Source organism: Bombina bombina, chromosome 2, assembly GCF_027579735.1.
Source record: "Bombina bombina isolate aBomBom1 chromosome 2, aBomBom1.pri, whole genome shotgun sequence".
NCBI lineage: Eukaryota > Metazoa > Chordata > Amphibia > Anura > Bombinatoridae > Bombina > Bombina bombina.
The window spans coordinates 735707886-735779974 of NC_069500.1; the positions used below are offsets into that span (position 1 = coordinate 735707886).

General features: G+C 39.0%; 1 protein-coding gene and 1 long non-coding RNA gene across 2 annotated transcripts; both read right to left on the reverse strand.

The window, feature by feature from the left end:
• Window positions 1-5352: 5352 nt before the first annotated feature.
• On the reverse strand, window positions 5353-32279 carry NDUFS7 (NADH:ubiquinone oxidoreductase core subunit S7). Its single transcript, XM_053702786.1, has 8 exons — window positions 32104-32279; window positions 31369-31405; window positions 26747-26815; window positions 26542-26659; window positions 7278-7457; window positions 6765-6811; window positions 6208-6296; window positions 5353-5656 (listed from the first exon to the last, which is right to left on the reverse strand). Exons 1-8 carry the CDS (start codon window positions 32117-32119, stop codon window positions 5559-5561), a joined length of 654 nt encoding a protein of 217 aa, XP_053558761.1. The 5' UTR covers window positions 32120-32279; the 3' UTR covers window positions 5353-5558.
• Window positions 32280-43704: 11425 nt separating this feature from the next.
• Window positions 43705-55261, reverse strand: LOC128647982 (uncharacterized). Its single transcript, XR_008400474.1, has 2 exons — window positions 55168-55261; window positions 43705-44433 (listed from the first exon to the last, which is right to left on the reverse strand). It is a non-coding gene; the product is annotated as an uncharacterized LOC128647982 (long non-coding RNA).
• Between the last annotated feature and the right edge of the window lie 16828 nt (window positions 55262-72089).

Sequence of the window (72089 nt, forward strand, 5' to 3'; positions counted from 1 at the left end):
GCCATTGCTTATGCGAGCAAAAATCTATCCCCAGTAGAAATAAAATTTAGCGATTGCGAAAAAGCCCTCTCATCTACTGTATGGGCTCTACAAAATTTCCGCAGCTATATACAGGGCGAGAAAATTATTGTAGAAACGGCCCACCAGCCTTTGCTATAATTGCAAAGTGAAAGAATAAGAGATGGGAATTTGTCAAATAGCCGCATAACAGCGTGGACTCTTTCCTTACAAGGCTGGCCATTAGAGATTCGCTACAAACAGAATAAAAAGAATCCAGTCGCAGAAGGGCTTGCTGAGCTCCACGACTGTACTGCTAGAGATCCTGGGGAAGAATTATCAGAAGATGATTTTATGGAGAAACAATTGCTTTCCCCATATAAAAATGTACAATGAGGACCATTGTCAAACATTACCTTGGGTATATATTGATGGTTGTTCTTACCATGCCACTATTGATAATGAGCGCAGATTAGCCGCTGGCATTGGTATAACTTGGACAAATGGATTCCCAAATATATCTGTAGGTTTCAACATTGGACCAAGATCCAGTCAAGTTGCAGAACTAACTGCTGTTTTCAAAACCATTGAAATGACTATTGAACATGGTATTCATGAATTTGTGATCATAACTGACTCAAATTATGTGCGTGACAGTTTTGTTGAATACCTGCCAACTTGGAAAAGAAATGGCATGCAGAAAATCAATAACAAACCAGTCAAGCATGGCAAATTGTTCTGCGAGATTGATAATCTGGTGGTATCCAATGATTTAACCATACACTGGAAAAAGACCAAGGGTCATTCCAGAGTTCTAGGTCCGGATAAGGAAGGCAATGACCTTGCGGATTCGTTAGCCAAACAAGGAGCCATAACTGGAGAACTCCTTAATATTGACCACTTAATGGGTGCAATTCAAGTAGAAACCAGAAACCAGGCAAAACAACAGAGTGAGCCTAACTTGGTACAATGGAGTCAGGATTCTCCTAGTAAGGACCTGACCACTAGTCAAAAAGAAGACCCCATTGTAGGCATCTTCTATAAACACATAGAAGATCCTGAAAGCAACCCCATCTCAAAAGATGATTGTATTGGCAAAAAAGATCTGAGAATCTTAATAAAATCTAAATCACAATTCAAGTTACAGGATGGTTTGTTAATTAGAACCTCCAAAACTGGCATCCAGCAGTGGGTAGTACCCACCAAGTTCAGAGGTCTAATGTTTCAACATGCTCATGATGCTCCCACATCTGGTCATCGCGGTGCCAAACTCACATATGAAATATTGCGTGATTACGCTTTTTGGCCACACATGTTGAAAGATGTTCAAACCTACTGTGAAGGGTGTTTAATCTGCCCACATTTCCAACCCACTGCACCAACGCATAGAGCGCCATTGCAGAAAAGGGGGATGGTAATGCCATGGTCAGATATACAAATTGATTTTATTGGTCCAGTAACAAGATCATCAAGAGGTAACAAATACATGTTAACCGTGACATGCCTGTTCACTAAATGGGTAGAGTGCATTAGTGCACTTAACAATAGTGCAGAAACATGTGCAGCGTTGCTCATAAACCATGTATTTTCCAGATTTGGTTTGCCCCAAAGAATCGAGTCAGATCGGGGGACCCACTTCACTAGCGAAGTGATGACCAAAATGTGGAAAATACTAGGGGTTAAAAGAAAGCTCCATATTGCTTATAGAGCTGCCTCAAGTGGTGGTGTAGAGCGTTACAACCAGTCCATTGTTAAAATCCTCAAAAAGTTTGTGAGTGAAACGGGTAAAGACTGGGATGTAAAACTACCTCTAGTCTTAATGGCATTAAGAGCAACTCCAAGTAGTGTTACCAAAATGTCACCTTTTGAACTGATGACTGGTAGAAGAATGGTTCTACCTCAGCATCTGCTGTACCGTACATCAGACCAAAACTTGATAAACGCTGCCAATACACATCAATATGTGGAAAACCTAAGAAACCACCTGCAATATGCCTTTGCATTTTCTCAAAGGAATTTAGAAAGAGCCGCAACTGCCACTAAAACCTATTATGATCTCAAAACATCCAAAAAGGAATATGAAATAAATGATAAAGTTTATCTTTATAACTTTGGAAGAGATCAGGTTAGGGAGAAGAAATTTCTTCCCTCATGGAAAGGTCCTTTCGTCATTACTGACAAAATATCTCCAGTGGCCTATAAAATAAGGATCCCCAAAAATGAAAGTTTCATAGATAAATGGGTCCATATCAATCAATTGCGAGCATGTCATCCAAGATCCCAACTACAAGTTATAGAGAGAATGAAGTGTCATATCCCCAACTTTACTAAAAAGACATACTGTAGTTTGAAGATGACTGGCTCAAAAATAACAGACTTTCTACTTAAAGCACTGCCTATGATGTATACGGCCAATATCCTCACCGAGGACCACTGACTTTGATCCAATTCAAATACATGTGTCCTACATATATTTGAATTTGAAAGGGGGAATTATGTCAGGGCACAGGTAAATACATATTTATATATATGTATGTCAATAGGACAGGGAAATATGTTAATGTATGAAACCATATTTGTATCAGATATTACTGGAATAAGGTTTAAATTCTGATGTCAGGATTTGACTCAGAAACCTTCACAAATTGAATATACATCTCCAGGCTGAGCTACAGACAACAGGTCCCAAGAAACAAAGGAAAACATTTGCTTCTTAATAAGGAAGTGCAAATTTCATAGCACTCTTGTACCCCATGTGGTGAGCAAGAGACGAAGAGCCTGGATACACACTCACATATGAACTTCCTGCCAACAAAGGAGCTGAAAATTGACAGCTGCCTGTTAAGTGACTCAGGCTCTGTGGCTGATAACACCAGAATACACGTGACACAGACATTGTGTCTGAGGTTAGGATAACATAGAGAAAGCACATGACTTACATTATGATTTCAAAATAACTGTATTTAGATTTCAAATCAAATATAATTCCAGGAAAATATATATATTTTAATGGATATGAGATGCATATTTATGTGATATCAAATATTAACATCTAAATATATATATATGGAAAGTAAAAGATTGAATGATATATATATACAGGTATACCCCACTCATACAGCGGGTTAGGGACCGGAGCCCCGCTGTAAAGTGAAAACCGCCTTAAAGTGAAACAAGGCAGTTTTAGCTTTCTTTTCAGTGTTTAAAATCTTGAAAACATGTTTGAACTAACTTATATTATGGGTGCAATAGTGCTACGTTTAGTTTAGCACTAGCACAGCAAGTATTTCAATTAGTATTTAATAAATACTGTACCTGTAAAATAGTGACAATTACTGTAGTGAATTTGCCAGACTATAACACTGAGACACAGATTGCACTGTAATGCTATAAACAGAGTGAACTAAGCATAACAAAATGGTGCCAGTCACTTTTCTAGCAATCTCACAATGATTACAGCACTGTTTCAAAATCCTTGGAGGTTGAACTTCAGCTCCACAAAGCGCTGTATTAGCGAATCGCTGTAAAGTGGAGCGCTGTAAAGTGAGGTATACCTGTATATATATATATATATATATTGAAGGCATGAATATCTTAGCCTCTGTGTGTTTAAGAACATGAATAGATGTTTATGGACCTGAAGAGAAGTGATTATTAACATTTATTTTTATTTCAGATCTACATAGACAGGATTCATGTATTAAGGAAGAAATACACAGAAATGTAACATGCTATATCTGGATGAATGCAGTATATCAGGAGTTTTAAATACTACCAATCTGGAAATATAAAAATAGGCTGTTATTTCTATAGAAATGCCAGGATACTGATAAAATTATAATGCATTTTAAGCTAGTAATTAGCAGTATTAAATTGCCTTAATATAATAAAATGTTAATAATATAAAACATGATGTCTCATATCAAAACGATCGGGAAATTGATCTGATGCTGCTTCATCTATAATTAATATTGGGAGAGATTAATACAAGAAATTATGGCAGTTATTACATAGTTTAAAGAAATATTTCACTGACTAAAAATGTTGGTTAAATGAATTTGTATGTATTGTCATGCTGCATTGTTTTTGTGCTGTCTGTTTGTAATGCTGCCACCTGGTGTTATGTTGCGAGAACTACAGCCAGAAGGCTTTTTGACTATTAAAAATGAAATTTCGAAGGGCCAATCCGATTAACTTCCCAGGTAACCAATGGGAAGGTCAGCTCCGTAGTGCCACCCACATGATTTCATCAATGATTGAAAACATATATAAGTAAGCAAAAGAAAAATAGGAGAGAAGGCTCTTAACTTTGGATGATATCTGCTGCTGGGCATTTTGAAACCATTCTAAACAAGCTGACTACTTCTTTCTCATTGATTGCAAAAATTACTTCTCTGTCTTCTGAGATGAAACAAGAAATTTCTGGTAACTGAATTATCGATTTTGACCATTTGGGTAAAGTATATATAAAAAAAAAAGCTGCTAATTACATGTGATATTTTAAAGTCACTGCAGTTTAAATTACAGTTAAAAGATTTAAAAAGCAGATAGTACTTTTAAACCGTATGCCATTGTTTCAGATAGCTCTTAGCCTGCCTATTTACTATTACTGTATGTAGCAGAGTTAAAGAAATAGTTTGGATTTTAAGTTAGCATTTCCCAGCCTATATATTGTTTAAATCTGTATCTGATTTGTTAAGTAATTCATCTGTGCAAGTTCTGATACTGTAAATTTTGTATTAGGATAAATTGCAGTTAAATAGCAGAATATATATATTATCCTATTGCTTAAGAGCACAGTTTAAAATTGTATTGTTTGGATGTTAAAAGATTTGTAAATAAGGCTGTTTTTTAAGATAAGCGTGTATAAATTTTGCATAGCATATTTAAATAGTTTTCAAGCGCATATAATATTATTTCATTTCCTTTTATTGCAAATATATTTCAAAAATGTTCATGGATATTAACTAAATAAAAGAGTTCAGGTGTTTATATTAATTTTATGGTTTCTAGTAGATGCATGTTTATTAAGAGTTTCTATTTTTAAGGAAAATTATTGGTTGTATTGTGTCATAACCCTGCCATAAGCTGATATATTATTTGGATAGCACTACTAAGATTTTCATAAATATACTGACAGGTTTAGTGTCCCTTTAAATAAAGCATTTACAAAATGGTCAGTTCTTTACTTTAACATATCTGCTATAATGTTGTTAAAGGAACAAGGTATTCACTTGACTAAGCACATATTTATCTCTAGCTGTCTTTTAACCTACTTTCCACAGCACCTTTATCATTAGGCTGTGAAAACTTTCAGGTGTTTCAGATGTACAAGCAGTAATGGAAATAAACAACTTTTTTCACAAATATGATTATTTATTTAAATGTACATATTTTAGGATCTGCAAGTCTGACACCCCAGAAAATCCTGGAAAACAGAAATAACACAATAGCTCAGTCTCTGACTACTGTAGTGCAGCACTTACACCAGAGCGTAAAACTACAGCAAACATCTATGCTTTATAAATAGAAACCGCGTGATGTTAAGAATCCCTCTTTGCTTATTTTCGGTACCAAATGCGCAATCTTTTTTCTCGTTTAATCTTCTTTTGTAGCTGCAGAATGCCATATAACAAAGCTTCAGCAGTGGGTGGGCATCCTGTAGAATGGATAATACATATATTAACTCTTACCAGCAGTTATCAGACATTCACAGATTAGAAACTGGAGGGAGTAATGTTCTGTAAATTTAAAATACTTAAAACCTAAAGTTATATTAATTATACTATATGAAAAGTCAGTAAACTTAAAAAAAAACATTAAACTCAATATACAATTTCCCAGAAAATTTTACATTCTACTAAAAATTGTGCATTTCAATTTCGGATAGAATTATCTTGTTAAGTAAATTTGTACTAGCAAAGACACTGCTTTTTATTCTCATTGGTGCGGGGACACAAAAATAAAAAGTTGGAAATTTGACAATTTCTTCTTTATTTAGATGTTATACTAAGAAATGTTCAAATAATGTTTACTATATTTCTTGCTTAAAAGTAGCGTTTTAAAAAAAAAAAAAAACGTTTCTATGAACACAGATCTTGGTGGTAGTATTTATAATTGTATAATTCATTAGTAATGAATTTGCGCAACAAAAAGGAAAATGTAAATATTATATAAGTTGTTCTGTGGAAGGTTTATCCCAACCTTTACCTGGGACGTAGATATCAACAGGAACAATTCTGTCACATCCTCTCACCACAGAGTAGGAGTAATGATAGTAACCACCTCCATTAGCACAGCTGCAAGCCAACAAAATGAAAAGAGTATGAGAGCGAGTGAGTATGCGATTATATAAATACTAGTCCTACATTTTCTGCAGCGCAGCGGTCCCACCCGCCAGCGCTCCTACCCGGCCACACCCGCTCTCATCTAGTCACACCCCACCACACTTGCTCCCGTCCAGGTCACGCCCCCAGACACAGCCGATTCCGCCCACTGACTGATCCTCTCTTACAGCCAGGTAATGTTTGTCCTCACGCAGCCTCTACTGCGCATGACAGCTTTGGACAAACATACCTGGGCTTTTATATTATAGGATATATATTCTGGAATAATATTTGGGGTAGAGGTACTACAAGTATGACAGATAGGCGAACGTGACAAAGTGATTATGGGAAGCAATGTTCTATGTAGAGAACTTAACATACAGAGAAAGTTTACAGCCAGGATGTTTTGCTATCTTAAAATTATTTAACATTTGTACAAACCTGCCCATTGAAACAACATAACGTGGCTCTGGCATCTGGTCATATACCTTTGAGAGGAAGAAATACTATATTTCAGTAACATTTTTTATTTTCTGTTATCTGTATTTAGCTTTGCAAAATATATGTAAAAAATATGGTGATAAAGAAGTAAACCAGGACAATTTGCCAACAACATATAAGAAAAATGTGTGAAAATGTTTCACTAGGGATAGACATGGTTTGTCACATACACAGTAATTAGCTGTGTGTGTTCAATGTGGATCTTATGTCTAATCTATTTTCTACTAAGCCTAAACATATATATATATATATATATATATATATATATATATATATATATATATATATATAATGTACCAAGTATGCAATCATATTAAGATTTTTATATTTTGTAGACTAATCTGCAGGAATTTTGTATTTTACCAACCACCGCCCTCTCATTTGTTTGTTTTGAGTCTCAGACACTAGCATCTCATTAATATGTAGCCTATTTGTGCAAACATTTAATATCACCTTCCTGAGTGCGGGCGCCATTTTATTAGTTAAGGTCCCAGCCACAATCATCACATCTGACTGCCGAGGGCTTGCTCGGAACACAACTCCGAATCGGTCCATATCATAGCGAGGAGCAGCCATGTGCATCATCTCTACTGCACAGCATGCCAGGCCAAATGTCATTGGCCACAGGGAACTCTATGGATAAAGAAAGAGAAAGGATGGAATTAAAATATTGTACTAACTACTAAATCTTTTACTTTAGATTCCATAATCACAGTAAATTCCTGAACATACAGGGAAAAAAGCCTTTATGTCTAACTTTGGCACAGCTATTGCTGTATTCTGTGACATTAGTTTTTCTCTTGCAAACTATCAGTATAACAAAGCTATGTAAAAAAAAAAAAAAAAAAACTAAAATTTGTATTTAGGCATGTCCAAAATGTATTAACATACTTTGGGGGGGGGGGGGGGGGGGGGGGGGTTGCCAGCAATTACAAAACCAGAAATGTAATCCAAATATAGCAATTTTAATATGTTCAATATATCCCTAGACAATTCTCACATGCAAAATAACCCAATCCTAAGAAGTGAAGAGATAGAAATAACCATTCCCATCTTTAAGGTTACTTCCGTTACTGACCCCTTCCATTCTTTGTGGATATCCAAAATATGATGTATACATAAGGGAAAGTATGTACTGTCTAGGGATACAAGCCAAAATATAGAAACTGATATTTGGATTTACTTGCTGGTTATCTTTGCTCACCATAAATACTCCCCATTAAGAACAAGTACAAAGAACTACAAAGTTCTTTGGGAAATAAGACAAACACATATACTGAAAAATATATTTTTATTGTGATAACAGCATTCGGTATGTTTATTCCAAATCTTGTTGTTGCAGACTTTATAGGTGTAGTGGGAAAGGATACTGTTAAACATTTTCCAGACAGCTGCCAGAAGAAAGTCAGGCATCTGCATCCAATACCCACGAGGTTGATACTGCCTTTTTAGAGTGAGCTGGTTTGGAATTGCTGCTCCTCGTAAGGCTATGTCTTGGTGATGTACTGCGATATTCAATGCAAATTGGTATTAAGGAGTCAAAGACCCTTAGAATGTCTTTGCAGATAGTTTGTTTTCCCCGGTCCTTTCTATTCTTGCCAAACTAGCAGATACCAGGCAATATCCAATCTATAAAATAGTTTGCTAATATTTGTCTCTTATCTGTAAAAATAAAAGGGTAGGACTACAATATATCGTCTTGGGGTGTGGAAGTCTGAAACTACTTCGGGTTGAAATTTAGGTACTGTAGACAGCATTACCTTGTTTTTCAACTGAAAGTATTTGAACACAGTCTTGATTGTTAAAATCAAATATGCCACATAAAAGTTAAAATAGTACCTATTAAAAAGAATTCATAAGTAAATCCCAAGGTATAAAAGATCTCTTTGTAGGGTGAATATGATCTGGTGTCATGAAAATCTACATAACCAGAGTCTATTGTCCGCATTTATAAGATAATGAAATAAAGGAATATAAAATATTTAGAACAAAAACGTTAACCTTTAAGATACAGGTGCGAAAACCCTGGAGATAACTAATGGTTACTATAGCCACCCCCATGGTCAAAGAGGAAGAGCTTTTTCTTTATTAATTATAGAAGTTATGGTATCCGTGGTATTAAAGAAAAGAGAAATCCCACATCTGTAACTGGTAATTATTTTGCGATAAAGACAGAGCTTACCATTTTATAAAAGTTTCCAATATACTTCTATAAAATTTATATTTAATTTAATTATATTCGGTGTTGAAGAGATACCTAGGTAGGCATCTGGGAGCACTAACATGGCAGAAAATAGTGCTCTTGCAAAACTGCTGCCATATAGTGTTCCAGAAGTGGGCCAGTTCCTATGAAATCCCTGCTTTAAATACCAAGAGAACAAATTAAATTTGATAATAGAAGTTGTTTAAAAATTGCATGTTATATCTGAATCATAAAATACATTTGTTGGGTTTCCTATCCCTTTAAAGATATTGGACATAACTGTGTGCATCTGGAAGAAGATATTTGTTCAGGTCTCCATAATCAGGAAAAACAGAGTAAAAGTCCTGTTTGAGCTGGGACTCTGAAACCTTCTATATCACTTTTGACTTCAGGAGATTGCCTGCTACGAGTGGTGAGTTTATGAAATGCTAAAGAAAAGTTGCATGCCCTTTACTTCTAACAGGTAACTTCATGAAATGGCATCTAGTACCCACTGATCAGAAATAATCTTAAAATGGCATTTATAGTTGTAAAAGTGCATTCTCCAATTTGTTAGTGCATGCCATTTTAACATTAGCATTCCTGCAAAGCTATGTGTTTAACCCCTGGAAAGGGATTAGACACAAAGGTAAAGTAACTGCTCAGGAGCCACAGATAACTTTTGGTCCTGAGCAGACATATCTACTGATCCAATCAGCATAACCCAGCTGTGCAACTACTGCTGCTTATTTGCTCAGCAGAAGGTAAATTGATTTTTTTCAATCTGCTGTTTATCCCGTTATTAGGAGATTTCTTTTTTAAAACCTTACAATACTAATAGGGATTTTAAGAGGCAAGATATAAACTCACCAGGTACATATTAAGCATTTAGTATGGGTAGCGACAGTCTTTTTCTAATATACTGCTGTGAGGTTTTATCTTGGTAGTGGTGAAGAATACCAATGTGGGAATAGCATTTTCCATGAACAAGGTTCCAGGTGGAAAGCAGTGACAGACTGCGCGTTCTGGAATGACAAAGGCCATACTGGGAGTAGTGATCTCAAGCTTCACCTGTGATGGGGGACTTTAAAAGGGATATGAAATACAAAAGTTTTCTATTTCAAAATCAAGAAAAAGCATGCAATTTGAAACAACTTTCTAATTTACTTCTGTTATCTAATTTGCTTTATTCTGTTGGTATCATTTTGAGAAAAACATACCTAGGTAGGCTCAGGAACAGGCACTACTGGGAGTAAGTTGCTGATTGGTTGTTCCACATATATGCTTTGTTATTGGCTGACCCAATGTTTTCAGCTAGCTCTCAGTAGTGCAATACTTCTAATGCAACCAAAAATTGTCAATGGGAGCAAATTGGAATGTTTTTAAAATTACATGATCTATATAAATTAGGAAAGTAAAAACATTTTGGTTTCATGTCCCTTTTAAAAAGGACACAGAATACGCCAAAAGCATTGAGTGCTTCACCTATGTGAGTGCTATTTTTCAGCTTTTTCTCAATTTAAGTAATGTTCTTACCCAGTGATGCACTTTTTGTTCATTTTCAGATTGGTTGACATATGCAGCAACTTGTTTATATCTGTCTCTAACTGGCCATAGCAAAAGTAGTAAGATGAACAACATTCAAGAAACTTTTCAAGAGTTGTGCCCTGTGCCTGCAGAACTATGCATAGTTCTAACAAAATTAGTTAAAAACATTTCTAAAACATTTACTTTGCATGACGGTTTTGTAACACTCTAAATAATCTCTGATGCATAAAACCAGGATCCAGCAGACAAATCAATCTCCTAGCAGGGATGGGAGACAGATGTATGTATCTGAATAGCTAGTTTTATTCAATAAAATCCCCAGCCGCGATTTCCATTTCAATACCCAACTAATACAATTTGTGTACAGAGCAATAACATGAGCAGGTTTGCTATTTCTTTAAATGTCTTTGATAACAATAGAAGGTAACTGTTTAAATCAGCAAAAACAGCTATATCAAATACATAAACAAACATGAAAGAACAGTTCCCTTTACATTTAATGCTCTGCAGTAAGTATAACAAATAACTGGGAAGACATTAAAGGGACATTGTACACTAGATTTTTCTTTGCATAAATGTTTTGAAGATGAACCATTTATACAGCCCATCTGGGAGTGTTTTTGTAACAATGTAGAGTTTTGCTTATTTTTTAATAACATTGTGATGATTTTCAGACTCCCAACCAAGCCCCAAAGTTTTAGATGTAAACTGATGTCTACAGACTTCTTCTGTTTGTATAATGGGTCTTTTCATATGCAGGGGAGGGGGAGGCTCTGCTCTCAGCCCCTTTCAGTGGGTCCCAAGCTAATCCATCAACAGTGCTAAATCGGGAGCTTCTAAAGTAATTTTTTAAAAGGTTTTATACTGGATTTTTTTATAGTAGTGTCTATTACATGCAGTTAAATGAAAATTGGTGTATACTGCCCCTTTAAGGGAAAACAAATTGTACAGTACTATATCCCTTTAATAAAAGACAAGAGCCAGAACATAAATAATATTAAAGTCATAGAACTCTACCAACCCAGCTCTAAAATATGTATCCAACTGTATAAGAATATGATATAGGTTTCAAAATATTTTAGAACTATTAACAGGATCTACCCTCAGTAAATAATGTATACAGAGATATAAAAAGATCACTATGGGCTCTATTCACACACATGAATTGCAGGTGAATTATAGGTGATTAGTAATCAGTGAGTATCTCCTGCAAGAAGAACTGCGTTAGCATTGCACAATGCATAGTTAATGCTGCTATTTTAGGTGAATTGTACACAGCATTAAAGGGACATGAACCCAATTTGTTTTCTCGGATGATTCAGATAGAGTATGTAATTTTTTTTTAAAAAATTCCAATTTACTTTTATTATCTAAAAAAAATTGTGTACTCTTGGTATCATTTGTTGAAAAAGAATACCTATGTATGCTCAAGACAGGAGCTGCTGGTTAATCGCTGCACATATGCCTCATGATATTGGCTCATCCAGTGTGTTGAGCTAGCTCCCAGTAGTGCATTGTTGCTCCTTCAACAAAAGATACCAAGAGAATGACGTAAATTAAATAAGTAAATTGGAAAGTTGTTTAAAAAGTATATTCTCGGGCTCTGGAGGATCTGGAGGAGGAGTTCAGGTGTGTGGTCACGTATCGCACCTGCTCTGATTCACCTTCCCCCAAGCTGTTGGCGAGAGATTCGCGCCCAAACCCACAGACCAAGGGAGGCTTGAACAGCTGAATTTGTCGCTGCCAGAACCTCCATAAGTGCCACAATATCGCACTTTAAAGCTACATTTGACTGTCTTCGAAAGGCTCACTCTTACTTGTATTTAACTCTACAACAGGTAGACATCCTGTGCTGTTATACAAAGACCATCTCCGGGACGCAGCAGCGAACCAACATACTCACTAAGAAGAACAATTACCCCGATACTATAAGGGCAGTAGACAGGAGAAATAACTTACCCAGCAGAGCTAAGAGAAAGCTGGTCGACAAAGCCCGCCCGGGGAATTACTAAACCTGGACCCACAGAAGTTACCTGTGCCCTGTACCGGCATATGCATCCGTGCGGGGGACGTATCTTCTTTAAACAGGCTTGAATCCTGTCTGCACCTGCCTGTCGGTAATCCAGCTGGTAAGAAAAACTTTTACCCTCTTCTGCTCGGTTGAATATCGCTGTCTGCACCCCTGCGAGGGATTCCTCTTTCCCAGGTCGCTTTGTATCCTGTGCCCACCTGCTCCTGGCTGCCCGGCTTACAAGAAAGACCTTACCTGCTGCAGCACTGCCAAGTTACTTGCGCTGTGGGCCACCGGGTCGCTCTAACAACGCTCACAAAGCTCCCTCCCACTGAATCTGCGAGAGGGATAGGAGCTGTTCAGACCGGCAAAGGTTTTTTTTTTCCCCTCAGGCTCATCTGTGATTCTTCATCAATCACGGGCACAACTCCTGGCTAAAGTTTAACAGCAACCACGGCCATTTGACAAGGCCACCCAAAACCCCCCTCCCACCGGTGCTGCGTGAGGGGTAGGTACCGGGTAAATCTGCAGAGCTGTTTGTGTAAAAAAACCCTGGGGAAGACCCCACTTCAGCTGTTTACAAAGGAATCGTTATACAGAACTTTCAGATTTCACTCTTTGTTCCTCCTGGACCGCTGGTAATCCCTGTTAGACCCCCTTCCCTTGCTCTCTGCCTGGTTCGGAGTGCACGGAGAAGGTTAAAAAGGTGGAAAGAGACACAACACAGCTGGGGACGGCCACCAAGAGAGCTGGTAACGTATACAGACAGTGAATGTTGGTTCTATTTCTCTTCCCTCCTTCTGCTGAATTAGCTGGGCGGACAATACCCTCTGGGTACCTGCAAAAGGGGTCAAGGCTGGAATCCCCTGGAACTTACCAAATTTAAAACACGGGACAATAGCACAGAACTTTGCATATAAAATAGTCTACACTGGGTACTATTGTGACTAAGCAAAGTGTACAATTAGAACTTTTTTTTTTTTTTTTTTTTTTTTTTTTCCAGATTATCTCTCTCATTATAGAGGACACCACTAAATATCACATGTCATTTTGGCTTAATCATACTCTGTTTTATTTAATAACAAGAGATACCCTTCTATAACTTGAGGCTATTACAGAAAATTGGTTATATAAACTGATCATAAAGTGAGGTTAAGAGATTACACTCTAAGATATATTGTTTAAAATTGCAATACCTCTACTTTTCTAATTGTACAGATATATTGTTGCAACTGAAAGAGCTTACTTAGACAATCGTATTATTTCATTTCCTTGTTTTAGCTAATAACAAGAGATATTTTTCTACAACCTGAGGCTACTATAGAAAGCTGTTTATGCAAGTTGTTAACAAAGTCGCATTTTGTACATCACTAACAATAGAATACAGGTTGAAGCACTGATACTGTTTAAACTAAGTAGGTTGCTTGTTGCGGGGAACTCACAGAGTTAAAAGAGAACGGAGGAAGGGGAGGAAGGGGAAGAAGGGTAGAGGGAAGGAAGGGGGGAAAGTGGGAAAAAGGGAGGGGGACAGTAACTGTACAGAAGCCCCCACAATTTTATACTTTCCCAATAAAGCCCCCCCCCCCCCCTTTTAGGAGGCTAAGAGACTACACTCTAAGATATTTTGTTTTGTTTAAAACTCACAATGTCTCTATTTTTCTAGCTGTACACATACACTACTTCAATTGAAGGAGGTTAATTTGATAACCGTATTATCTCATTTCATTTAGGTATCACCCTTCCCCCCCTAGAATTTATAAGCTAACCAATTCTTCCTGGGTGATAGATGAAGGTGTGACTGAAATATTTCAGATCAGAAGCTTCAACTGAATTAAGTTGAAATTCCCCTTTTTTTTCTTTGACACACCTTGGACCTAGCCGGTAACTCTTGTAACTGTGTATACTTGGATAACTTTCCAAGCCTATTTATCTCCTGGAAAGTAGAATAATTGCCTGTGCACCCAGGAATCCTTTATGTTTCTAAACTTGGAATCTACCTGAGTTTGCAGAAATTAAATCTCTCTGCTGTTTCTTCTCATAGACATACAGGTCCCTTGAAATCAGTGTATTCCCCCTGTCACTGCCTAAAGGAAAATTTCTATAATCTTTTATTTTTTGCTGGAATCCCCTTCTTAATTTTTTTTTTTTTTTTTTTTTTTCCTCCTCCCTCTTCCCCACCTTTTTTTTTCACCTCACATATGTTTTTTTTTTTTTTTTTTCTCACTTTCACCGTCTTATGACACAAATGGGTAATATCACCCCTTGAACCTCACATTGAATTCAAATTTCTCAGACTCACTCACTTCCACTGGGTACTTTTTACCCCCTTCAATTAATCTATAATCACAGCACTTTCTAACCACAACCCACTTCACTAATTGGACAATCCTACATAGTAATTTTTATATCACCCCACTATTTATGGATAGATTTTTACACGGGCACCCTAAAACCCCTCCTTTGGCCATGACGGGGAGACAAAAAGAAAAGAGGAATAAAACTGTCCTAGAAACCTCTGCTGATATACAAATACCTCTCACTTCTGCCTCAGGCACCTCAGAACAAATAGATATTCACTCATTAGTTTTTAAAATCTCTGAAGCACTATCTCCTAAATTTGACTTATTAGAAAAAGAAATTAGACAAGACATTGCTTCCCTATCTACTGAGGTAAAACAGTTCGCTTCCAGATTATCTGAAGCCGAACAAAGAATTTCAGATCTGGAAGATCTGACCATTAACTATAAAACTAATTTTGAATCTACAAATAATATTCTATCAAGAATGCAAAATAAAATTGATGATCTAGAGGATAGATCGAGAAGGAACAACCTCAGGATCATAGGGGTTCCTGAGGAAGGGCAACACGAAGACTTGGAGAAGTTAGTTAAGGTCACACTCCCCAGGCTATTACAACTATCAGAACTTCACTCGTCTATAATTATAGAAAGAGTACACAGGGTAGGCCAACTCAACACACATAGAAACAACACCCGGCCAAGACCCATTATTGTCAAATTTTTAAACTTTCAACACAAGATGTTATTACTCCAGGCTTTTCGCAAACAGCAACCTATTTTTCTAAATGAGGCCAAAATCTACCTGTTTCAGGACTATTCTATAGGCACAGCCACAAAACGAAGGGAAATTGCTCCACATTGCACTAACTTCATTAAGAAAGGGGTGCAAGCAACCCTGCTATACCCAGCAAGGTTGAAACTCTCACTTGATGGTCATACACACCTCTTTGATACAGCACGAGAAGCAGCTAAATTCTATGCTGAATCTTTCTCACAAGACAAAAACTGAGTAAAGTTAATCACCCAAACAGAGATACTCACTTAGAGTGAGTCCAATGTACAAGCAGACAGCAACGGGATGGGGCTGGGAAGCAAGGGTAAGTCTTCCCATGCTACCTGCCCCTCAAGAGGTTATAGGGTTAAAATCATTCTCCATCCCTCCCATCCTTCCCTTTTTTTTTTTTTTTTTTTTTTGTGTTGTAGCCCTTTATCATTTTAAAACAAAATGGCAGCGGGGAGTAATTTAAAAATGACCTCCTGGAATATTGGAGGCCTCACCTCTCCCATCAAACGGAAAGCCATACTTGCCCAACTAAAAAAGATAAACACCGATGTAGCTTTCCTACAGGAAACTCACCTAAAACCAGAGGAAGTTTTAAAACTTAGATCTTCCTGGGTTAGGGAAGTCTTTTTTTCTTCTACTACACAAAGGAAGGGTGGGGTAGCAATCCTCATTGGGAAGAAACTCCCCTATGAGGTAAAACAACTAGCCACAGACCAGGAAGGAAGATACCTATTGATAAAAATCAAGATTTTAAATACATTATTTACATTATGTAACGTATATGCCCCCAATGTTTTTAATCTTCCCTTTTGGGAAAATTTGCAAAATAAACTCCTTTCATTTACAGAAGGGTATCTGATACTCGGAGGCGATTTTAACATGGCTCCTCAATACCCGTTGGATAGGCTTAGACAGAATTCTATTCCAATTAAAACAAAACGAGATAACTTGGAGTCCAAACTATTCATTAGGCTGTTTCGTAACCTAAAACTTTGTGATATTTGGAGACTCCAAAATCCTGACAATAGAGATTATACGTGCCACTCGAGAGCGCATAAAACTCTCTCGAGAATCGACCTTTTTCTAGCAGATGAAAAAACATGTAAAATGAAAGTGTCCACCAAGATTTTACCTATAACAATATCGGATCACGCTCCGATTACTCTCGAGTTCCACTTAAATTCCTCAGGGTACAGGAATGGTAGCTTTGTATTTCCACGATATTTAACTTCAGATTTAAAATTTAAAAACTGGCTTATCTCCAGATTTCAAGAATTTGCACTGTTTAATCAACAACATACTTCCAAACCTGCCCTATTTTGGGAAACTGCAAAGGCGGTCCTTCGTGGGGAAATATTAGCATATTCCATATTCAGGTCCAAGAAAATTAAAAGGAGGGAAAATGAAGTCTTAAGGGCCGTTACAAACGCATATAACCGTTACATCTTAAATAAAACTTTAGAAAACTGGACTAGATATAATTCAGCACTAGCGGAGAGGGATTCTCTTCTTCTTTATAAAACTACCCAGAGAGACCTTAAGCTACAGGCCAAACTATATCATTATGGTAACAAAACAGGGAAGCTTTTGGCTAACCTGGTTAAGATTGAAAAAGGTTCTCGCATAATAAAATCTATCATAAATGGCAGCAAAAACCTTAATTCCCCCGAGGAAATTCGTGGAGTATTCGCAGAATACTATGAATCTTTATATACTTCTAAGGTTTCTAATATACTCCAGAGAGAGAATTTCTGGGATAAGCTAGTTTTCCCATCCTTGGCGCCTGATCTGCTTCAATCATTGCAATCTCCCTTTACTGAAGCAGAAATTTCAACCTCGATTCAAAGGCTGTCCTCCAATAAAGCTCCGGGACCGGATGCACTCCCGAATGAGTTTTACAAAATATTAGCACCCGAAATAATAAGCCACCTAACTTCACTTTTTAATGACATCTATATTTCTGGTAATTCACCAACTAAAGAATTTGTTGCGTCATATACAACCCTCATCTTAAAACAGGGGAAAGACCCAAGTAAAAAGGAGTCATATAGACCTATTGCACTATTAAACACGGACTATAAACTTTTGACATCTATCCTAGCGCATAGACTCCAACCACTGATTTCAACTATCATCCATAAAGACCAAGTTGGTTTCTTGTCGAACCGAAACTCATCAGCTAAAATAAGGGAAGTATTTACGCTAATAGAACATTTCAAGAGGCTTGAGGTTGGGGGGACGGGGGGAGAGGACACCCCTGATATGGCAATTATATCTATCAACGCTGAAAAAGCGTTCGACTCAGTACACCATGATCATTTAAGTTTCGCGCTACAGCAGTTCGGACTTAGAGGTAATTTCCTGCGTTTATTTAATAACTTATATAGTAATACATCCACGAGAATCATGGTTAATGATGGTTTAACACAAGATATAAGATTAGAAAGAGGAACCAGGCAGGGGTGTCCTCTCTCCCCGTTACTTTTTGATTTGGCCATCGAACCCCTTGCTATCCAAATTCGTCATCAACTTGAAGGGATCAAAATTAAGGAAAAAGAATTGCAAATTGCACTCTACGCAGACGATGTCCTGATTTATATCTCAAATACAGCCAGAAACATACCAAAACTTCTTGACATTATAGATCAGTTTAGCTCTTTTTCTGGTTATAAAGTGAACATTTTAAAATCTGAGTTATGTTGGCTTAAACACACAAAGGACTCTTATGTAGCTATTCCATTCTCTATAGTCCCAGATGCTTTTAAATATCTAGGCATCTGGATTTCCCCTAACCCTAATGATTGGTATGATCTAAATATCCCCCCGGTACTTAATAGAGTTAAGCAAGCTTTCAATAACTGGCAGAATCTCCCTCTCTCCTTGTCAGGACGTATTGCTCTTTATAAAATGTCTCTTCTCCCCAAAATTTTGTATGTACTTCAGAATACTCCACTCATCTTGAAAACAAAAGATATTCTTTCCTTTAACTCGGCTCTTCGCTCTTTTATATGGCAAAGTAAAAAACCTAGGATCTCTCTTTCTAAATTAATGCTTTCTACAGAATACGGGGGTCTTTCGCTACCAGATATTCGATTATATAATATAGTCTTCCAGGCTAGAGTGGTGGTAGATTGGTTAACAGGCGCTAATTACATTACAAGTCTTGATCTTGAAAATAACATAGTTTACCCATATTCTTTAATAGCGATACTACATTGTAATAACAATATAATTCCACCAGAAATAAAAAAAATGAAGTCCATCTATAACCCAATCCAGATGTGGAGAAAGATATGTTCTATACTGCATATTCAATTTAGGGTTTCACGCTTTTTACCTCTCTTAAATAACCCTCAATTTCAGGCTGGGATACAATCGGCTCTTTTCTCTAACTGGGAAACTCTGGGTTTAGTAAATATTGCTCAATTACTTGATTTTCCTAGAAAATGTATCAAAACCTTTGATTCTATTAAAGAGAATTTTCAGCTTTCTAATAAAAACTTCTTTGCCTATCTTCAAGCAAGACACCTTGCACTTAAATTAGTAAATGATTTTGGATGGGATTGGTCTCTGGGTATACTTGAGAACTGGATATTATTAGTTAAAAATGGCCGGTCATCAATTTCATATATATACCAAAAATTGACTTCCTCTAAAGGCCCAGAAATAGTAGAAAAAATTCAGACTAAATGGATAGCAACTCTCCCGGAAAACTCAGTGGTCCTTCCTGTAGTAACCTCATCAATACAAGCAATCTCGAGTGCCACATTTTCTGCCACTTGGCGGGAGGCACATGTTAAGCTATTACATATGACGTACTTCTCGCCAGAGAAGGGAGTTAAATGTCGAAGTCGTAGTTTTAACAAATGCCCAAAATGCTCATACCCTTCGGCAAATCTCATTCATATGTTCTGGTATTGCCCAACAATTAGGAATTGCTGGCTAAAAGCGCAATACTGGCTTACCAACCTGATGGGCATCACTCCACTGAAGCTATCCCCTGCAAATATAGTTTTCCCCACGAGAAATTTAAACTCGTAGTTTTGGTAATCCTAGCAATGAGGTATTTAATTTTGAAGAAGTGGAACTCGAGAGCAGTCCCGAGCATTGTAGAGATAAAAAACTGTTTGAAGAAACAGTGTATTATGGAACAATTAGACACTAACTTACAGAACGACCAGGATGTAAGAAGTTTTTTCTCCAAATGGTCAAATTTCATTAAAATCTTACCTCCTAGCGAGATTGATCACCTGATCTATCCATTCAGAGATACGGAATTGGTTCTTCTGGGAGTTTGGTAAACTCCCCGCAGCCAATAAAGGGCTACCAACTTTTTAATTTCTTTTTTTTCTCTCTTTCTTCCCTACACACTGGAAGGATGCTATATAAGATTTATTGATGTAAGATCATTATAACAATTGATATAAAATCTGGGGAAGATTAGAGGAAGGGGGGAGGGGAAAGGGGAAAAAAACAAGAAAAAGCAGCATCAGGTGGTATGTTCAAAGTATATAGTTGAATAATTCACCTAACTGTAATAACCCATGATTTTATTACTGTCTATTTATGATGTGGCCCTGGTGTTTTAAGGGCTGGTTATGCTTGCAGGGTTTTTTCTTTTCTTATGTATTTTCTTTGCTTTTGTTGGATTGATCTTATGTTTTGTTAAATACCCCTGATGCTTAATAAAAATAAAAAAGTAAAAAAAAAAAAGTATATTCTCTATCTGAATCATGAAATAAACATTTCTCTTGTAAGGTGTATCCAGTCCACGGATCATCCATTACTTGTGGGATATTCTCATTCCCAACAGGAATTTGCAAGAGGACACCCACAGCAGAGCTGTCTATATAGCTCCTCCCCTAACTGCCATATCCAGTCATTCTCTTGCAAGTTGCAACTCTCAACAAACATGGAGGTAGTAAGAGAGAAGTGGTGAAATGTAGCTGTTATTTTACTTCAATCAAAAGTTTATTATTTTTAAATGGTACCGGAGTTGTACTATTTTGTTCCAGGCAGAAAAATAGAAGAATCTGCCTGTGATTTCTATGATCTTAGCAGGTTGTAACTAAGATCCATTGCTGTTCTCACACATGACTGAAGAGAGAGATAACTTCAGCGGGGGAATGGCGTGCAGGTTATCCTGCTATGAGGTATGTGCAGTTAAGATTTTTCTAGAAGATGTGAATGCTAGAAAATGCTGCTGATGCCAAATTTATGTAAGGTAAGCCTGAATACAGTGATTTAATAGCGACTGGTATCATGCTTACTTTCTGAGGTAATACTCTTTTATATTTACAATATAAAACGTTTGCTGGCATGTTTAAACGTTTTTATATATACTTTGGTGATAAAACTTTATTGGGGCCTAGTTTTTTTCCACATGGCTGGCTTAAATTTGCCTAGAAACAGTTTCCTGAGGCTTTCCACTGTGTTACCATGAGTGGGAGGGGCCTAATTTAGCGCAGTAACTTTTACAGACTGAGACATCAAGCTTCCTCCAGGAGTCCCCTGAATGCTATAGGACATCTCTAAAGGGCTCTTAGGCTTTCCAAAATCGTTTGTTGGGGAAGGTAGGCCCACAGCAAGGCTGTGGCAGTTTGGTGTGACTGTTAAAAAAAAGTCTATATCTTTTTTTTAATCCGTTTTTTGAACTAAGGGGTTAATCATCCATTTGCAAGTGGGTGCAATGCTCTGTTAGCTTATTATACACACTATAAAAATTTCATTTGATTTACTGCCTTTTTTCACTGTTTTTCAAATTCTGACAAAATTTGTTTCTCTTAAAGGCACAGTACAGTTTCTTATATTTGCTTGTTAACTTGATTTAAAGTGTTTTCCAAGCTTGCTAGTCTGTACAAACATGTCTGACATAGAGGAAACTCCTTGTTCATTATGTTTAAAAGCCATTGTGGAACCCCCTCTTAGAATGTGTACCAAATGTACTGATTTCACTTTAAGCAATAAAAGATCATATTCTGTCTTTAAAAAATTTATCACCAGAGGAATCTGACGAGGGCGAAGTTATGCCGACTAACTTGCCCCACGTGTCAGACCCTTTGACTCCCGCTCAAGGGACTCACGCTCAAATGGCGCCAAGTACATCTAAGCCGCCCACAGTGTTTACTTTACAAGACATGGCGGCAGTCATGGATAATACACTGTCAGCGGTATTAGCCAGACTACCTGAATTTAGAGGAAAGCGAGATAGCTCTGGACGAAATACAGAGCATACGGACGCTTTAAGAGCTATGTCTGATACTGCCTCACAATATGCAGAAGCTGAAGGAGAGCTTCTTTCTGTGGGTGATGTTTCTGACTCAGGGAAGATGATGCAACCCGATTCTGATATCTCTACATTTAAATTTAAGCTTGAACACCTCCGCGTGTTACTCAGGGAGGTTTTAGCTGCTCTGAATGACTGATACAATTGCAGTGCCAGAGAAATTGTGTAGACTGGATAAATACTATGCAGTGCCGGTGTGCACTGATGTTTTTCCAATACCTAAAAGGTTTACAGAAATTATTACTAAGGAATGGGATAGACCAGGTGTGCCGTTCTCTCCCCCTCCTATTTTTAGAAAAATGTTTCCAATAGACGCCACCACACGGGACTTATGGCAGACAGTTCCTAAGGTGGAGGGAGCAGTTTCTACTGTAGCAAAGCATACTACTATCCCTGTCGATATCCAATGGATAAAAAGTTAGAGGGTTACCTTAAGAAAATGTTTATTCAACAAGGTTTTATCCTACAGCTCCTTGCATGCATTGCTCCTGTCACTGCTGCTGCGGCGTTCTGGTTTGAGTCTCTGGAAGAGGCTTTACAGGTAGCGACTCCATTGGATGACATACTTGACAAGCTTAGAGCACTTAAGCTAGCCAATTCTTTTGTTTCTGATGCCATTGTTCATTTGACTAAACTAACGGCTAAGAATTCGGGTTTTGCTATCCAGGCGCGTAGAACGCTATGGCTTAAATCATGGTCAGCTGACGTTACTTCAAATTCTAAGCTGCTTAACATTCCCTTCAAGGGGCAGACCCTATTCGGGCCTGGTTTGAAGGAGATTATTGCTGATATCACTGGAGGAAAAGGTCATGCCCTTCCTCAGGATAGGTCCAAATCAAGGGCCAAACAGTCTAATTTTCGTGCCTTTCGAAACTTCAAGGCAAGTGCGCCATCAACTTCCTCTAATGCAAAACAAGAGGGAACTTTTGCTCAGTCCAAGACGGTCTGGAGACCTAACCAGACCTGGAAGAAGGGTAAGCAGGCCAAAAAGCCTGCTGCTGCCTCTAAGACAGCATGAAGGAACGGCCCCCTATCCGGTAACGGATCTAGTAGGGGGCAGACTTTCGCTCTTCGCCCAGGCGTGGGCAAGAGATGTCCAGGATCCCTGGGCGTTGGAAATTATATCCCAGGGATATCTTCTGGACTTCAAGGCTTCCCCCCCAAAAGGGAGATTTCACCTTTCACAATTATCTGCAAACCAGATAAAGAGAGAGGCATTCTTACACTGTGTACAAGACCTCCTAGTTATGGGAGTGATCCATCCAGTTCCAAAGGAGGAACAGGGACAGGGATTTTACTCAAATCTGTTTGTAGTTCCCAAAAAAGAGGGAACCTTCAGACCAATTTTGGATCTATAGATCTTAAACAAATTCCTCAGAGTTCCATCATTCAAGATGGAGACTATTTGTACCATCCTACCTATGATCCAGGAGGGTCAATACATGACTACAGTGGATTTAAAGGATGCTTATCTTCACATTCCGATACGCAAAGATCATCATCGGTTTCTCAGGTTTGCCTTCCTAGACAGGCATTACCAGTTTGTAGCTCTTCCCTTTGGGTTAGCTACAGCCCCAAGAATTTTTACGAAGGTTCTGGGGTCGCTTCTGGCGGTCCTAAGGCCGCGGGGCATAGCAGTGGCCCCTTATTTAGACGACATCCTGATTCAGGCGTCAAACTTCCAAATTGCCAAGTCTCATACGGACATAGTGTTGGCATTTCTGAGGTCGCATGGGTGGAAGGTGAACGAGGAAAAGAGTTCTCTATCCCCCCTCACAAGAGTTTCCTTCCTAGGGACTCTGATAGAGTCTGTAGAAATAAAAATTTACCTGACGGAGTCCAGGTTATCAAAACTTCTAAATTCCTGCCGTGTTCTTTATTCCATTCCTCGCCCTTCGGTGGCTCAGTGCATGGAAGTAATCGGCTTAATGGTAGCGGCAATGGACATAGTGCCGTTTGCACGCCTACATCTCAGACCGCTGCAACTCTGCATGCTCAGTCAGTGGAATGGGGATTACACAGATTTGTCCCCTCTACTAAATCTGGATCAAGAGACCAGGGATTCTCTTCTCTGGTGGCTATCTCGGGTCCATCTGTCCAAAAGGTATGACCTTTCGCAGGCCAGATTGGACAATTGTAACGACAGATGCCAGCCTTCTAGGTTGGGGTGCAGTCTGGAACTCCCTGAAGGCTCAGGGATCGTGGACTCAGGAGGAGTCACTCCTTCCAATAAACATTCTGGAACTAAGAGCGATATTCAATGCTCTTCAGGCTTGGCCTCAGCTAGCGACAATGAGGTTCATCAGATTTCAGTCGGACAACATCACGACTGTGGCTTACATCAACCATCAAGGGGGAACAAGGAGTTCCCTAGCGATGTTAGAAGTCTCAAAGATAATTCGCTGGGCAGAGATTCACTCTTGCCACCTATCAGCTATCCATATCCCAGGCGTAGAGAACTGGGAGGCGGATTTTCTAAGTCGACAGACTTTTCATCCGGGGGAGTGGGAACTCCATCCGGAGGTGTTTGCACAATTGGTTCATCGTTGGGGCAAACCAGAACTGGATCTCATGGCGTCTCGCCAGAATGCCAAGCTTCCTTGTTACAGATCCAGGTCCAGGGACCCCAAGGCAATGCTGATAGATGCTCTAGCAGCGCCTTGGTCCTTCAACCTGGCTTACGTGTTTCCACCGTTTCCTCTGCTCCCTCGTCTGATTGCCAAGATCAAGCAGGAGAGAGCATCAGTGATCTTGATAGCGCCTGCGTGGCCACGCAGGACTTGGTATGCAGATCTAGTGGACATGTCATCTTTTCCACCATGGACTCTGCCGCTGAGACAGGACCTTCTACTTCAAGGTCCTTTCAACCATCCAAATCTAATTTCTCTGAGGCTGACTGCCTGGAGATTGAACGCTTGATTTTATCAAAGCGTGGTTTCTCCGAGTCAGTCATTGATACCTTAATTCAGGCACGAAAGCCTGTCACCAGGAAAATCTATCATAAGATATGGCGTAAATATCTTTATTGGTGTGAATCCAAGGGCTACTCATGGAGTAAGGTCAGGATTCCCAGGATATTATCCTTTCTCCAAGAAGGATTGGAGAAAGGATTGTCAGCTAGTTCCTTAAAGGGACAGATTTCTGCGTTCAGGCATTTTGTCATGCTTTAGTTAGAATCAAGCCTGTGTTTAAACCTGTTGCTCCAACTTGGAGCTTAAATTTGGTTCTTAAAGTTCTTCAGGGGGTTCCGTTTGAACCTCTTCATTCCATTGATATCAAACTTTTATCTTGGAAAGTTCTTTTTTTTGGTAGCTATTTCCTCGGCTCGTAGAGTTTCCGAGTTATCTGCCTTACAATGTGATTCTCCTTATCTGATCTTCCATGCAGACAAGGTAGTTCTGCGTACCAAACCTGGGTTTTTATCTAAGGTGGTATCTAATAAGAATATCAATCAAGAGATTGTTGTTCCGTCTTTGTGTCCTAATCCTTCTTCAAAGAAGGAACGTCTATTACACAAACTGGACGTGGTTCGTGCTTTAAAGTTTTACTTACAAGCTACTAAAGATTTTCGTCAAACATCTGCTTTGTTTGTTGTCTACTCTGGACAGAGGAGAGGTCAAAAGGCTTCGGCAACCTCTCTTTCTTTTTGGCTAAGAAGCATAATCCGCTTAGCCTATGAGACTGCTGGCCAGCAGCCTCCAGAAAGGATTACAGCTCATTCTACTAGAGCTGTGGCTTCCACATGGGCCTTTAAAAATGAGGCTTCTGTTGAACAGATTTGCAAGGCGGCGACTTGGTCTTCGCTTCATACTTTTTCAAAATTCTACAAATTTGATACTTTTGCTTCTTTGGAGGCTATTTTTGGGAGAAAGGTTTTACAGGCAGTGGTACTTTCCGTTTAAGTACCTGCCTTGTCCCTCCCTTCATCCGTGTACTTTAGCTTTGGTATCCCACAAGTAATGGATGATCCGTGGACTGGATACACCTTACAAGAGAAAACATAATTTATGCTTACCTGATAAATGTATTTCTCTTGTGGTGTATCCAGTCCACGGCCCGCCCTGTCATTTTAAGGCAGGTATTTTTTAATTTTTAAACTACAGTCACCACTGCACCCTACGGTTTCTCCTTTCTCTGTTTGTTTTCGGTCGAATGACTGGATATGGCAGTTAGGGGAGGAGCTATATAGACAGCTCTGCTGTGGGTGTCCTCTTGCAACTTCCTGTTGGGAATGAGAATATCCCACAAGTAATGGATGATCCGTGGACTGGATACACCACAAGAGAAATAAATTTATCAGGTAAGCATAAATTATGTTTTTGTGTCTCATATTCCTTTAACTATGAAATGTGCAGGGCTAACTCACTGGGTTTGGCCTTTCATTACGCATAGTTAATGGCGGGAATTGAAATGTTTCAACTCACTTGCCGAATAAACTATGGTTTACTAGCCACAGAAATTTGTTTTACTAATAGTTATTAGTCCACCCAATACTAAAAAGCCTAAATGTCATACTATCTTGCGACTAGTGGAAAGATAATATTTCATTCATGTTGTTTTATTCTTGCATGAGTGTAAGAAAGACCTCATATGATGCTTTTCTTACCCTACGAGCCCAGTTCACCAAATCATCCAGCTTTGTGATGATATACTCCCCTCGGCTGCTTGGCAAAGCAGTTTTCTGTGCAGTGACAGCACTGCTATTTTGTCTGATGGGAAAAGAACTGAAAGAAACAAATATGAACACCACTTGTTGTTTAATAAGATTATAACAAGACTATTTAAATATGTAAATTGGGAAACACTTTAACCTGTTGACATTTTCATTATCTGTAATTGGATGCCAGGCACGAGTGTGAAGAGCAGCCAGAGAAGATGGCCTAGAGAAAAGAAAAAAAAAAAGTGTATCATTAGTTAAAGGCACAGTTTACTCAAAAATGTTCTCCCCTATAATTTGTTCCCAATAATCCACTTTACCTGCTGGAATGTAAGTATTTTCATTACCCTTATATTGGCATTTGAAATAGTTTATTTAGCCTGTGGTATCCCCACCCATCCTGAAAGTTTTTGGCCTCAAGGCCAAGCTGTGTAAACATAGCCAGTAGAATAAATTACACTCACAGTGGGTTATAGAAGAGATAAGGTAATAAAATGATAATTTTTCATTGTTCTCTCTAAGTATTGGTGATTGGTTTATGGACAGATTATATAAGATAAAGAAGCAGGTATATGTACACACTGTGATAAAGTAATGCGATCTGATTATACCTACAAGCTCAACCGATTTTATTAGGTTGTGGCTTCAAAACACAAAATCAGCTAATTCATATACACAAATAAGCCTTAAAAAGCAAAACTCATACATTTTATACTCTGCAGCTGGTAAAAGTAATAGGCAACACATTAAGGGTAAAAACAATTAACAGTATTCTGTCCCTTTAAAGTAGTAAATAATTTGATGATAATCAGTAGGCAGGATTGTATGTAAAAGTTAAAGTATTTAGAAACTATATGTTCATAACTCATTTGTTAATCTGGATTGTGTTCAAATTAAGCAAAGAAAAATACATTATCCATATTGTTTTCAGGGTCATGAAAGTCAAAATTAAACTTTTATGATTCAGATACAGCATGTAATTTTAAGATCCTTTTAAATTGACTTATATTATGACAATTACGTTGTTCTCTTGGTATCATTTGCTAAACTTTTTTCACTTTCTAAAATGAGATTTTGGGTAATTATTAAAAGCACGTCTACTGCAAATTATTAAAGTTTTAAAATACATTGCAGCAGTTGAACATTGCAAAAAAAAGGGTTTAAAATGCCTCTAGATTGGTTTCCTTTGCTCTTGGTCTAACATCACATAAAGGTAAAAAGAGGCATTGCTCACAAGAAAGTCTTACATTCAGGAGTCACAGCTTTGCAGACTGGGAAAGGCTAGGGGGCAGGGTAGAAAAATCCCTGAGAGCCAGTCAATCAATGTGCCACTACCTTGCTGCGATGCTCCTTCTTTGACAATTGTTTATCTGCACTGAGTTAAGAAAGACCTACACAGTGCAGCAAGAGCACAGCGCTGTTTGAAGAAAACAGCCTGATGTGGAGCAGCGCTGCAAAGTGAAAGAACTAAGACTTTCCTACATCTGTCCTGTTCTTTCTGAAAACATGTTTAATTTTCTGCGATGATATCTCAGATCACAGCATATTCTGCCTTGGGGCTGAAAACCATATGAAAATACGCCCCGTACGATGCACTACTATGAGCTTGTAGTGACACCAATTTGTCTCTTGTCATTGGCTCACCGGATGTGTTCAGCTAGCTTCCAGTAGTGAATTGCTACTCTAGAGCTGACTTGAAAGGGATAGCTTTCTTAGCATCCGTTGTTGAAAATTATGTCTAAATAGGCTCAAGAGCAAGAATGCACTACTGGGAGCCGATTGATAGCTGCACATAAATGCCTCGTCATTGGTTCACCTGATGTGTTCACCTAGTGCCAAGTAGTGCATTGCAGCTCCTTGAACAACTGAGACCAAGAGAATGAAGTGAATAAGATAACAGAAGTAAAATTGAAAATTGTATGCTCTACCTGAATCATGAAAGAAAAACTTTAGGTTTCATGTCCCTTTATGTATTTAATCCCTCGACAAGGGTTAAACACAGTTATATACAAGCAACAGTGCAAAAACAAAAAGGTTTTAACACCATAGAGCATTTAAATTTTGCATCTGTATATCCCTTTAAAAAAAAATTGTAAATGAAAGCACCATGCACATTATCACCATCTAGAGAATGCACAAAGCTCATTTTGATGGTAACAGGGTTAACGTGCTGGTCAACAAGCTGTCACAGATCCAGAAAAAAATCAGACCATTTAGTGAAGTCTTTTCAAAAACATATAAAAATACTTATTAAAAGGGACATTATACACCCAAAAAATATGGGCTATTTAAATAAAGCATTAAAAGAAGATGAAGTTTGTAATTGTCATGTATTAGCAATTTTGCTGCTAAAGACCCTAAAAATTATGATAAAGTTTGAAGTCCTCTCACTACATAAGAATACGTCCATAATACCCAAAAGCTACAGAACAAGGCTTTTTTCCCCACACTCCCTAACTAGTGTTTACAGACAGCCCTTCTGCTGGAGCAATCTGTGTAATGTGCTTTGTGCAGTACTATGTGCAAAGTCAGAAACTATGCACATTGTCCTTTGTTCTAACTGCAGGAATCTCTCCCCCCCCCCCCCCCTTGCGGTTATTCTTAGCAGTCTTCTATATTCTATGTAATTATAACTGAGTATAGGCAGTTTTTTATAGTTTAAAATCATAAGTATATTGTGAATTAGTTAGTTCTGTGTAGAACCAGAAGCAGTTGCTGTACTTAGCTTGTCTTTACACTCCAACGCCGATTGGGATATACACAAAAGCAGCTAAACAAGGTAGCATATTTTCCCTTCTGTCCGTTCTAACTCTGCAGGAATTCCACTTCCCTTCCTCCCTCCCGGTTACCACAGCATATAATTAGATTGTGCAGAGACCGGAGGAGAACTGCGGTAGGTGTAGGTGCCCATCCCCCCCTCTTTGCTGCCTATTTCCTTTGTGTAGGGAACACCGCCCCTATCTCTCACCCCTCCTTTATTTTATATATTTCAATAGCTCATAGCTTTTATCATGCATTTATCTTAAAGTGATTGTAAAGTTTATTAATTGTATATACTAGGAAGCAAAGTATTATTAAAAACAGGGGCATTTTCACCGATTAAAATTTTTTAAGACACAACATTTGTAAAATAATTAACATTTAGTGATGGCAAACATTGCGCCGTTCTTCCACCCGCATTGCATACTTTATTTAGCTGATCAATGACGAATCCGGCTTCATCCAATCGTTGTGTGCCCCACGAGCTGGATGCCAAAGGGGGCACACAAAGATTGGATTAAATGGTAATTATTTTACAAATGAAGCATCTTACAAAAAAAATAAAAAATTATTAAAAGTGCCCCTGTTTTTAATAATAATTTTATATACTAGGCAGTAAAGTAATAAACTTTACAATCACTTTAAACCTTTATAACATTTCTAAGTGGCCTTCAGGTCTGATTATTAATTCTGCCTCCAAGTTAATGAATTAATAATATTATTACACCAAGGTGTGAATTATGTTTAGCGTTCTCTCCAGGATCTTTTTAATGGGTTCACCATCCAGCTGATTTTACTGACAACCCAGCTAAAATGTTAGCCAGTATTGAGCTAAAATTAGCAAAAAAATTGCATTTTTTAAAAATGATTAATGCACAAATAATTAAATTTATGATACATGATGCAATACTTTCGTGCTTTGGATAGCAGAAAATGTCTTTTTACAGCAACGCACTCTCACACTGTTGTTCTCTCAGCAGTATTAGGCACTGTAAGTGTGCACAGGTAGAGGAGCAGCATAAGAGAGCGCTGCAGTAAAAGATAGAGTGGGTGTTACATTTTGGGCTATGCTAGTTTCCAAGTTAATAAGCACACTTGCTACTAACCATCTGCTACAAATGCAAGCAGATATAACCACACGTCAGGTGGCAGTAGTTCAATAGAATAAGTGGCTAATGTAAGACTTCAAGACCCTGAAATTGAGGCGCCGGACTCGAATTTAATGGTGCCAGGGAAAATCAAGGACTACTCTAACAGACAGCTCTATTGCACTGCTCTGCCCACCACCTTCTGCTTTTCTTGACAGAAGCCCATGTGCTACAGTGTTATAAGGCGCACAGGGACAACAAAACTAATTTAAAAATAATAAAGTAATCACTTGGCCGGCTCAGAAAATACCGTACGCACAATGGGATGAGTATAATTAAATTTTATTTAATACATTTTATTTTAATGAAGTTTTTTTTTTGGGGGGGGTTTAAACTTTCTTTTAATAAAAAAGTGTGTTTTGGTTTTTTTTACCCATAAATTTTAAATTTTCTGCCATTGGTGATAAAAGGACTAGCCATAAAGTGTCAAAATTCCTCTAGATAAATATGCTGGGTGTCTAAATTCTACAAATATATAATTTTATGTAGCAAAATGAATTGGGTGAACACTATTTACCTTACAGTCCAAGCATAGCAAATTTTAGTGTTAAACCAATAAATAAATCTTTCTAGTATTTGGCCAATATTTTCTATAAATTACTTGGAAACCTACACATATGGGGCTATTCCAAAATTAAGGACAACATGAACTTATGTGGAGGTATTTTTCTTTAGCTACTCAAACTCTGTCCTTAAGGGCATAATGTACTTTAGTTATTATTCTTGCTTTTACTGCAGTGTATCTCAGAAAATTTAAACTGGATTGGATCCAACAATATTGTGAGCACTAACCCTAAACATTCTAAACAGTGGTTCCTATGTACAGTAGGAAAAATTACAGAGAAGAACCTCCAAAAATACAACTTACCTAGTAGTGTAGGTGCAGAACCGAACAAGCCAAGGAGCTGAAATGAAGAATATTAGCATTATTGTATCAGCAAACTATCAAATACAAAGCACCCGTGATTGATACATACTGTATATGCTTGCTATTAATGTACCCATGAAAACAATGTTGTAGTGAGACAATTTATCAACCAGCATGGGTTGTTATCAATCCAACATATCCATAAATGATTGCCTCATGTAAAGCGTGAATGTGATTTGACTGCCAAACTTACAAATGTCCCAAACTCAGAATGTCAATAATTGGGTATTGATGCATTAAACTGGATTTGGAGGAATAAAAAAGGAAAGGAGAAGAAAATAGCGTCACTGCCTATAAAAACTGTTAGGACTGTTTGTAACCTATTGCACAATTCCACATTCCCATTAAACATTTTGCAATTCATGTTCCCCTCCTTTGCAAACATGTTTTTTGTTAATACTGTTTTGCATAAAATAAATAAGTAAAAGCAAGCATATTTTATAAATGTTCTTTCCCACAGACTATACACATTGTCTACAATACATTTACATGCATTCTGTTTTTGTTGTTTACTCTCTATCCATATAAGAAAATACTGCAGTACTCTGCACCAGTGCGTCACTATGATTATACAAATCACAAATATCATGGTAGCGAGTAAAAACAATTAAAATAAACTAATTTTCACCACCCTCACAAAGTCAGCGCCCCCCAGTTTCATAAGTACACTCTAACCTGTCAGCGTCGCCATCTTGACTTAGGATACCCCCTGAGCACTTCCGATGTCTGAAGCGCCCTCAAGTACAGCGATAAAAACATTCCCTCATAACTAAGCCCAGATTGTTGGTTCCGGCTTTTAATTATGGTTCGCAAAATGGTCTTCTTTAAAAGCGTTTGTTGTTGTTCTAACGAATTGAGATCAGAGAAACATGAAGCATGTCTGAGGAACGCTCATCTAAAAGAGCATAGCAAATGGACGTGCTGTTTCATGTAGCAGCTGTCAATACAACCAGATAATACGACAGGGAGAAGTTTGTGTAGCTATTTTTGCGACATTACACATCAAAATTTGTCAAGTCATGGTATATTATGATTATTAAAAAATAAATGCAACATATTCATGCAACCCGTAATTATGCGCAAATAGAAAATTCGTGATACAAGTTAAAAGTTCATGTAGCTCTGCATGAAAGTTCTGTGAAAACCAAATAAACAATATCAAAATGTTGAATGTATGTATGAAAAGGTATGTTCAGTTTATATGTTACAGTTATTGAATGCTTTAGTTATTGCTGGGTGATCTCATGAAGGCTCAGTGTTATAAACAAATATAGATAATGTTTCTATTTGTTTTACTCTCTTACCTCGGTTTACTCCATTGCTTACTATCTGCTAGATTACGAGTTTTGCGGTAAGCGGAAAAAGCAGCCTTAACAGATCCTAACGCTGCTTTTTCACTACCGCTGGTATTACGAGTCTTGCAGGTTTAGGGGTGCCGCACATTTTTTTGGCCTTACCGCAAACCGACTTACGTAAAGTTTGTAAACCCTTTTTTCTATGGGACTTCCATAGCGCTGGTATTACGAGTTTGTCCTGGGAGGCCAAAAAGTGAGCAGTACACCCTATCTCGTCAAGATTCGTAACGCATTCTAAAGTCAGTAGTTATGAGTTTTACACTACAAAGCTGTAGCATAAAACTCATTACTAAAGTCCTAAAAAGTACACTAACACCCATAAACTACCTATTAACCCCTAAACCGAGGCCCTCCCGCATCGCAAACACTATAATACATTTTTTAACCCCTAATCTGCCGCTCCAGACATCGTCGCCACTAGAATAAACATATTAATCCCTAGACCGCCGCACTCCTGCCTCTCAAACACTAGTTAAATATTATTAACCCCTAATCTGCCTCCCATAACTCCGGACATCGCCGCAACCTACATTATATTTATTAACCCCTAATCTGCTGCCCCCAACATCGCCACCATCTACCTACATTTATTAACCGCTAATCTGCCGTCCCCAACGTCGCCGCCACTATACTAAATTTATTAACCCTTTAAACCTAAGTCTAACCCTAACACCCCCTAACTGGAATATAATTTAAATAAATCTAAATAAAATTACTATCATTAACTAAATTATTCCTATTTAAAACTAAATACTTACCTATAAAATAAACCCTACGCTAGCTACAATTTAACTAATAGTTATATTGTAGCTAGTTTAGGTTTTATTTTTATTTTACAGGCAAGTTTGTATTTATTTTAACTAGGTAGAATAGTTACTAAATAGTTATTAACTATTTACTAACTATCTAGCTAAAATAAATAAAAATTTACCTGTAAAATAAAACCTAAGATAAGTTTACACTAACACCTAACACTACACTACAATTAAATAAATTACCTACATTAAATACAATTAAATAAATTAAATTAAATTAGCTAAATCACAAAAAAAACACTAAATTACAGAAAACAAAAAACAAATTACAAGATCTTTAAACTAATTACACCTAATCTAAGAGCCCTATCAAAATAAAAAAAGCCCCCCCCCCCAGCCTAAACTAAGGGCCTTTTGCAGGGCATTGCCCCAAAGAAATCAGCTCCTCCAGACGGGCAGAAGTGGTCCTCCAGACGGGCAGAAGTCTTCATCCAGACGGCATCTTCTATCTTCATCCTTCCGACGCGGAGCGGCTCCATCTTCAAGACATCCGGCGCAGAGCATCCTCTTTAATCGTCGTCTTCTTCGGAATGAATATCTCTTTAAGTGACGTCATCCAATATTAGTTATATTGTAGCTAGCTTAGGGTTTATTTTATAGGTAAGTATTTAGTTTTAAATAGGAATAATTTAGTTAATGATAGTTATTTTATTTAGATTTATTTTAATTATATTTAAGTTAGGGTGTGTTAGGGTTAGGGTTAGACTTAGGTTTAGGGGTAAATACATTTAGAATAGTGGCGGCGACGTTGGGGGCGACAGATTAGGGGTTAATAAATGTATGTAGGTTGCAGCAACATTGGGGGAGGGAGATTAGGGATTAATAAATATAATGTAGGTGTCGGCGATGTTGGGGGCAGCAGATTAGGGGTTCATAAGTATAATGTAGGTGGTGGCGGTGTCTGGAGCGGCAGATTAGGGGTTAATAATTATAATGTAGGTGTCGGCGATGTCGGGGGCAGCAGATTAGTTTCCCCATAGGAATCAATGGGGTTGCGTTACTGAGATTTACACTGCTTTTTGGCAGGTGTTAGACTTTTTCTCAGCCGGCTCTCCCCATTGTTGTCTATGGGGAAATCGTGCAAGAGCACGTATGACCAGCTCACCGCTGACTTAAGCAGCGCTCATATTGGAGTGCAGTGTGGAGCAAAATTTTGCTCTACGCTCACTTCTTGCCTGTTAACGCCGTGTTTGTAAAAACTCGTAATACCAGCGCTGTACCTCATCCCTCATCCTTCTAGACCTCTCAGCCGCATTCGACACTGTAGCCCACAGCACCCTCCTCACGCACCTACACAATGCTGGCATCCGCAATAAGGCCTTGGAATGGATCACCTCCTTCCTCAGCTCAGAACCCAGAAAGTCAGACTCCCACCCTTCTCCAATCCCACAGCAATCAGCTGCGGCATACCCAAAGGCTCTTCTATTAGCCCCACCCTCTTCAACATCTACATGGCCCCCCTCGCCGCCATCGTCCGACAACACAACCTCAACATCGTCTCCTACGCCGACAACACCCAGTTAATCATCTCACTCACCCAAGACCCCGCCACCGCCAAGAAAAACGTCCACGAAGGACTTACAGCAATCCTCCTCCTCGGACCCACCAAATCTGCATGGGATGACTCCTGGTGGCCCACAGCCCTCGGACACCCTCCAACTCCAACACACCATGCACGAAATCTAGGCGTCATTCTCGACTCATCACTTTCCATGGACCGCCAAGTCAACGCCGTCTCTTTGACTTGTTTTCACATACTCCACCTACTGCGAAAAATCTTCAAGTGGATCCCCACCAAAACTAGAAAATCTGTCACCCACGCCCTTGTCAGTAGTCGACTGGACTACGGCAATGCACTCTACGCCGGGTCCACCATCAAGCTCCAGAAACGACTCCAACGCATCCAGAACACCTCGGCCAGACTCATCCTCGACATCCCTCGCCAAAACCACATCACCGAACACCTAAGGAACCTACACTGGCTCCCCGTCAACAAGAGAATCACCTTCAAGCTCCTAACCCATGCATTCAAGGCCCTCCACAACATCGGTCCTGAATACATCAACCACCGTGTCAATTTCTACACCCCCTCCAGACAACTCTGCTCTGCTGACCAAGCACTCGCAGTCATCCCCCGCATCAAGAAAAAAACAGCTGGAGGAAAACCCTTCTCCTATATGGCAGCAAGGTCATGGAACTCCCGCTGCACCTCAGACAATCCACCTCCCTTACAAACTTCAGGAAGGACCTCAAGAACCTGGCTCTTCGACTGAATTGTCTTCCCTTAGCCACACTCTCCCCCCCTCCCATAGCGCCTTGAGACCCTCACGGGTGATTAGTTTGCGCTTTACAAGTACCCAATAGAATAGAATAGGTAAGTGAGCAGTGAGAAAAAACTGCACGTTAGCACCACACAGCTTATGACACAAAACTCGTAATCTGGCCGTATGTAGATGTCCAGCAACAGAATAGAGAATGTTTGGAGCACAAGAAGGTGTGGATTTGTGTGTGTCCAAGACCCTTCTTCATGGTTTAGAGACAATGTGGTTACCTAGGGTGTGAAAATGTGCAAGTCCGTATAGTGTCCTGCGCCTATTAATACATCTGGAAAAGTGTTGTCACCTATCCATGTTCAGTGTTATATTTGGGATTTGTTATAGCAGGTGCTCATATTTCACATGTTTACTGTGCATAATTCACGCTTGATGCCACTACGCTGGCATCAAATAGTTACAGAAATGTTATGCTTGGATATAAGTAAAAGTAGTCTTACTCCACAAAACAAAACCTTTCTTATCCCATTTCATGTTAGCATCAAATTAGATGGGCTAGACTATATATATATAGCTTTTGCCTAGGTAAATAGTATTTTTAGTATTTTTTTCAGCTTTAAAACCCATTTGCCTGGGCTAAAACTTTTGTCTAATTAGTAGTCAGGCAAATAGTTTTCAGAAATTCAAATGATCTGTGTATGTTTTTTTCAGCTTTCAGAGCCATAGCACTTTGCCATCTCTGTATTTGGGCCACAGGAAAGTGGCCTTGCTAGCCAATAGGAGCCAAGGCACCCTGGTAAAATGGCCCCTGCTCATCAAAACACACACAAGCACTCTGGGAAAGTAGCCCCTTCTTGCCAATAGCTGACTATGAACCTTCAAGGAAAGTAGCCCCTCCTCTCTAATTGGTGCCCAGGCACCCTTGGAATGTGGCCCCTGTAAATCAATAGATGCCCAGGCTAACTGGTGAAGTGGCCCCTTATTGCCACTTTCCCAGAGTGCTTAATTGCATATTGGCGAGCATGGGCCACTTTCCTTGAAGACTCCTAGGTGACTGCTGGTGCGTAGGGACCACTTTCCTGGGGTATCTGGGAGCCTATTGGTGAGCATGGGACATTTTCTGTGGGGCATGGGCACCTATAGGTGAGCAAGGGCCACTTTCCTGAGCCTACTGGTGAGCAAGGGCCACTTTCCTGGGGTGCCTTGGCACATATTGTTCAGCAGGGGCCACTGTACTTAAGGGTACCTAGATATCTATTGGTGAGGAAGGGCCACTTTCCTGAGGTGCCTAGGCACCTACTGGCAAGCAGGGGCCACTTTAATAGGGGAGCGGGTTACCTATTGGTGGGCAGGGGCCACTGTCACTGCCTTTTTTTGAGCAGGGGCCACATTTTTCTTCTGTCTAGAAAACACTAACATTAAACTTTTTAACCCCTCTACTGCTTGATCTAAGCTTCATTTTACTGTCCTATCTCTGCTCCTATCCCAAGCACTTATATAGCTAATGGACAATGACATGCTCATTTCATTTCCCCTCTAAGCACAGTCATTACACACATCTTGTAGAAAGGCAATACTAATATATTTAACAAGTTTTAATGCAGAAAATAATTATTTTGACAGAGAAGTGTAAGCAGGGCTGCCAGTAGAAATGTTGGGGCCCATTACTTAACCATTGATCAGCCCCCCCCCTTTGACATGTGCAGTTTTTGACACTTTATTCTTAAAGGGACATTAAACACTTTGAGATGGTAATATAAAATGATAAATTGTATATAATAAAACAACTCTGCAATATACTTTCATTATTTATTTTGTCCTCTTTGCCTGTTATTCCATTCCGAAATTGTGAGCTTTTCAGTTCCTGTTAGAAATGGAAGTGCACAACACTGTTAAATTCAGCACAACCATTGGCTGCACACTCTAGTGACCTATTTATAACAGTCCCTAATTGGCCACAGCAGAGAAGGTAACACAAGTTACAACATGGCAGCTCCCAGTGTTTTATAGACACTAAAACTTTAAACTTATTTTGTCACTTTTTAAACAACTAATGAAACTTTAAAAAATACATCTACATGTTACTCATGGACTAATCTTTTTTTATGAATGCATCATTCTATCTAGCATGTATTTAGTGTTTAATGTCCCTTTAAGTGTAGTCAAACTTGGAACTGTTGTAAAGGTAGTAACACAGAAACACACATACACACTTATACACTGAATCACACTCACACATAAGGATTCACATATAGACACTCAAAGAAACACACAAACAATCTGACATCCACACAGACGCACAAACACTTGTTTACATTGACCTGACAAGGTAGACTACAGTTTTGACAAAAAAGGAGATTTACAAGACAAAATATGGAATTCTGATTATCTTTTTGTCAAGGAAGATGCCAACTATATGTCAACAGCGTGCAGTGACTGAAAGGAAGGGCCCTGAACTGCCTAAACAATAATTTAAAGGTTAAGAGGTAGATTTGTGACTTCCAAAAAGGTCTCAGTAGTCTCAAAGTCTGTAGAAAGATGTGAATAATCAGTAGTAAGGTCAAAATGTCCTAAAAAGGAAGAGACAATGGACACACAAACACAAACTTGCACATACACCAAAGGAAACACCCACAGAGACAGCCTCAGAAAACACACAAAGACATACACACTCACAGACACCCACAGAAAACACACAAAGACATACACACAGAGAGACACCCACAGAAAACACACAAAGACATACATACACACACACCCTCATAGAGACATCCACAGAAAATGCACAAGGACAGACACACAAACCCTCACAGAGAGATCCACAGAAAAAAATACATACACACTCATAGACACCAACAAAAGTACAAAGACATAATCACAGACACCCACAAGAGGTAAAATGTCTGCACATTGCCATTCCCTAAATCAACAGTGTGTGACATGCATGATAAAAAAAATAGCAGAAATTAAGAGATCACAATTTTAAAGAATCATATTTGTAAATGTGCAAACAAAAATACTTCTATGGAGAAAAGTACTTTTGAAAGGTTGACATATGTTTGGGGTTCCCCCCCCCCCATTATCCCCAACCAAGAGCACCACTTCAAATCTGGTGTACAAATCTTCCCATCTATCAGCTATACTTATGGATTTTAAAAATGCTGTACTATATATGGTCTTGGTGGAGCCAAAAAACTGTGGTACTAGGTCTCATACCATTAAATCTGGTTAAATGCAGGATTTAGGCTTGTTTGTATGTATTTCAAAATTAAGATGTAAAGATGTAGTGTAAACTGAACAGTGTTAAGTTAACTTGTCTCATTTCAAACACTGAGCAATCTTAGTCTGAGAGTATAACATTTTATGCAGATGGAACAATCTTAGATAAATGCCTCCTGCCAAAAGGGCACCTACCATTTGTGTATTAAGGAGGAAACATTTCTGCATGGTTTTAAATATAGAATTTCTACAGCATTGTCAAATAATCATAAATACACTGCTGCATATTGCTAAAAAAAATGTGTCTTTATGGACCCCTGGCCCCACCACACAACTACCACACTGAAGTTACAATCTGAAATTGCACAAATAAATAAGAAACATTTACTAAGTAAGTCCTACCTACTCTGCAAATGAAAGTGATCTGCCGTCTGACTCTGGTACACACTGTACAAACTGAAATGCCAAGTCTGTCTCACACTGTGCATAGTGGTTTTGTGCACACTCAGAAATCCTCTCAAATGCTAATGCTTTACTCCTTGTAATGACATTTCCCATGCTCAATCGCACACTACACAAACAATTTTTATTATTTAAAAAGATAACAATGCCTTTACTACCCATTCTCCAGCTTTGCACAACTAACATATTAATATACTGTATAACCTTTAAATCTCTAAATTTCTGTCTGTTTCTAAGTCACTAAAGACAGCCCCATGATCATGTGTTTTTATTAGCTTTTCAAAACAGGGTAGTGCTAGTTCATGTCAGCCATATAGATAACAATATGCACAACACAGCACTAATTGACTTAAATGCAAGTCAATAGATAATAAATGAAATATCATGTGATCAGGAGGCTGTCAGAAGATGCTTAGATACAATGTAATCCCAGAGGTAAAAAGTGTATTAATATAACCAGGTTTACATTCCTGCTCCATGCACAACATAAACAATATAGGCTTTCAGTATTGCATAGCACTATGAGAAACTAATTTTATTATGACTAATTAATATACGGCTAGATTACGAGTTGTGCGTTAGGTTTAAAAAGCAGCGTTAAGAAGTCCTAACGCTGCTTTTTAACGCTGGCATTACGAGTCTTGCAGGTACAGGTGTACTGCTCACTTTTTTGGCCAGACTTGGAAATACTGCAAATCCACTTACGTAAATTGCGTATCCTCTTTTTTCAATGGGACTTGCATTGCGCCGGTATTACGAGTCTGCCAAAAAGTGAGCGGTAGACCCTCTCATGTCAAGACTGGTACCGCATTTTAAAGTCTGTAGTTAAGAGTTTTACACTACAACCCCGTAGCATAGAACTCTTAACTAAAGTGCTAAAAAGTACACTAACACCCATAAACTACCTATTAACCCCTAAACCGAGGCCCTCTCGCATCGCAAACAGTAAAATACATTTTTTAACCCCTAATCTGCCGAACCGGACATCGCCGCCAGATTAGGGGTTAATAAACGTAGGTGGGTGTCGGCGATGTTAGGGCCGGCAGATTAGGGGTTAATAATATTTAACTAATGTTTGCGAGACAGGAGTGCGGTGGTTTAGGGGTTAATATGTTTATTATAGTGGCGGCGATGTTTGGGGCGGCAGATAATTGGTTAATAAGTGTAGTTTGGTGGCGACGACATTGGGGGCGGCAGAATAGGGTTAATAAATATAATGTAGGGTTTGGCAATGTTGGGGCAGCAGATTAGGGGTTCATAAGTATAATGTAGGTGGCGTCGGTATCAGAGTGGCAGATTAGGGGTTAATAAGTGTAAGATTAGGGGTGTTTAGACTCTGGGTTCGTGTTAGGTGTAGACATAAAATGTATTTCCCCATAGGAATCAATGGAGCTGCGTTAAGGAGCTTTACGCTGCTTTTTTGCAGGTGCTTTTTCAACCGGCTCTCCCCGTTGATTCCTATGGGGAAATCGTGCACAAGCACGTTACACCAGCTCACCGCTAACGTAAGCAGCGCTGATATTGGAGTGCGGTAATGAGTAAAATTTTGCTCAACGCTCACTTCTTGTCCGGTTTGTAAAAACTCGTAATACCAGCGCTGTCTGTAAGTGAGCGGTGAGCATAAACTGCTCGTTGGCACCGCACAGCCTCTAACGCAAAACTCGTAATCTAGGTGTTAATGTTTTTGAACAATTGGCAGGAAAGTAGCAATGTCACTGCTTGGTAATATTTTGTTCACAGTCTTGTAATAAAAAGATAGTTTTGTGATTCTGTGGAAGGGGGGCCAAAGACCTGCAGGCGAGCTACAACTGTCTCTCTGACACAATACAAACAGGTTTTTTTTGTTTTCCTCCTTTTCTTCTGTTTTGTTGTAGTTTTGTTTTGTTTACTTTATGTTTGAGCGTATTAATGTATTGAAAATTATCCATTTTCGTTTTTTGACTATGTACATTTTGACGGATTACTTATTAAGATAAAGGGTTAAGATGTATAATTTTTGTTTGTTCTAGATAATGACGACTATTGGTGAAAATTTTTATATTGGTGAAAATATATTTGTAATGTCGTGTATAAATGTCATGATTTGCATTTGTTGCGCTTACCCTTTATTTTTCTTTTTTTATATAAACGAAAATGTATGCTAAATAAAGATTTAAAAAAACCCAGACACCATACAGACAGATAGAGATGCAGACTGAAAGTTTGTTTCAGTGTTGTTTTGGGGTATCACAGTGTTGAAACTGGACTGTCTCTGTTGAGATGAGACTTGGCTGAACATCTTACAATGTGATGACTTATCTTCTTCCCTGCCAGTGGATGCCATCTTTAGCAACTAACACGCCTTTAACAATCGAAGCTAAGTATTGCCTAATGTATAATTATTGCTTTATTTAGCATACTGTAAGTGTCAATAAAAGTGATCTATTTTACACATTTCCTTTGTCCTCTCTTTATTAAGTACTAATAGTTACCTTATTGCTTTCCCTGGTGCAAACAATCTCTGTTCCCCATAAAACTATGAGACTCATGAGATTTGTAGGTCTATTTTACTTGCAGGCTCAGCTCATTGTTATGGACTTGTCCTTGAGAACAACAAGTGATAGTTTTAAATGAACATAAACAGCTATTGAAAATACAAAAATGCACATGAAGGAATAATTTCCTACACATTTTATACTCTACAGTAGGTATAACAAGTCATTTGGAACACATGTAAAGGGGAATTAACCGTCTCTTGATTTTGCGAAAAAAATTATGCTTTGTCCCACGCTTCCTAGAGAGGCCAAAAAGCTAATCAGTAAACCTAGGCTATCAATATGGTGCAAATGACCTAAACCAGCTATTTGATTTGTAGCAATTGAAGGTTGTAGAATTTTCATTTTAGCCTCAATTTTACACAAAAGCAAGACCTGGTTAAAGGAATATTAAACAGTCTGTTTCATTGTTGCAATAAAAAAGCACTAAGCAGTGGCTTATACTTAAAGGGATAGTCTAGTCAAAAATAAACTTTTATGATTCAGATAGAGCATGCAATTTTAGGCAACATTCTAATTTACTCCTATTATCAATTTTGTTCCATTCTCTTTGTATCTTTATTTGAAAAAAGCAAGAATGTAAGCTTAGAAGCCAGCCTTTTTTTGGTTTAGCACCTGGGTAGCGCTTGCTGATTGGTGAATAAAAGTAGCCACCAATCAGCCAGCGCTACCTAGGTTCTGAACCAAAAATGACCAGCTCCTATGCGTACAGTCTTGCTTTTTCAAATAAAGATACCAAAAGAACAAAAAAATTATAATAGGAGTAAATTAGAAAGTTGCTCAAAATTGCATGCTCTATCTGAATCATAAAAGTTTATTTTTGACTAGACTATCCCTTTAATAGAAATCATTGCAATATGTATTATTTATCTATGTAAATGAATTGTACCTTTCATTTATTTTTCTAAACTTTATTTGTGCAGTGTCCATTACTTCCTGTCACAGCCCTTATCTACCATGATGTCATAAAACTTCCATAGTTGGTTTAGTATTAAGTGAATAGACTAGATCACTGGTTTTCAAACCTGTCCGTATGCCTCTCTAACAGGCCACATCTTGAGGATATCTGAACTGGAGCACAGGTGAAACAAATCAGCTGATTAGTAAACCTGATTATTTTACCTGCTCTCAGCCAAGGTATTCCTGAAAACATGGCCTGTTGGGGGAGGCCTGAGGACAGGTTTGAAAACCTGTGGACTAGATAAACAGGGAGTCAGACTTGCTCATGCTCAGAATTGGCAGAATGAAACTTGTCTGAGGGCAAGGGGCTACAGTGAGGCATTCTAATTGATAATTTTGCAAGAAAACAAGTAAGTTGTTTTTGTTTTGTTTTTTACAAAATAGGTTATGTTTACTTTCATTTAACATATTTGTTTTTACCAAAGGAGCACTGTTTTAATATCCCTTAATGTCCTTTTAAAATGGATTTATCATTTACTATTTGTACTGAGTGGGTGGACTGGCTATATTTCTTAAATAGATATTATAAATGTAAAATAAGTGTATAATTATCCCTCAAAAATATATTATGTATTTGTAAATATAGTCACTTCTTTTTAACCAACCAACAAGTGCGTTGAAAATAAGATTTTATTTCAGAAATGAAAAGCAACGCTGATTTTAAAGTCATGCTCTGTTTATTTATTTCATTTTCATTCAATCTGTTGGTCCAAAGAAAGCAAAAAACCTGGACATCCGCAGGTCTCAAATGTCATATTCCATTAAGCAATCTGTGTCCTCAGGTATGACCTAACCCATTACAATGCCTAACATAGTAGATGAGGTTGAAAGAAGACAGAAGTCTATCAAGTTCAACCTATAAAATGAGTATATAAATATTGCCATACTGTGTGAGGGTGTACGATGGTCCAGAATATATAATTCTCCCTTCTACGCCTTCATGTGGGACAAAGTCATTGTTCCGAGGAGTTATTCTAAAGCAAAGCAGACAAGTCTCATTCTCTAGCATCCATCTTGTTATGCAGGTAGCATGAAATACATGGTGAATAGGGAGTGCCCATCCGCAGGTCTCTAATTTCATATTCCATTAAGCAAATAGAGCATGACTCCCTGGAGCTATTCTCCTGCGGAGGCTGAGAGGGATTTTCTTGAGGGTCACTACTAGACAGGGGCTGGGTGTCTTTGCCAGCCTTTACTGATTGCTCCTGCATGGATATTAGGCTTCTCTGTTGCTCTCTTTGGGCCCAGAGATGTTGGGAGCAATCATAAGAGAGACTCCTGCTGATAGTTCAAATTCTCTCATCCTCTATGTTTGGCCTCTCCTTCTCCCTGTTCTCCACGGTACTCTATTCTTCTTAGCTGGAAAAACTTGCATCAGACACCTTTTCTGTATAATAAAAAATATGTTAAAACAAATATAAGAGATAACTGCAGAGGAAAACAGGATCAACAGGTCTAATCAAACTCTAGATTCCTTATTTGTGAAACTAGGTAATAAGCTTGATATAGATAAACAGCATTTGTACATAAATTGATTGTACTGAAGTTATAAAGGTATATACCCAGGCATGTAAAAGTCACAAATTCAGTTGTAAGTAGATATGTTAGACTATGCAGTTACTTCTGTATATATATTACATTAGACTACCAATACCATGTTGTAGATATACTTGGCGCTTTAATATATGTGAGTCTATACAAGATAGAGTATATAAAACATATATTGCTGATATATACTGGTTATACAACCAATTATAAATACACTCACTTATGGACACATAAAGTACACCTATCTATATAGAAAAGTATAATCATTGGATATGTAAACCCAAGTTATTGGCTCACTGCAGATTAATACTGTGCTGTTTTAGAAATTTATATATATATACATATATATATATATATATATATATATATATATATATATATATATACACATACACACACACACATAAAAAGGCATAATTTATCTGTGTGTGTGTGTATGTATGTATATATATATATATATATATATAAGAATTAGATATGCAGGAATTTTAATATGGCATGAGCTTGACAAAAACCCCTGCCATACATATGGTTTTAAACAAGCATGTAACAGAGATTTATACATCACCCTGTGAAAACTCATGCAACCATAACATAGTAAATATTCATGCTTGAAGGAATGAATATTCAAAGTTGAGCCACTGGATCTTGTACACTCTGTAATACAAACTCAGATTATAAAAAAAGTCTCTACAGAGATGTCTGTTGTACAATTTCATACCTATATATAGTATTAATGTACTGTAAGGAGAGTATGCCATTTTAAATCTGTATTCTATAGAACACTACCAGGGGTGTGGAAATTAAAAAAAAAAAAACTACTTGTCCGAGGGACTAAAGCGATAGCACAATCTACTTGTCCCTCATGACAATCTATTTGCAAAATAATTTTAACCAAAACTGTATTTAAATAAGATTTATACTTAGGAGACAGACCTAACAATCAACAAATGCAAGTAGGTAGTGAAATTAAACAGAACAGATTTCCAAATGAAAACTGGGGAACGGTGTAAAAGCCGGAACGGAACAGGCCTTTTATGAAGGAAATTGATTTAAAATATAATGGGATGTGTTAGAGACTCTTGAGAACAATTTTAGGAACAAGAATCTTTGTGATATAATAATTAATTAACCCTTTAACTACCAAAATAGTGCCTGGAACCAAAAATAACAGCCCGGAACAGCACCTTCCCAGAAAACCAGATACACCAAATTCACAAGTCACCCATGATTAAATGTAATAAGTGTAATCAGCCACAAACCATCCACAGAAACCACATTCCAATACCCGTTCCGGCCTGTAAAACTCTTTTTCATGAAAAGTGACGGAACAATACCTTCCCAGCAAACCAGATACATCAAATTTACCAGTCACGCATTGCTAAATGTAATGAGTGTAATCAGCCACAAAGCATCCACAGAAACCTCTTTATGATATCTCTTCCGGCCAGTAATACACTTTTTCATTAAAAGTGATGGAACAGCACCTTCCCAACAACATATACAGACCAACTTCACCAGACACACATAACTAGATAAAATAAGTGTAATCAACCACAAACCATCCACAGAAACCACGTTCCAATACCTATTTTGGCCTTTAAAACACTTTTTCATAAAAAGTGACGGAACGGCACCTTCTCAACAACATATACAGACCAAATTCACCATCCACATATAACTAAATGTGATAAGTGTAATCAACCACAAACCATCCACAGAAACCATGTTTCAATACCTGTTCTGGCCTGTAATACGCTTTTTCATGAGAAGTGACGAAACGGCACCTTCCCAGCAACATTTACAGACCAGATTCACCAGCCACACAGAACTAGATTAAATAAGTGTAATCAACCACAAACCATCCACAGAAACCACATTCCAATACTGGTTCCGGCCTGTAATACACTTTTTCGTGAAAAGTTACGGAACGGCACCTTACCAGCAAACTAGATACATTAAATTCACCAGTCACCCATTGCTAAATGTAATGAGTGTAATCAGCCACAAAGCATCCACAGAAACCTCTTTATGATATCTGTTCCAGCCTGTAATACACTTTTTCATTAAAAGTAATGGAACGGCACCTTCCCAACAACATATACAGACCAAATTCACCAGACACACATAACTAGATAAAATAAGTGTAATCAACCACAAACCATCCACAGAAACCACGTTCCAATAAAGGTTCCGGCTTTTAAAACGCTTTTTCATGAAAAGTGACGGAACGGCACATTCTCAACAACATATACAGACCAAATTAACCATACACATATAACTAAATGTGATAAGTGCAATCAACGACAAACCATCCACAGAAACCATGTTTCAATACCCGTTCCGGCCTGTAAAACGATTTTTCATGAAAAGTGATGGAATGGCACCTTCCCTGCAACATATACAGTCCAAATTCACCAGACACACATAACTAGATGTGATAAGTGTAATCAACCACAAATGATCCACAGAAACCACGTTCCAATACCCGTTCCGGCCTGTAACACACTTTTTCATGAAAAGTGATGGAAAGGCACCTTCCCAGCAACATATACAGTCCAAATTCACCAGTGGCGGAACAGCACCTTCCCAGCAACAGATACATCACATTCACCAGTCACACATGACTAGATAAAATAAGTGTAATCAACCACAGAAACCCCGTTCCAATACCCATTCCGACCTGTAAAATGCTTTTTCATGAAAATTGACGGAACGGCACCTTATCAGCAAACCAGATACATCACATTCACCAGTCACACATGACTAAATGTATAAAGTGTAATGAGACCCAAACCACCCACAGAAACCACATTATGATATCTGTTCCAGCCTGTAATACGCTTTTCATGAAAATTGATGGAACAGCACCTTCCCAGCAACATATACAGACCAAATTCATCAGCCACACATAACTAGATGTGATAAGTGTACTCAACCACAAAACATCCACAGAAACCATGTTCCAATACCTGTTCCGGCCTGTAATACACTTTTTCATGTAAAGTGTTTTAACAGCACCTTCCCAGCAATATACAGACCAAATTCACCAGCCACACATAACTAGATGTGATAAGTGTAATCAACCACAAACCATCCACAGAAACCACGATCCAATAACCGTTCCGGACTGTAAAACAATTTTTCATAAAAAGTGACAGAACGGCACCTTCCCAGCAAACCAGATACATCAAATTCAACAGTCACAGATAACTAGATGTGATAAATGTAATCAACTACAAACCATCCACAGAAACTATGTTCCAATACCTGTTACGGCCTGTAATACACTTTTTCATGAAAAGTGATGGAACGGCACCTTCCCAGCAAAATATACAGACCAAATTCACCAGCCACACATAACTAGATGTGATAAGTGTAATCAACCACAAACCATCCACAGAAACCACATTCCAATATCTATTCTGGCCGGTAATATGCTTTTTCATGAAAAGTGACGGAACAACACCTTATCAACAACATATACAGACCAAATTTGGTCTGTATATGTTGCTGGGAAGGTGCCGTTCCATCACTTTTCTTGAAAAAGCATATTAACGGCCAGAATAGATATTGGAATGGTTGATTACACTTATCACATCTAGTTATGTGTGGCTGGTGAACTTGGTCTGTATATTTTGCTGTGAAGGTGCCGTACCGTCAATTTTTATAAAAAAGCGTATTAAAGGCCGGAACATATATCATAATGTGGTTTCTGTGGATGGTTTATGGCTGATTACACTTATTACATTTATTCATGTGTGACTGGTGAATTTGGTGTATCTGGTTTGCCGGGAAGGTGCCGTGCCGTCACTTTTCATGAAAAAGCATTTTACAGGCCGGGACGGGTATTGGAACATGGTTTCTGTGGATGGTTTGTGGTTGATTACACTTATCACATCTAGTTATGTGTGGCTGGTGAATTTGGTCTTTATATGTTGTTGTGAAGGTGCCATTCCGTCACTTTTTATAAAAAAGCGTATTAAAGGCCGGAACAGATATCATGTGGTTTCTGTGGATGGTTTGTGGCTGATTACACTTATTACATTTATTCATGTGTGACTGGTGAATTTGGTGTATCTGGTTTGCTGGGAAGGTGCCGTTCCGTCACTTTTCATGAAAAAGCATTTTACAGGCCGGGATGGGTATTGGAACGTGGTTTCTGTGGATGGTTTGTGGTTGATTACACTTATCACATCTAGTTATGTGTGGCTGGTGAATTTGGTCTGTATATGTTGCTGGGAAGGTGCTGTTCCGTCACTTTTTATAAAAAACGTATTAAAGGCCGGAACAGATATCATAATGTGATTTCTGTGGATGGTTTGTGGCTGATTACTCTTATTACATTTATTCATGTGTGACTGGTGAATTTGGTGTATCTGGTTTGCTGGGAAGGTGCCGTTCCGTCACTTTTCATGAAAAAGCGTTTTACAGGCTGGAACGGGTATTGGAACGTGGTTTCTGTGGATGGTTTGTGGTTGATTACACTTATAACATCTAGTTATGTGTGGCTGGTGAATTTGGTCTGTATATGTTGCTGGGAAGGTGCCATTCCGTCACTTTTTATAAAAAAGCATATTAAAGGCCCGAACAGATATCATAATGTGGTTTCTGTGGATGGTTTGTGGCTGATTACACTTATCACATCTAGTTATGTGTGGCTGGTGAACTTGGTCTGTATATTTTGCTGTGAAGGTGCCGTACCGTCAATTTTTATAAAAAAGCGTATTAAAGGCCGGAACATATATCATAATGTGGTTTCTGTGGATGGTTTATGGCTGATTACACTTATTACATTTATTCATGTGTGACTGGTGAATTTGGTGTATCTGGTTTGCCGGGAAGGTGCCGTGCCGTCACTTTTCATGAAAAAGCATTTTACAGGCCGGGACGGGTATTGGAACATGGTTTCTGTGGATGGTTTGTGGTTGATTACACTTATCACATCTAGTTATGTGTGGCTGGTGAATTTGGTCTTTATATGTTGTTGTGAAGGTGCCATTCCGTCACTTTTTATAAAAAAGCGTATTAAAGGCCGGAACAGATATCATGTGGTTTCTGTGGATGGTTTGTGGCTGATTACACTTATTACATTTATTCATGTGTGACTGGATTTATACTGATAGCAACTTAGGAGACAGACCTAACAATCAACAAATGCAAGTAGGTAGTGAAATTAAACAGAACAGATTTCCAAATGAAAACTGGGGAACGGTGTAAAAGCCGGAACGGAACAGGCCTTTTATGAAGGAAATTGATTTAAAATATAATGGGATGTGTTAGAGACTCTTGAGAACAATTTTAGGAACAAGAATCTTTGTGATATAATAATTAATTAACCCTTTAACTACCAAAATAGTGCCTGGAACCAAAAATAACAGCCCGGAACAGCACCTTCCCAGAAAACCAGATACACCAAATTCACAAGTCACCCATGATTAAATGTAATAAGTGTAATCAGCCACAAACCATCCACAGAAACCACATTCCAATACCCGTTCCGGCCTGTAAAACTCTTTTTCATGAAAAGTGACGGAACAATACCTTCCCAGCAAACCAGATACATCAAATTTACCAGTCACGCATTGCTAAATGTAATGAGTGTAATCAGCCACAAAGCATCCACAGAAACCTCTTTATGATATCTCTTCCGGCCAGTAATACACTTTTTCATTAAAAGTGATGGAACAGCACCTTCCCAACAACATATACAGACCAACTTCACCAGACACACATAACTAGATAAAATAAGTGTAATCAACCACAAACCATCCACAGAAACCACGTTCCAATACCTATTTTGGCCTTTAAAACACTTTTTCATAAAAAGTGACGGAACGGCACCTTCTCAACAACATATACAGACCAAATTCACCATCCACATATAACTAAATGTGATAAGTGTAATCAACCACAAACCATCCACAGAAACCATGTTTCAATACCTGTTCTGGCCTGTAATACGCTTTTTCATGAGAAGTGACGAAACGGCACCTTCCCAGCAACATTTACAGACCAGATTCACCAGCCACACAGAACTAGATTAAATAAGTGTAATCAACCACAAACCATCCACAGAAACCACATTCCAATACTGGTTCCGGCCTGTAATACACTTTTTCGTGAAAAGTTACGGAACGGCACCTTACCAGCAAACTAGATACATTAAATTCACCAGTCACCCATTGCTAAATGTAATGAGTGTAATCAGCCACAAAGCATCCACAGAAACCTCTTTATGATATCTGTTCCAGCCTGTAATACACTTTTTCATTAAAAGTAATGGAACGGCACCTTCCCAACAACATATACAGACCAAATTCACCAGACACACATAACTAGATAAAATAAGTGTAATCAACCACAAACCATCCACAGAAACCACGTTCCAATAAAGGTTCCGGCTTTTAAAATGCTTTTTCATGAAAAGTGACGGAACGGCACATTCTCAACAACATATACAGACCAAATTAACCATACACATATAACTAAATGTGATAAGTGCAATCAACGACAAACCATCCACAGAAACCATGTTTCAATACCCGTTCCGGCCTGTAAAACGATTTTTCATGAAAAGTGATGGAATGGCACCTTCCCTGCAACATATACAGTCCAAATTCACTAGACACACATAACTAGATGTGATAAGTGTAATCAACCACAAATGATCCACAGAAACCACGTTCCAATACCCGTTCCGGCCTGTAACACACTTTTTCATGAAAAGTGATGGAAAGGCACCTTCCCAGCAACATATACAGTCCAAATTCACCAGCCACACATAACTAGATGTGATAAGTGTAATCAACCACAAATGATCCACAGAAACCACGTTCCAATACCCGTTCCGGCCTGTAAAACGATTTTTCATGAAAAGTGACGGAACGGCACCTTACCAGCAAACCAGATACATCAAATTCACCAGTCACACATAACTATATGTGATAAGTGTAATCAACCACAAACCATCCATAGAAACCATGTTCCAAAACCCGTTACGGCCTGTAACAGACTATTTCATGAAAAGTGATGGAACGGCACCTTCCCAGCAACATATACAGACCAAAATTACCAGCCCCACTTAACTAGATGTGATAAGATTAATCAACCACAAACCATCCACAGAAATCACGTTCCAAAACTCGTTACGGCCTGTAACACACTTTTTCATGAAAAGTGATGGAACGGCACCTTCCCAGCAACATGTAAAGACTAAATTCAACAACAAAACATAACTAGATGTGATAAGTGTAATCAACCACAAACCATCCACAGAAACCACATTCCAATACCTGTTCTGGCCGGTAATACACTTTTTCATGAAAAGTGACGGAACGGCACCTTATCAACAACATATACAGACCAAATTCACTATCCACATATAACTAGATGTCATAAGTGTAATCAACCACAAACCATCCACAGAAACCATGTTTCAATACTTGTTCCGTCCTGTAATACGCTTTTTCATGAGAAGTGGCGGAACAGCACCTTCCCAGCAACAGATACATCACATTCACCAGTCACACATGACTAGATAAAATAAGTGTAATCAACCACAGAAACCCCGTTCGAATACCCATTCCGACCTGTAAAATGCTTTTTCATGAAAATTGACGGAACGGCACCTTATCAGCAAACCAGATACATCACATTCACCAGTCACACATGACTAAATGTATAAAGTGTAATGAGACCCAAACCACCCACAGAAACCACATTATGATATCTGTTCCAGCCTGTAATACGCTTTTCATGAAAATTGATGGAACAGCACCTTCCCAGCAACATATACAGACCAAATTCATCAGCCACACATAACTAGATGTGATAAGTGTACTCAACCACAAAACATCCACAGAAACCATGTTCCAATACCTGTTCCGGCCTGTAATACACTTTTTCATGTAAAGTGTTTTAACAGCACCTTCCCAGCAATATACAGACCAAATTCACCAGCCACACATAACTAGATGTGATAAGTGTAATCAACCACAAACCATCCACAGAAACCACGATCCAATAACCGTTCCGGACTGTAAAACAATTTTTCATAAAAAGTGACAGAACGGCACCTTCCCAGCAAACCAGATACATCAAATTCAACAGTCACAGATAACTAGATGTGATAAATGTAATCAACTACAAACCATCCACAGAAACTATGTTCCAATACCTGTTACGGCCTGTAATACACTTTTTCATGAAAAGTGATGGAACGGCACCTTCCCAGCAAAATATACAGACCAAATTCACCAGCCACACATAACTAGATGTGATAAGTATAATCAACCACAAACCATCCACAGAAACCACATTCCCATATCTATTCTGGCCGGTAATATGCTTTTTCATGAAAAGTGACGGAACGACACCTTATCAACAACATATACAGACCAAATTTGGTCTGTATATGTTGCTGGGAAGGTGCCGTTCCATCACTTTTCTTTAAAAAGCATATTAACGGCCAGAATAGATATTGGAATGGTTGATTACACTTATCACATCTAGTTATGTGTGGCTGGTGAACTTGGTCTGTATATTTTGCTGTGAAGGTGCCGTACCGTCAATTTTTATAAAAAAGCGTATTAAAGGCCGGAACAAATATCATAATGTGGTTTCTGTGGATGGTTTATGGCTGATTACACTTATTACATTTATTCATGTGTGACTGGTGAATTTGGTGTATCTGGTTTGCCGGGAAGGTGCCGTGCCGTCACTTTTCATGAAAAAGCATTTTACAGGCCGGGACGGGTATTGGAACATGGTTTCTGTGGATGGTTTGTGGTTGATTACACTTATCACATCTAGTTATGTGTGGCTGGTGAATTTGGTCTTTATATGTTGTTGTGAAGGTGCCTTTCCGTCACTTTTTATAAAAAAGCGTATTAAAGGCCGGAACAGATATCATAATGTGGTTTCTGTGGATGGTTTGTGGCTGATTACACTTATTACATTTATTCATGTGTGACTGGTGAATTTGGTGTATCTGGTTTGCTGGGAAGGTGCCGTTCCGTCACTTTTCATGAAAAAGCATTTTACAGGCCGGGATGGGTATTGGAACGTGGTTTCTGTGGATGGTTTGTGGTTGATTACACTTATCACATCTAGTTATGTGTGGCTGGTGAATTTGGTCTGTATATGTTGCTGGGAAGGTGCTGTTCCGTCACTTTTTATAAAAAACGTATTAAAGGCCGGAACAGATATCATAATGTGATTTCTGTGGATGGTTTGTGGCTGATTACTCTTATTACATTTATTCATGTGTGACTGGTGAATTTGGTGTATCTGGTTTGCTGGGAAGGTGCCGTTCCGTCACTTTTCATGAAAAAGCGTTTTACAGGCTGGAACGGGTATTGGAACGTGGTTTCTGTGGATGGTTTGTGGTTGATTACACTTATAACATCTAGTTATGTGTGGCTGGTGAATTTGGTCTGTATATGTTGCTGGGAAGGTGCCATTCCGTCACTTTTTATAAAAAAGCATATTAAAGGCCGGAACAGATATCATAATGTGGTTTCTGTGGATGGTTTGTGGCTGATTACACTTATCACATCTAGTTATGTGTGGCTGGTGAATTTGGTCTGTATATGTTGCTGGGAAGGTGCCATTCCGTCACTTTTTATAAAAAAGCATATTAAAGGCCGGAACAGATATCATAATGTGGTTTCTGTGGATGGTTTGTGGCTGATTACACTTATTACATTTATTCATGTGTGACTGGTGAATTTGGTGTATCTGGTTTGCTTGGAAGGTGCCGTTCCGTCACTTTTCATGACAAAGCGTTTTACAGGCCGGGATGGGTATTGGAACGTGGTTTCTGTGGATGGTTTGTGGTTGATTACACTTATCACATCTAGTTATGTGTGGCTGGTGAATTTGGTCTGTATATGTTGCTGGGAAGGTGCCGTTCCGTCACTTTTTTTTATAAAAAAGCGTATTAAAGGCCGGACCAGATATCATAATGTGGTTTATGTGGATGGTTTGTGGTTGATTACACTTATCACATCTAGTTATGTGTGGCTGGTGAATTTGGTCTGTATATGTTAATGGGAAGGTGCCGTTCCGACACTTTTCATGAAAAAGCGTTTTACAGGCCGGAACGGGTATTGGAACGTGGTTTCTGTGGATGGTTTGTGGCTAATTACACTTATTATATTTAGTCATTGGTGACTTGTGAATTTGGTGTATCTGGTTTTCTGGGAAGGTGCTGTTCTGGGTTGTTATGTTTGGTTCCAGGCACTATTTTGGTAGTTAAAGGTTTAATTAATTATTATATCACAAAGATTCTTTTTCCTAAAATTGTTCTCAAGAGTCTCAAACACATCCCATTATATTTTGAATCAATTTCCTTCATAAAAGGCCTGTTCCGGCCTGTTCCGTTCCGGCTTTTACACTGTCCCGAAAATTGGTGTTTACTTTAGAATTTTTTTTTACTAAACTTAACGGAGACAACCTCATGACGCTATTTATATGCATTGAAATGCTTAATTACACTAGATGAGCTTAAACTGAGCATAAAACACGTAAAGTCAAATTAAATAAACTAAGAGAGGAACTGTCATTGTACCTATAATTTATTCACTTTTCGAAGAGCATTATACATTGTGCTAGGCAATTCTTCTGCTTTCCAAGCACAGCAACCTCAAGCCTTCTAAGTTTTGCATCCATGAATCTGAAAAAATAATGACATTGTTGGATTTTACATTTTTCCTAGGAGATCTGCAAAGGCCAGAAGTCTGAACAAAAATGCTAATTTCTAATAGAAATTAGCACTTTCCAGCACAAGATATCATAAGGCAAAGTAAGAACTAATTTGTCTTATGGCGAATCTCACTTGACAAAAAGGCAGAGCTACAGTCATTTACCCATAGATGCACACAGTCACATAGACGGTCATTTACCTATACGTGCACACAGTCACATAGACGGTCATTTACCTATACGTGCACACAGTCACATAGACGGTCATTTACCTATAGGTGCGCACAGTCACATAGACGGTCATTTACCTATACGTGCACACAGTCACATACATGGTCACTTACCCATACGTGCGCACAGTCACATACACGGTCATTTACCCATACGGGCACACAGTCACATACACAGTCATTTACCCATACGGGCACACAGTCACATACATGGTCACTTACCCATACGTGCGCACAGTCACATACACGGTCATTTACCTATAGGTGCGCACAGTCACATACACAGTCATTTACCCATACGGGCACACAGTCACATACATGGTCATTTACCCATACTTGCACACAGTCGCATACACGGTCATTTACCCATACGTGCGCAGTCACATAAACGGTCCTTTACCCATGCAAACACACCTATACATGCATACTGATATATACAGTCATTTACCCATACATGCACACAGTAACCTTTTAGGAAATAATTTTTTACTTTATATTATATAGGGACACAATTAAAGGGACACTCATCTCTTAGAATTATCTACTGAGAAAACTGTCTCATTCAGTTGCATTATAACTGAATGAGACAGCGTTCTCATTTTTACATAAAAAATATTTAAATTAAAGCCATAAAAAAGCCATAAATTACCTAAACATACGCATAAGTTACCTAAAACATAATTTATGGATATTATGGCTTTTTAATTTATGGCTTTTATTTAAGATATATATATATATTTTATATATTAATATTTGACAATGCTTGCTGATTTTATTATTATAAACTAGGTAATTTAAAGGGATGCATGTCCCTTTAAACATCTTTCCCAAGCTGGACAATATTATGACTTTTTGTGTGTTCATTTGAAAAGGTACTGAGGCAGAGATTTAAAAACTGACTGTCTGGTCACCTTTGGGGCTATTCAGTATATTACAGTCTCCAACATCGCTAGCAGGGAGGGGAAGAGCTGAGACATCAGACAGCTGATTGGTTAACTGCCGTTGGAACTCGGAGGAAGGGGGCGTGTCGATCAGCCACTGCACATCGGAGGAATTGCGGCGCGGTAATGCTAAATGTAAAAGAAAAAAAACACATGCCTGGTCGTAAGGAGCTGCATGTCCCTGCACTACAGAAACTCTCATAATTGCTCATACTCTAACAGCAAGGATATACATATAATATTAGTAATATTATATGTGAACATTTTGTATGCAAATGTAAGCAGCTGTGATATATAAAAAAATCCTATGCAAATTGTTCATTTATAGCAGATAATATATACTCTCATTATACAAACTAAGGCAGTTTGATCAGCTTGCTGCATGAAAAAAAAAAATTGTGGTAACACAGGATTGACAGCACTGCATAAAATAGAGTCAAAGTGCCCCTTAATGGGTTAAAAGGGGATTAAATCAACTGTTCAACACACAAAACTGTGGACAGATGATGGGGGTTACACAATTGAAAAACAAATTGTTGTACAAAAAGCAGGGATTAAAATTATTCCCACCAGTACTAGCCCACAGCACACCTCAGAACATAAACAAGAGAATGAAAATTAATAGCACAGTAAACCTTCTACACCCAGCACACCTTACCTCCAGGGCACAGAAGGGGTTAAACTTGCCAGAATAAAACACCAAAATGCCTTAGAATCCACCAGATCAAATTCACAGCAGCTGAAGCAGAGAAGGGGGAAAAAGTTGCCAAGGAAAGGGGGCGGAGCTTATCACCATAGCAATATGAACAATATGCAGCCCCAAGACTTGTGCAGGATTTTTAAATAAACTGTAAACATTTTAAAATTGTGAAAACCCCCCACCTCTAAGGCCCCTTGTGTCCTCTGTCCACCTGCTCTGTGAGACATCTAACTGATAACTTCACAAGGCAGTTACTGGCTCTCTTAAAGAGACACTACCTATTTGTAGAAAAATACAAAAATAAGGTTTTTGAGGTAAAAAATGGTAAATTGAGCTGCTAAGGAGCCATAAGAATGCTAGATAACAACTACCCTGTGCCTTATTCCCCAAAATACCCATGTTAAACACATAGATAAAGCTCATCAGGTGTAAGACTGTGACCCAAAGCATAGTTGCCAACAGTCCCTGATTTCCAGGGACAGTCCCTGGATTTTGTTGTATGTCCCTGGATTTTTTTTGTCCCTGGAAATGTCCCTGAAAATCTCTTTTGCACAACATTTGTTGTTTGTATATATATATATATATATATATATATATATATATATATATATATATATATATATATATATATATATATATATAGTCTATATCCAATAAAGGACTGCACTCACTGGATTTAGTTTCAGAAACCTTCAAATCTTTATTGTGGTAACGTTTCGGGGTTCGCAGACCCCTTCCTCAGACCAGACAACAGTGCAAGTGAACAAAGTGTGCAATATATAGCACTAGCCCCACCCATCACAAACATCAAAATTGCGCCAAAAATCCATCACCATGGTAACACACAAACAAACAAGGCCCCATGACCATACCACCAGAAAACACAATCAAAATACAAAATAAAACAAACTGCATATGCAAGTATTTTGCATAACCTCATAGTTGAACACTAATATATACAATCAGTAGTAGTAGATATTCAGTAGTTACAATAGAATCACTGTAATTAGTTACTGATCCAGTTTAAGTAGCTTAAAGTATATTTAGACAAGCAATGATGGAAAACACACTAATCAAATAATCAAATAATCAAAGTAAACATCATGCAAGAAGAGGAATCTATCTATCAGTTACACTGTTTAAAAACATATCCACCTCCCTGTATCCAGTTACAGGACTCAATCTTAAGGAAATATACACATAAGCCATATCATAAACATTGCAACATAGATTAGGCATTTAAACTTCTAGCATTTGAACTAGATGAAAAATAAACAAATAATAAAAGTCAATCAGATATATATAGATATATATGAGGTCTGTTACTGCTAATTCAATGTCCCCCATATTTATCCCAAGGCTTGCTATGACCAATCCTATGTAAAAGTATGTGAGCTATAAGTACTAATCTGACATTCTGGCAGATACAAATATACACAAATACAAAATTGTCAAGCCCCCTGGGCGCGCAGAGCAATGTGTTGTGTCCCATGCGAGTTGAATATAACAAAAAGGCCCGTAGTTCCCAGTGTCAGGGTTCTATGCAGGATGTCTTAGCCGGTGTATTATACCCTAGTGTTGGGAGCTAAGATAGATGTAAACATGGGTGCGTGTATTTACCTATGTAGCAAGTCTGTGTACCGAGTCTGTAGTGCATCAGTGAAACAGGCGCGGCTCAACCCGGTATAGCGTAAGTGAGCTTGGAGCACGACCGCATGGCTAATTAGCATAGCCTGTCAGTCAGTCAATGGGCGTAGCTAGGTCACGGAGTGACAGCGGAGCCTGTGATTAGAGTTATGCCGGGCTGCTACTATACCTATCTCAACTGAGCTTCTTTGTGAGCCCCAAGAAAATCAAAGCTAGTATATCAGGCTTATATTAAATGGTCACATAGGTCTTAAATATGGTCTATTGTGAATAAGTATGTATAATCATATGTGTGCCTAAACATCAGAGCATTTGGTGGGAGCTATCAAAAACCGCTGTGTGCGTGATAATGGGAGGCAGGCAGATTCAGGATAAGACGAACCTAGAGCAACACGGATTATATATATATACACCCACACATACATATATACAGATAGATAGATGATAAATAGATATAGTGTATTATTTAAATATAATTCATTCCTAATGGAATATTGTTATTATTATTAAATGGGTTCACATATTATTTGTCTTTCTAATTTTGATGCTGTGTTGTAAAAATAACCATATGCCCAGAATGTGTTACAGAGACTGGGTAGGTGTAAGAGCTTGGTGCTGTAATCTGTATAATAAACTATGGATAAGTCTAAATTATACTATTACTTTCAAATGGGTGTGTTTTGATTGCAGAACTGAGGGGGCGGAGCAGTTGAACAGTAGGTCGTCAATACTCCAGTAACCCGCTTGCTTGCTCTGCTGCAAAGTGTCCCTGGAATTTTTTTTGAAATGTTGGCAACTATGCCAAAGATATGTAGTACCTGTAAGGAGAGTACTATTGGATAGCTCCTGGGCTGTGTAGTGCCTGAATCACTTACCTGGCCTGAAGCACCCCTCCACTGTGTCTTACCAGCATGCTGTGGCCTTTCTCCTTCACAGGTTGCTGATCCAGTACTAGCAGAGAGCCCAGAGCAAGTAACTATACTGCAGAGGATACTGCGGCTATACCTGTAACCCCTCAGGGGGGAAGCTAGGCTAGGGACCGGTACCTGCGACACCTGAGGGTAGTTATTGTGTTAGATTACCCACTAGGGTTATAGAAAACTAGGGTTGCCACCCGTCCCTTAAAATACAGAACACTTATAAGTTACACATGCTGCATGGTGTGCAGGGAGGAATATGAATAGTGCTGTCCAGAAACACAATACATGTTCCTCCCTGCAGCATGTGTAACTCATAAGTGTCCAGGAAAACATGGATGGGGGGCGCTAAAGCGCTGTGAGGGCTCTTGACCTCCTCATGATAGACAGTAATATATCCTACATGTTATGAGACTATGGACTCTCATCAGCCCAAAGGAAATAAATTTATCAGTAAGTATAAATTCTGTTTTCTGACCCCTGTCTACTAAACTCTGGCCTTTTATACCCTGACATTTATAATGTCTTAATGAATAGTCTGACTTTTAGCAAAGAATGGAGAAAAGTGGTTGTAAGGTAAAGTGACATCACACTAGGTGTACTATTTGTAGGGTTGCAGACTGTCACAGCCTCCCAAGACAATCACAACCTGTCGTAATCTGCTTAATCCTGTAACAACCTGCTATAATAACCTGCTTTATTCTGTCACAGCCTGCCAAAAACAATCACAACCTGTCGTAATCTGCTTAATCCTGTCACAACCTGCTATAACCTGCTATATTCTGTCACAGCCTCCCAAGACAATCACAACCTGTCGTAATCTGCTTAATCCTGTAACAACCTGCTATAATAACCAGCTTTATTCTGTCACAGCCTGCTAAACACAATCACAAACTGTCGTAATCTGCTTAATCCTGTCACAACCTGCTATAACCTGCTATATTCTGTCACAGCCTCCCAAGACAATCACAACCTGTCGTAATCTGCTTAATCCTGTAACAACCTGCTATAATAACCTGCTTTATTCTGTCACAGCCTGCCAAAAACAATCACAACCTGTCGTAATCTACTTAATCCTGTCACAACCTGCTATAACCTGCTATATTCTGTCACAGCCTCCCAAGACAATCACAACCTGTCGTAATCTGCTTAATCCTGTAACAACCTGCTATAATAACCAGCTTTATTCTGTCACAGCCTGCTAAACACAATCACAAACTGTCGTAATCTGCTTAATCCTGTCACAACCTGCTATAACCTGCTATATTCTGTCACAGCCTCCCAAGACAATCACAACCTGTCGTAATCTGCTTAATCCTGTAACAACCTGCTATAACCTGCTATATTCTGTCACAGCCTCCCAAAGACAATCACAACCTGTCGTAATCTGCTTAATCCTGTCACAACCTGCTATAATAACCTGCTTTATTCTGTCACAGCCTGCTAAACACAATCACAAACTGTCGTAGTATGCTTAATCCTGTCACAACCTGCTATAACCTGCTATATTCTGTCACAGCCTGCCAAAGACAATCACAACCTGTCATAACATGCTTTATTCTGTCATATGCTTAATTCTATCACAACCTGTCGTAACCTGGTTAATCCTGTCACAACCTGCTATATCCTGTCACAGCCTGCTAAAGACAATCACAATTTGCCGTAATCTGCTTAATCCTATCACAAGTATATATATGATTATATATAGGTATAGATATATATTTTACCAAATAACAATTATATATATATATATATATATATATATAGTGCCTTCCAAAAGTATTCACCCCCTTGGCATTTCCCTATTTTGTTGCATTACAACCTGGAATTAAATTGGCTTTTCATTTGGATTTCATGTAAAGGACATACACAAAATAGTCCAAATTGGTGAAGTGAAATGAAGAAAATAACTTGTTTTTAAAAATTCTAAAAAATAAAAAACTGAAAAGTGGTGTGTGAATATGTATTCACCCCCTTTGCTATGAAGCCCGTAAATAAGATCTGGTGCAACCAATTACCTTCAGAAGTCACATAATTAGTTAAATAAAGTCCACCTGTGTCATGATCTGTCACATGATCTCAGTATATATACACCTGTTCCGAAAGGCCCCAGAGTCTGCAACACCACTGAGCAAGGGGCACCACCAAGCAAGCGGCACCATGAAGACCAAAGAGCTCTCCAAACAGGTCAGAGACAAAGTTGTGGAGAAGTACAGATCAAGTTTTGGTTATAAAAAAATATCAGAAACTTTGAATATCCCACGGAGCACCATTAAATCCATTATTAAAAAATGTAAAGAATATGGCACAACAACAAACCTACCAAGAGTGGGCCGCCCACCAAAACTCATGGACCAGGCAAGGAGAGCATTAATCAGAGAAGCAACAAAGAGACCAAAGATAACCCTGAAGTAGCTGCAAAGCTCCACAGTGGAGATTGAACTATCTGTCAATAGGACCGATTTACCCTTACACTCCATAGAGCTGGGCTTTACAGAAGAGTGGCCAGAAAAAAAGCCATTGCTTAAAAAAAATTATTAGCAAACATGTTTGCTGTTCATCAAAAGGCACGTAGGAGACTCCCCAAACATATGGAAGAAGGTACTCTGGTCAGATGAGACTAAAATTCAGCCTTTTGGCTGTCAAGGAAAATGCTATGTGTGGTACGTACAAATCCAACACCTCTCATCACTCTGAGAACACCATCCCCACAGTGAAGCATGGTGGTGGCAGCATCATGCTGTGGGGATGTTTTTCATCAGCAGGGACTGGGAAACTGGTCAGAATTGAAGGAATAATGGATGACGCCAAATATAGGGAAATTCTTGAGGCAAAGCTGTTTCAGTCTTCTAGAGATTTGAGACTGGGACGGAGGTTCACCTTCCAGCAGGACAATAACCCTAAGCATACTGCTAAAGCAACACTCGAGTGGTTTAAGGGGAAACATTTAACTGTCTTGTAATGGCCTAGTGGTCAAAGCCCAGACCTCAATCCAATTGAGAATCTGTGGTATGACTTAAAGATTGCTGTACACCAGCGGAACCCATCCAACTTTAAGGAGCTGGAGCAGTTTTGCCTTGAAGAATGAGTAAATATCCCAGTGGCTAGATGTGCCAAGCTTAAAGAGATGTACCCCAAGAGACTTGCCGCTGTAATTGTTGTAAAAGGTGGCTCTACAAAGTACTGTCTTTGGGGGGTGAATAGTTATGCACGCTCAAGTTTTCAGTTTTTTTTGTCTTATTTCTTGTTTGTTTCACAATAAAAAATATTTTGTATCTTTAAAGTGGTAGGCGTGTTGTGCAAATCAAATGATACAAACCCCCCAAAAAATCCATTCCATTCTAATTACAGGTTGTAATGCAACAAAATAGGGAAAATGCCAAGGGGGTGAATACTTTTGAAAGGCACTGTATAGAGAGAGAGAGAGAGACAGAGAGCGAAAGGACCACTAAATACAGAATAATTTCAAATAAGCAGTAGATTTTTTTTCTAACAATCCCCCCCCCCCCATTTGCCGGTGCCCTGTATCATGTGACAGCCATCAGCCAATCACAGACTAGTATACGTTTCCCTGTGAACTTGTGCACATGCTCAGTAGGAGTTGGTGCCTCAGAAAGTGTGTATATAAAGAGAATGTGCAAAATGTTATAATAAGAGTTAATTGGAAAGTCTTGTTAAACTGTATGCTTTATCTGAATCATGAAAGTTAAATTTTAACTTTAGTGTCCCTTTAATAATAAATATAACATATTCTGCTATGTGAAGAACATTGTAATGTTAAATATTTTTTATAATTTATGTTGGGTTAGTGCACTTTGGTTAAAAGTGATCGGGTTGGCATGCAAGTAGGGTGTTTTTTTACTTTTCGCACTCCATTGAAGTCTACGTAAATATTGTGATATTTAAAGTTCGGCTTTTTGCACGTGTCGGATTATCACTTGTGCGAAAACATTTTACTTTTAACTTGTAATACACGGTCAACCCGACCCAAGTGAAAAGCTCACTTCTATCGAAGTTAACAAGCCAGCAGGTGCACTAATTTGCGCTCCACTTGTAATCTAGCCCTGCATGTGCAAAAGTGATTTGAAGTTTTAATTCTTAGTTACACACTCACTGCAGTAATGAAACACCTAATCACCCCTCACCAGGTTTATTTAATACCCACATGTGGTATAGTACCTCTGTCTGTCAAAACTAGGCCGGGTATTTGAAAGAGGAGGAGTAGGTGGCAGCTGCAGAATTCATTAACCCTGTATATGACAGTGATAATGAAAATATATATATATATTGTTTTCATTAAAATCCCTGTTTTGTGTTCTGTTCAAATTTATTTTATTGAGAACACACTTAATACAATCAAATCCATAATATGGGGTTGCCAACCCTCTCGTATTTCCCAGCTTCTACTGTATTTTAAATGAAAAGTTTAGTGGGCTCCCATATAATAACCTCTACATCCCACTTTTCTCCAGGGATCGCGCTGTCAAGTTTTTGTTAAAAAAAAACCTCACCATTATTAAAAGACTTACGGCTAGATTACGAGTTGTGCGTTAGGTTAAAAAAGCAGCATTAAGAGGTCCTAACACTACTTTTTAACGCCCGCTGGTATTACGAGTCTTGAAGGTACAAGTGTACCACTCACTTTTTTGGCCAGACTTGGAAATACCGCAAATCCACTTACGTAAATTGCGTATCATCTTTTTTCAATGGGACTTGCATAGCGCCGGTATTACGAGTCTGACAAAAAGTGAGCGGTAGACCCTCTCCTGTCAAGACTGGTAATGCATTCTAAAGTCAGTAGTTAAGAGTTTTACACTACAACGTCGTAGCATAAAACTCTTAACTAAAGTGCTAAAAAGTACACTAACACCCATAAACTACCTATTAACCCCTAAACCGAGGCCCCCCACATCGCAAACACAATTTTTTTTAATTAACCCCTAATCTGCCAAACCGGACATCGTCGCCACTATAATAAATATATTAACCCCTAAACCGCCGCACTCCCGCCTCGCAAACATTAGTTAAATATTATTAACCCCTAATTTGCCATCCCTAACATCAACGCCACCTACCTACATTTATTAACCCCTAATCTGCCGCCCCCAACGTCGCCGCCACTATATTAAAGTTATTAACGCCTAAACCTAAGTCTAACCCTAACTCTAACACCCCCTAACTTAAATATAATAAAAAAATATAAATAAAAATTCCTATAATTAACTAAATTATTCCTATTTAAAACTAAATATTTACCTATAAAATAAACCCTAAGCTAGCTACAATATAACTAATAGCTACATTGTATCTAGCTTAGGGTTTATTTTTATTTTACAGGAAAGTTTGTATTTATTTTAACTAGGTACAATAGTTATTAAATAGTTATTAACTATTTAATAACTACCTAGCTAAAATAAAGACAAAAGTACCTGTGAAATAAAACCTAACCTAAGTTACAATTACACCTAACACTACACTGTAATTAAATTATTTCCTAAATTAAATACAATTAAATTAAATTAGCTAAAGTACAAAAAAACAAAACACAAAATTACAGAAAATAATAAACAAATTACAAGCTTTTTAAACTAATTACACCTAATCTAATCCCCCTAACAAAATAAAAAAGCCCCCCAAAATAAAAAAAGCCCTACCCTACACTAAATTACAAATAGCCCTTAAAAGGGCCTTTTGCGGGGAATTTCCCCAAAGTAATCAGTTCTTTTACCAACATTAAAACCCACCACCCACACAACCAACCCTACTCTAAAACCCACCCAATACCCCCTTAAAAAAACCTAACACTAACCCCTTGAAGATCACCTTACCGGGAGAAGTCTTCATCCAACCGAGACAAAGTCCTCAACGAAGCCGGGAGAAGTCTTCATCCAAGCCGGGCAAAGTGGTCCTCCAGACGGGCAGAAGTCTTCATCCAGACGGCATCAGAGCGGGTCCATCTTCAAGACATCCGACGCAGAGCATCCTCTTCTGACGACAGCTAAGACTAAATGAAGGTTCCTTTAAATGACATCATCCAAGATGGCGTCCCTTCAATTCCGATTGGCTGATAGAATTCTATCAGCCAATCGGAATTAAGGTAGAAAACTTCAATCCTATTGGCTGATCCAATCAGCCAATAGGATTGAGCTCACGTTCTATTGGCTGTTCCAATCAGCCAATAGAATGCAAGCTCAATCCTATTGGCTGATTGCATCAGCCAATAGGATTTTTTCTACCTTAATTCCGATTGGCTGAATTCTAGTAGTAATTGTAACTTAGGTTAGGTTTTATTTTACAGGTACTTTTGTATTTATTTTAGCTATATAGTTATTAAATAGTTAATAACTATTTAATAACTATTGTACCTAGTTAAAATAAATACAAACTTGCCTGTAAAATAAAAATAAACCCTAAGATAGGTACAATGTAACTATTAGTTATATTGTAGCTAGCTTAGGGTTTATTTTACAGGTAAGTATTTAGTTTTAAATAGGAATAATTTAGTTAATTATAGTAATTTTATTTAGATGTCTTTTAATTATATTTAAGTTAGGGGGTGTTAGGTTTAGGGTTAGTCTTAGGTTTAGGAGTTAATAACTTTAATATAGTGGCGGCGATGTTGGGGACGGCAGATTAGGGGTTAATAAATGTAGGTAGGTGGCAGCGATGTTAGGGCCGGCAGATTAGGCGTTAATAATATTTAAGTAATGTTTGCGAGGCGGGAGTGCGGCGGTTTAGGGGTTAATATGTTTATTATAAAGGCCGCGACGTTGGGGACAGCAGATTAGGGGTTAATAAATGTAGGTAAGTGGCGGCGACATTGGGGAGGCAGATTAGGGGTTAATAAATATAATGTAGGTGTCTGCGATGTCGGGGGCAGCAGATTAGGGGTTCATAAGTATAATGTAGGTGGCGGCAGTGTCCGGAGCAGCAGATTAGGGGTTAATAATTATAATGTAGGTGTCGGCGATGTCGGGGGCGGCAGATTAGGGGTTAATAAGTGTAAGATTAGGGGTGTTTAGACTTGGGTTCATGTTAGGGTGTTAGGTGTAGACATAAATTTAATTTCCCCATAGGAATTAATGGGGCTGCGTTAGTGAGTTTTACGCTGCTTTTTGGCAGGTGTTAGACTTTTTTTCAGCAGGCTCTCCCCGTTGATTCCTATGGGGAAATCGTGCACGAGCACGTTACACCAGCTTACCGCTAACGTAAGCAGCGCTGGTATTGGAGTGTGGTAATGAGCAAAATTTTGCTCAACGCTCACTTCTTGTTTAGTTTGTAAAAACTCGTAATACCAATGCTGTCTGTAAGTGAGCGGTGAGCATAAACTGCTCGTTAGCACCGCACCGCACAGCCTCTAACGCAAAACTCGTAATCTAGCCGTTAATTCTTAAGAGTGTAGAGACCGGAGCAGCAGGCAGAGTGCAGGCTGTAGCTTGTGGCTCAGACAGTGACTGCAGCACCTTCAGCAGTATTAGTAAGTTTGCTGGGCTGCAAGATTCTTGTATAATTTAATAAATGTCTATGCTAGTGATTCATATACAGCAGGGTTAGAGCAAATATTCGCACAAACATTCTTTGTTTTACAAAACTGCTTAACGTGTCTGGTCTCTGATGTTCCAATCATTTTGTGTGTTAAAATACATCTTTGCTTTAATACCTCAGCTTTAAATCAATGCAAAAGAATAACAATATATGCTTTCCAATGATTCCCTTCAAGACAATAAATTATTTATTCTTACACAAATGCAGCTCCGTCTTCATGCAACCAGTTTTTTTCTACACGTTTCCTACTGGGATGACCTGCTGTACATCTTGCAGCTAAATAACACGATTAAATTGATTGCCAATTTGAGTGTTCTTGAACGGGCTAATCACCTGCAATACCATAAAGGGTGATATAGCCTAACTACTGATATGAGAGCATAGAGCAGACAGGCTCCCTGCACAACTATTAAAGCTGGGCACACTCTGTTCCTTGTCAGAATGTCTATAAGACCCAGTATACTAAACTCAGATTGTATGATTTAATAGCTTGAGCATCAGCGTGTGTTCTCTGTATCTCACAAATAATTATGTTATGAGCAAATTATAAATAATAATAAAAAATGTTTTTGCATATGTTGCCTTGGTGCCGTATTCATAAATTATCAGTAATCCTAGGTTGCTAATGTTAGTTTGGATCACTGTTTGCCTTTTTGTACAATGGAATTGTATTCTAACAATGGATAATAAAGCTGTAATCCTATATTATAAAAGGCAAGTGTTTGTCTGAAGCCGTCATGCGCAGTAGAGACAAACACTTGGCCTTAGATCCTCGCACGCGCACCTCGGCATAGCTGACACCACCTCGGCATAGCTGACAGCTGACAGATTGTACCTCGCACGCGCACCCTCACCGCACAGCTGACAGCTGACACCGCACGCGCACCCTCGCACCCACACACCCACATTGTACCTCGCACGCGCACCCTCCCACCCACACACCCACAAACTTGCCCGCACGCCACTTAGCCTATCTCCACATACTTAGCCATTAACACTTATCCCCACATACTTAGCCATTAACACTTATCCCCACATACTTAGCCATTAACACTTATCCCCACATACTTAGCCAGTAACACTTAGCCCTCGCACGCGCACACTCGCACCCACAAACTTGCCCGCATGCCACTTAGCCTATCCCCACACACTTACTTGGCAGAACGCGCACGCGCACCCTTGCGCACGCGCATCCTCGCACCCACGCGCACGCAAACATAGCCTCAGCGCGAGCTACCGCCGCGAGTAGTCGCGTGACTAGCAGTTGAAAGCTGAAAGCTCCGGACTTATGTATGTGCTACACAGCACATACAAAACACATATTTTAATTAAAAAAAAAAACATTTGCTCTGTACTCATTTGCTCTGTACTTAAAAAAAATTGGGTCTGGACTTATGTATAGAAAACAGATATTTTAGTTAAAAAAAAATATTGTAAAAAAAAAATAATGGCCTCAGGACTTATATGTGCTACATAGCACATAGGACTTATGTATGTGCTACACAGCACAAAGAAAAAAAATATTTTTATTTAAAAAACAAAAACGCCTGGATTATTAGGCTCATAAAAGAGCCCAACACTGTGCTAACAGCACATAGAAAATATATATTTTAGTTAAAAAAAAAAAAAACATGGATTAATAGGCTCAAGGGGAGAGAGTGAGAGAGTGAGAGAGACAGGGGAGAGAGTGAGAGAGACAGGGGAGAGAGTGAGAGAGACAGGGGAGAGAGTGAGAGAGACAGGGGAGAGAGAGAGAGAGAGAGAGAGAGAGATAGAGAGAGAGAGAGAGAGAGAGAGACAGGGGAGAGAGAGAGACAGGGGAGAGAGATAGAGAGACAGGGGAGAGAGAGAGGGGGGGGGGGAGAGAGGGGAGAGAGAGAGAGAGGGGAGAGAGAGACAGAGGGGGGAGTGAGAGAGATAGAGAGAGAGAGAGACAGGGGAGAGAGAGAGACAGGGGGAAGAGAGTGAGAGAGACAGGGGGGAGAGAGTGAGAGAGACAGGAGGAGAGAGTGAGAGAGACAGGGGGGAGAGAGTGAGAGAGACAGGGGGGAGAGAGTGAGAGAGACAGGGGGGAGAGAGTGAGAGAGACAGGGGAGAGAGAGAGAGACAGGGGAGAGAGAGAGAGAGGGGGGAGAGAGGGGAGAGAGAGAGAGAGAGAGAGGGGAGATAGAGAGAGAGGGGAGAGAGAGACAGAGGGGGGAGTGAGAGAGATAGAGAGAGAGAGACAGGGGAGAGAGAGAGACAGGGGGAGAGAGTGAGAGAGACAGGGGGGAGAGAGTGAGAGAGACAGGGGGGAGAGAGTGAGAGAGACAGGGGGGAGAGAGTGAGAGAGACAGGGGGGAGAGAGTGAGAGAGACAGGGGAGAGAGTGAGAGAGACAGGGGAGAGAGTGAGAGAGACAGGGGGGAGAGAGTGAGAGAGACAGGGGGGAGAGAGTGAGAGAGACAGGGGAGAGAGAGAGAGACAGGGGAGAGAGAGAGAGAGAGGGGGGAGAGAGGGGAGAGAGAGAGAGAGGGGAGATAGAGAGAGAGGGGAGAGAGAGACAGAGGGGGGAGTGAGAGAGATAGAGAGAGAGAGACAGGGGAGAGAGAGAGACAGGGGGAGAGAGTGAGAGAGACAGGGGGGAGAGAGTGAGAGAGACAGGGGGGAGAGAGTGAGAGAGACAGGGGGGAGAGAGTGAGAGAGACAGGGGGGAGAGAGTGAGAGAGACAGGGGAGAGAGTGAGAGAGACAGGGGAGAGAGTGAGAGAGACAGGGGAGAGAGAGAGAGAGACAGGGGAGAGAGAGAGAGAGAGAGAGAGAGACAGGGGGGGAGAAAGAGGGGAGAGAGAGAGAGAGAGAGAGAGAGGGGAGAGAGAGACAGAGGGGGGAGAGAGAGAGAGAGAATATAAAAATAAACCACACGGCCCGTGTGAACGGGCTTTAGGACTAGTTTATAATGAAACATAGAATCTGCCCTTTGGTGCTCCTGTGTTTATGGACTGCCTTATATACAGCAGCCCATTAAGTTCATCATAATAAAATATGTTTTGTAAAATAGGACTCCAATATATATAACACACATTCATAGGCCTGAGATTGGGAACAGTACCCTTTAATTGTCTAAAACCTACTATTTGCTTACAGAGACATTCCAAAGAATTATAAGGTTATCCTCCTGTGGGTCAATCATTATATGGAATCTTTCTGTAAGCAAAGTGTAGATCTTTTAGACAGTGAAAGTGTACTGTACCCAATCTCAGGCCTACTAATGTGTGGCTTCGGCCTACTATATGGTACACAACCTGTGGACAGGTATCACTATTAGGTACTGGTAGTCATAGGAACACAGAAACACTAACAGTGGGTTGGATGCAGTCATTAATGCTGTACGCACTCAATCTGCATTACGTTATGGCACATTAACTGTCGATTTCCCATATAAAATTGCTGATTACTTTTTTCAAGAAAAGTTGTCAACCCTACCATAACATCAGAACTCAGAATATCATTACAAATATACAGAGTTTTGGATCTATCTACAAAAAAATAAAATAAAAAAATAAACATATATGTCATGAGATGCAGGACATATGCAGAACACAGCAATGATGGTACAACTCTATTTTATTACAGAGCATAGAAACATACATCTAGTCAGGTTGATTGTACTAACTAACTGCGACACAGACTACCGGACCTAAGCCCCGCCCCAAACTAGTGACATCACTTCCTGCTCTCATCACATCTTCCCCCTTTTCAAAGGGCGAAGCATACATTTAAATATAACAAAAAACAGAGTATACAAAGATCATACAACAAAATTTTTGAACAGTGTATAGTAAATTGGTTACAGAAAAATAAACAACATTAATTACATCCTGACTTGGACATCGGGGTAGACTACCCTAGTCCACAGTGACCATGGGATTATTCTGCCCATACTTCCGGTCACTGTTCTAGCTAAAGTCAGTCCCTATATCGGGCCGGAAGTTTCACCACTCTTCCGCTTGATATAACTTTGCATGAACTGTCCTCTGATACAGAAGATGGTGAATAAGAGTCCGCTGGAGGCAAAAACACATCCCCGCTGTGATCTTGCTGAGGGGAAGGCACCTCTCTTAGAACAGGGGATCCCACCGGCGGTGGTACTGAGGCATCCAGTTCCAGACTCTCAGGTACTGGCTGAAGATGTCTTCGGTTACGGCGTGTAACCGTCCCTCCATCAGTAAGGACTACATAAGACCTTGGTTCTGGAGAGCGTCCAATTACCGTAGCAGGCGTCTTCCATTTCTTCTCATCATCCAGTTTAATTCTGACAGTTTGCCCCGCATTCAGTTCCTGTAAGGGCCTGACAGAATGTCTCCTGTCGTAGAAGAAACAATAACCCTTTTTGGCCTTTTCATCCCTCCTAAGGACTTCGTCCCGAGGAACAGGGCCAGGCGGCTTGAAGACACCCACTGGGGGTAAAGTGGTGCGAATCTGGCGTCCTAGCATCAGCTGTGCTGGGCTAAACCCGGTGGCTTGAATGGGCGTCGCCCTGTATGACAAGGGGGCTAGGTACGACTCAGATTGCTTTAGAATGAATTTTGTTGTTTGAACTGCCCTTTCAGCCATCCCGTTGGCCTGCGGATAATGTGGACTTGACGTGGAATGTACAAAGTCATATTCCCTGCTGAAAGCACTGAACTCTGTAGAAGCGAACTGCATACCATTGTCACTCACCAGCTCCATTGGAATGCCCCACCAGGCGAACAAGCTCTTCAGACGAATGATAACGGCTTGACTTGTGATATCATTCAGAGGTGCAATTTCCAAATACCTGGAATAG

Coding starts and splice junctions, on each gene's coding strand:
- NDUFS7 (XM_053702786.1), bottom strand. Junction 6,812..7,277: donor TGGCGCCCGCACTCAGGAAG/GTGATATTAAAT, acceptor TTCCTCTCAAAG/GTATATGACCAGATGCCAGA. Junction 5,657..6,207: donor TGTTGATATCTACGTCCCAG/GTAAAGGTTGGG, acceptor TCCATTCTACAG/GATGCCCACCCACTGCTGAA.